At 37.1% G+C, this 72,089-nt stretch overlaps 1 protein-coding gene across 1 annotated transcript; it reads right to left on the reverse strand.

Moving 5' to 3' along the window:
• Nucleotides 1-1,183: 1,183 nt before the first annotated feature.
• Nucleotides 1,184-42,914, reverse strand: dusp22.S (dual specificity phosphatase 22 S homeolog; the record flags this gene model as incomplete). The annotated part of the gene is given in 7 exon segments (NM_001091967.1): nucleotides 1,184-2,787; nucleotides 4,907-5,078; nucleotides 6,856-6,930; nucleotides 9,155-9,204; nucleotides 24,779-24,861; nucleotides 28,907-28,940; nucleotides 42,801-42,914. Coding segments are annotated over 7 exon segments (630 nt in total). The 3' UTR covers nucleotides 1,184-2,592.
• Between the last annotated feature and the right edge of the window lie 29,175 nt (nucleotides 42,915-72,089).

The raw sequence follows: 72,089 nt of genomic DNA on the forward strand, positions 1-72,089 counted from the left end.
TCTAAACTGTTACAATTTTGCAACATTTAGTTGATACATTTCTCAGCAGCATCTCTGGAGTATTAGCAACTATTGTATCAATTCTAACAGCTGCCTGTAATGAAACCCAGAGATTCTGCTCAGCAGGGACAAAGATAAGAAATGTATCAACTAAATGTATCAATTTAGAACAGTTTACAAGGCCGGTGATCCTCCTCCCAGAGCTGCTTTAGAAGGTGAAAAAAAAAATCAGTTGTTTAAAGGTGAACCACCCCTTTAAAATTATTAGATGTTTGTATTTTATGGTATGTATTTTTTTGAGAGAAGTGAAGGGTTTTTTAGGAGTCTGTGTGCTGGCCCTGACACATATAACCCAGGAACAAGAACAGTTAATCATACCAACAGACAGGAATTGAACTTAAATTTTTCTCCCTCAAAGTGCAAGTCCCAGACCTTCCACTGGGGATCGGCTAGGCTACAGGAAGCTTCAAATTTCTTTCTCCAGCCTAGCCAATCCTCTTGAAGCTGTACTGGGACTTATATTTTGAAGGGGAAAAAACAGGAAATAAAGCTTTTTCTTAAATTTTTTCCCCTTCTCTTGATTCCTTATTATCAGTCTGGTTTTGGAAGGCATAGCCTTCCCTAGCCTAATATAAATCCACCCATGATTATTTGCCCTCATACACTACACATTTAAAATGGGGACCCATATTTTGTCCCCCCACCCAAAATCTACAATTCTGACTGTAGCCCTCTTTACATTCTAAGGGGAAGAATGACATTCAAATAAATGACATTTAGATGGACAGCCACGGCAGTTCAGTGGCTAGCACTGCTTTGGGGTCCCAAGATTGATTCCAGGAGGCTACCTGCATGGAGCTTGTATATTCTCCATGTATATATAAGTTTTCTGCAACACTCACAAAACCTACAGGCAGGTTAATTGGAAAGTCTAATTTCCAGGAATCAACCAAGTAGTGACCAGTGAAAATGTTGTGTAAATTGCTGCATGACATGTTGTGCTATTCAAATAAAGTAAAATAATATATGACTTCAAATGTATTGATTCACATTCACTCTTACACAGTTTGCTCCTGCTTTCTGCTCCTATACATCAAAACAGGATGAACTAATACATAGGCACTCAAGGCAATGTGCATGTATGGGAGTATGTAAATGTATTGTAGTTTATAAATATATTGTAAATAGTTTAATTTTTTAATACCAACTACAGCAAAATAAAGATGTAGTTAAATACATTATATTGAAGTTCTGGAGTCTAGGTCAGCACAGTGCATAACATAACAATATCAGTATTTTCACAATACATAAGTGATGCTCAAATAAATGTATAGACCTGGCAGGCTGTTATTTTCCATTCAGTTAGGAAAAATATATAATGTTTTGTATTCCCACAAAGACCTTAGCCACTGCATACAAAAGTACAGCAGACAAAGTTGTATAATACATAGAAATTCTCTAGTAGTAATGGTATAGGAATATTGGTAACTGTAACTGTCCAAAAGCATGAAATGCGGCAAAAATGTTAACACCACACACTGACAAAAAGCTGCATGTGTGCTGCTGGAGGAGGACACGATGAACCAGAACGAGGCAGGCGTCTAAAGGAATTTAGGGGCAGAAAATGCCAGGATGTCACTTCCACAGGCCTTGCAGATAACTACAAGGGACCCAAGTGTAACAGTTACTTTTCTGATCATGCGTATTGCTTAAAAAAAAAAAAAAGCTATCTGGTACTTTATAAATAAATATTCCATTACTCAAGCATGTTCTTTAACGTTACATTTATATAAATACTTGTTTAAATGGATTAAGAAAACAAAAGTATACAAATTGACAATAGCGAAACACAACTTTGCTCAGTCTTTACTAAATTTAAATATGGTCAAAAAGTGGCATTTCCCATAGTCTCTCTCTTTCTCGCTCTCTAACTTTACAATGAACACTAATTCAGTTATATAGTAATTAACAGCAACTTTAGATATAGCAAATGCTAAATACTCCACACAGCTTGCCAAGAAGCAATTTTAAACATTCTAATGCAATTTACCTGAGCGTCTTATGGCACTGTGGTAATTTGATGTTGGTCTCAGAGCTTACAGAAACACCTGATTTGATTATTTTCTATGTATATACACTACCTGAGGAAGTCCAACAATGCTGTGATCCCTCTTTGTCTTGTTTTAGGGGCACTAATAGTAGGAATTAACGGTCTGTAAATATACAAGCAATGGCATTTTGAGGTCAAAAAATTTAACTATGTGTTATAGATAGAAGCATAGCACATGATAAAAGAACAACATTGCTCATCTTTAAAATAGTTCCATTATTCTAATAAAGTGCCAAGGTGCCAAAATAAATATATAAAATCAGCTCAAATAAACCATTCCTTACCATAACATTTTTAAACCATCCTGCAAATCACTGCAAGACTCAGCAACAAAGAAAGAGAATACTGTAATCTTAAGAGCAGAATTTGGATCCTTCAAAGCAAATGTACACTCTTCATAACAACTAATGCCCACCACCAGCAAGGTCTCTGCTTATGTTCTAGGAGTAGTGACATATTTTGCAATGTTAAATACAGACTTATTATGTTTCTGTTGTGTAGTTGCTATAAGACCTAGATGAAAGAGAGGTAAGGTGGCTATTCCACTGCCTTCCAGAACTTGTGGCATTTTGAGATTCTGCCGCTTCCTGCTGTTTATGTTTGTCAAGTAGTTGCTTGGCTTCATCTTTATCATGAAAAGTACTCTCCCCATAAGTATCTTTCAGCCACGTCCTGAACTGGGGGGGAAAAAGAAAAATTAAAAAACAAATACTATATACACACATCCCAAGACAATTTCTGCAAAGAAAAACAATATTCTTAATAACTAGGGTAAAACATTTTTACAAATGTATGTGTCATTACATAAAAGGGATACATTTTTTAGTTAACTTTGTAATTGTATATGGTTCAGTGCAAGCTAAGCAATGGTACAGTGAACTTCCAGGCATTTGATGCTACCTAACCTGAGAAATTGTTAGAGTTGGGCAAACAGGTGTTGATTTGCCCTTGATCCCTTGTGTATTGGGATTTTCTAGCTTTTTGCAATCAATATCTGATCAAGCCCATATGAGACAGCAATTGGAGAGGCTGCTGTTTTGCCCCCCTACATGGGGCAATTGTTTGATGACTTAGTCAACAGAGCCAAATGAAATGTGGTGGCCAAATTGCTCTTCTCGATCTGCAACAGCTTTCCATTCACCTGGATAGAAAATGACAGGAGCTGGCAGGTAGATCTATTGAGGGAGCTATATGAAAATACCAACCACACTAAATAAAGGCTATATTCCAGGTCCCAAGAGCAGAGCCAGGCCAAGCCGGCCAGGCGCTTTAGGCAACCTGGCCCGTCATGGCGTTGGCTGGGCAAGCTTATGCTCACAAGCGCAAACAAACGCTCACGCGCATGCGCCGATCAACACGCATTTGGCAAAACAACGCAGAAGTGGGCCATCAGTCAAAGATGGGATCGGACTAGGGGTAGCAAGCAGAGGAAGTACTCTGCCTACCCCTAGTTCCGGCTCTGCCCAAGAGTCTCAGCATACTAATTGAATTTGCAACAAAAACATAAAATATGAATTTTATTTACAATCCACATAGGTTAAAATACACTATCCCATAAACACAAACAAACATGGCACACACTTGGAGGGCCCCCTCAGGTGAATAAATATATTATGCGAGTATACCTCTGTACTTCCCATTATCGATATATTTAAGACACTTAGAAATTTTGTGCCTTAAGTTACTAAAGTATGGATGCATTTTCAAGAGTGGGAGCAAGAAAAAACTGGTACAAAGTGATTCCTTCATACGTATCATTAAAAACATCTCATAAAAGATAAATGGAACATGGTTTGTTGCCAAATATTAAGCAGTCCAAATGGCCCAAGAATAGTCCTGTAAAAGCGTTATTCTTGCATTGATACAAAGAATACAAACACTAATCATTTACCTCTAGTACTGTTCAGAATTTGTATTTAATTGTTATATTTGATGTATACAACTTTTATTGTAAGATGTGGTGGAATATGTTGGTGCTTTATAAATATTTTAATAATAATTATGATACACATTAATGGCCAAAAAAATGTTCCCCCAAAAGTGCTCAAACAATGTTGCCAAATCAGCACATTCTGACAATGACAAGCATATGCAGCTTTCCTACACTGCTTAACTGCATATATTAAAACTTCCTGTTAAATACTGGAAGCAAAGAATGATTACTCTAAAATATTATTATTATCAAAGACAACATACTTAATTCATGATTTTGTTATATTTGATATATGGATATCTCTATAAATCATTATAATGAGTAATTTGGGCAATGAAACTTAAATTACATCCACAAGCTCTTCAGTCTTATATAGCAAAAAGTTCAGGATGGAAATTCTCTTTATTAATATAAAAACCAAATAAGAGCTTGTAACACTTTTAGACTGTATTATGACATATTTCTGAATTTGTGTGGCTTCTGCATTTGTATATGCAAAATAAAAATGAGGGCTATTGATTGGCTGATTGATGGTACGAGACCACTGAGCAAATGTTCTTTCTAGTGGCAAAGACAGGAAAGCAACATATTTTTTTTACTATTTCTGGCCTAAAGTAATTTTTCTGCACCAGTGAAAATGAGTCAGCATTCAAACATGAATTCCAAGCAGTGCAGCAATGCAAGCGGTAATAAAGACTGAAAATAACTGTTTCTGATGAAAAATACCAGCTGTTACATGCAAATTTGCTTATTTTCTAATAATATTAACAAGTATGAAACTTCAAGAAATCTATACTAACTATCCATGATTCTGCAATTCTAGAATTGATTAGATTCTGCTGTACTGTATAAGTATCACTTACATGGTGGACTTCACATTTTCCAAAGTCCTCAAGCTGCTTCTGGAAGCCCATATTTGGGTTGGCGCATGTCCTTGCTCCCCTGACGGCAGACAAGGAATCTTCCCATCCAAAATCTGTGACTGTCATAACATAGGCTACTACTAATGTTACACTTCTGGAGACTCCAGCCAAACTGATAAGTAAAATAGATAAAAACTGTACGTCAGAATCAAGCTTTGCATTCAAACAGGGATTCAAAGTTGGTCTCTTGGTTGGTTGCTAATGAGCAAACATGATACATGAGATATATGACCCAGAAGAATAGTTAACACCCCACAATGTTTTCTAAACTCTAATATGATCTCAAGGATAAAGGTCTTAAATGAAAACAAATCTGAGTGAGCATGGACATAATTTGCTCCTAACTTTCCTGCACAGGCTGTTTTCATAAATTACATACTGAACTTATAGGGAACATAGGAAGAAACTCCAGCCTGGAAATGGCCATAATTCCAGGGTTATGACCAATAAACAGCAGTAGTGTCAGAACCATAAAAAATTAAATGAAAAGCCTAATGCGTTTTGTGCCTAGCGGGAACACTTACTTATACAAATACTATGGAAAACGAGTCCAACACAACTTGTGAGTGATTTCTCAAATTAGGTGCTAATTAGTGTCCATATAGGAGCATCAAGCTAAAGTTGCAAAAGTGAGAATAGTGGGCACAATTATGCTGGGATTCTGGGGAAAATCTCTGCAACACTGAACTGTTCCTGCCTTATTAGGATTTATAATTATAGGATTTATAATTGGTTCCGGATGGTCTAGGGCAGGCCTGGGGGCGGGATGTGGTCCCATTATGGTCGCTGCCTATACTATAGTTCCACAGAATGACAGACTAGCTTATACACATGCAATATACTTGATACCTGGTCCACTACACTAACATTTTTCTATGGAACAGCTTTCCTCACTCAACCCCCCCCCCCCAATGTCTGCTAATTGATTTCAAAATTGTTTTTGTGATCACTTAAACTGTTGTAATTAATTCTTACATCTTAATTGAGTTTGTTATTTATAGCACAAAATTATTTGACAGGTTATTGGCACTATCACTCAAAGTGTCAATGTTGGGGATGGGCGAATTTGACCTGTTCCGCCAAAAATTTGCCGCCGGCAAAATGTCGCGATGCCCATTAAAGTATAACGCACGGTGAAATTTTTTGACGCGCGCCTTTTTTTGTCACACAATGCCATTCAAGTCTATGGGCGTCATTTCTGCGGCAAAACAAGTGGAAACAATTCGCCCATCCCTAAAGCTGGTGAAGCCAGCAGCCTATGCATTTGGTCCTGCACATCAAGAGTCCTGTACAGCTTGGCAGGTCTGGACTGAGAATTAAAATAGGCCCTGGCATTTCAGGTACACAGAGGCCCAATCAGCCCACATAGAGGCCCAAACAGCCCCCACCAGCCTACTAAATACTGACTTTATATGGGACCTTATAGCAGCCCCTCTGGCATTTGCCAGAACCCACAGATTGCCAGTCCGGGCCTGCAGCTTGGCATGATATAATGATTATGCCGTCACCCCCCAGCACATCAGTATTACAGACACATCTTCTAGTTCACAAATAAGCAATCTATTAGTATGATGTAGGAACCAAAAAACATGAGAAAATGGTCCACAAAAATGCTATGTGTTTTACTGGATAAACTATCTTTCTCAGAAAGGACAAAGACTGCTAAGCTGTGACATGTGGAAGGCATAATATCAAGCTTTGGAACACGTCTTATGATTTCCAGTTGTGACTGGACCTATGGATAGCAGCAGTGGCAGAGCTGTGAGCAAGAAGCATAGACAGTTAAGCACTTTGGGTATTTTTTTTTTTTATGGTATGAACTAAAATCATTTCAAACTATATTAAGCATTTTTTATTAGAAACCTATTAATGTGTGTAAAGGTACAAACCAGTGAACAAGGCAGCCTTCCCCCTTCAGTCGGCATTCATGTATAAATGCTATGCTGTCCTTAAAATGCTGTATCCTAGAAAGTAAGGCAAAAAATGTATTAAACTTAATGCGTACTGTAGTCTTTCAGGTTACAATTGGTTTAGAGTAGTTGTTTTGCAACTTTGAATCCATGATTTTAATATACAATATTGTACATATAAAAATGTGCATACTAATTAAGTATTTGCAAATGTGTGCATTTAGTCCACAGATAAAAATAAAAATGCACAAAGAAAGAAAGATCATTTTTAGATGAACAGTACACCTAAAAAGTATCAATATTATTTGTTTTTAGTTGCGTTCTTCTTCATGTGCACAGATTTTATAAATTAACAAAACTGCCTGATCCTACAGAAGTAGGAAAAATGAGTGTAACTATTGTTGAAGTGCAAGAAGTTATGCACTCTGACATCACACACCAATGCACATGGACTTAATATTTACAAACAAAAATACATATTTCCAGAATCAGGTTACTGGATGTGTCTGGATTTGCTGAGTAATGGTAACATTCCCTGCTTTCACTCCAAGAGGAGTAATGGATAAAGCTGATCTGAATCCTATAGTTTATGACATATTATTTGGACCTGGGGATCTGGAATACGGAACCCCATGCCTTAAGGATACAAAAAAAAAAAAAGACAATAGCATTAAAAACCATTAAAACCCCAAATGGGTTGTTGTGATATCAAAAGAAACCAAAAATTAACAAGTAAGCAGATGGATTTATATGCTACAGTAAGGCAATTAGCCAGCACTCACCAAGTTTTTCAATCTCTTGTGAATTAGTCAGGTGCACGTTAATCAGTGTCTACTCCAACCGACTTTAAATATCCAAGAAACGTAGCAGACAGCACCATCCAGGGATACAATGGGCCATTGTTTGGCTTGAAATGTTGTATCTGTCTAGATTGTGAAGCCAAAAAGTAACTAATAAAGGCTTTTTTAATTGTATCCCTGGATGGTGCTGTCTGCTACATTTCTTGTATGCTAGAGTCCCAGAATTTCAAATAATAAAACTGTCAGACTAAAGAAAGTTGTATATGTCTAAGCAAGACTTTTACAAGAACCACCCCAAAATTATGTACAGTGGGTGATTATTAATATTTAAAATGAAAAGCCTATACTTAATAGTTAATCTAAATCAGTGTAAAAAAGGATACAGCTTTGCTTTTATTGGGAATTCAAATTAAACTATTAAAATAGTTTAAAATAAATCTCTTAGATAATAATATATGTGCCCAAAGGTAAAATATATACCTTTTGGACACACAATCATTAGCTGGGCTTATTTAAAAAAGAGTCGTAAATAGTAATAAGACAATCTGATCTGTTTAGTTTCTCACTGAAAATTCAACAGACAAAAAAAATTTACCAAATGCAGTTTATGGACAATAGTTTTTTTGACGCGTAACAAATTTTTTCACCCATTGGAGTCTATAGGTTTATTTTTCACTGTGGAGCATGATAAAATTTCAGACGGCCTTCAAGTCCCAGAATGTCATGTTTAGACTCAACTGCCTCTTTTAGGTTTCATATGATGATCATCAAAGGTAGTAAACTTTTCTAGTTCTGAGCACATAAGGGGCACTATATCTGCCCTTCTGAAATTTGACTGAAGTACAATATTGGCAAGTAAGAAATGCAAGGATAATTTGTTAAATAAAAACAACATGAATGACACAAAAATAGGGATGATTCTTAATGCATCTGCCATTGAGGGTTGAATGCCTATTTTGGACAGCTAGAAGGAGAAAACAAATAGGTTTATGGAAGGGTTACATCCCATTTTAAGATAGTTGTAGCCACTATTGAAGCCTCTGAATCTTAAGAGCATTTTATTTTGGATTGCGTGTAAGAATGCATGTATACCTTATATAGTGCTGCTAGTGTATACATTGTGCCACAGACTTTTAAAAGGATGGAGTTGTCAATTGGAGACTAAAGACTATAATTTAAGGGGGTGCAGGGCCATTAATAAATGTTGAGCTAACTGAAGGCATGTTAAAAATTTATTTATGATTTATTGGTTATAGATGTAGATCAGCAGATGTAGATCAGCTTACAAAAACTAGAATACCTAAACACTTACATGAATTGGTTAATGAAAGTCGAGGCTTGAGACTTCACATTTGTCAAAGTAAACAATTCATGTTTTAAAAGTCAAATATTTTTATCTAATTAACTAATTACTAAAATAGTACAAAACCCATGCCTCAACTTAATATCATACATAGCAACTTATATAAATGACTTACAAGTTCTGACTTGGTGAATCTGAGGCTGGAATGCAGAGATATTTCATACCCTGTACAGGCAAGCCAAACATTTATATGAAAAAAAGTAATTAATGTAATAAATATAACAGTAATTCCAAAAATGTTCATGTTTCAATATTATAGCAGTTGCATGAATATGACAGGAAATCAATATTATAGTGACTGTACATAATATAGCTAGTTTTTCAGGTGAAGAGGATTTCACCAAGTATATTTTCACTTTTAAAATATTCACCGGTAAAATGGAATACAAGATATTTGCGGTCACATTTGTCTTTCTTTAATAGCATGTGCACATAAATTACAATGTGCTACTCTCTGACACTCTAGGCAAGTTAATTAAAAAAGCCTACTTCTCTTTGCACTTTTAAACCAAAAATGACTATGTATGCAAATAAATAGAAGCATTAGGGGAATCGCTATTCAAAAATCTTGACAAGGGGACTCCTCCATTGACCCTGCGCCTTTAGCCTTCCCGTTGAACTATGCATAATATTTTTGAGTGCTTTTATGAACCTCAGACCACAGCTTAATAAAGGTCCTACAGATATAACACTATATAACACCATGTTGCAAAAAAATAAACATAGGCTACATCTGATGCATCGTCTTAAATTTTAGTTAACCACAGTTGAGGCATCTATGTTCAAACTGAAGAGAACCAGTCTTCACTGTTAAATACTCTTTGTTCAGCTGTCATTTGGCATGTCAACCTCCACAAGTACACACTGCAGGCTAAACAAACATTTACACATGCCCTTAATCTCAGCCATTCTGTGCTCAGTATAAAAAAAATTCTAAATATTCAAAATAATTCTGTAAGTAAATGTATATGCTAGATACAAATGCTTTCTGTATATACCCTCTGTACCTCATAAGTGCATGTTTTCTACCTCTCTACCCTAGTGGACTTAGTTTAGCCCTCTGTCACACATTTTACACTAGCATAATTGTTCCTCTTTCCAAAAAGCAATTCAGCAATTAAAGGAAAACTATACCCCTAGAATGAATACTAAACCAACAGATAGAATGTATAATATTAAATGGCCTATTAAGGAATCATACCAAACTATAATATAGATATCTGTAAATATTGCCCTTTTACATCTTTTTCCTTTAGCCCCCATTTTATGATATTCTCTGTGCCATCTCAGAGATCACCTGACCAGAAATAATGCAGCTCTAACTGTAACAGGAATAAGCGTGAGAGTAAAAGACAGAACTTTGTCCATTAATTGGCTCATGTGACGTAACATGTATGGTTTGTTTGGTTTGTTTGTGTGCACTGTAAATCTTATGGTCCCAGGGGGGCGGCCCTTAGAATTTAAAATGGCAATTTTCTATGTAGGATTAACCAGTGGCACACGCTAATTAAAAAAGTATATTTTTAGGGAAATGGTTTAGATGAAACACAGTTTTACATATGAGCTATCTTATGCAATATATTTATATAGAGACCCACATTATTCAAAAGGATAGTTGTCCTTTAATAAATGAGGTTATGGTGGCCATAGACTGTTGACAATATACAAGCACACAAAGAAAATGGAGTGCCTACATTTAAAGAAATCAGTTCTAGGTTGCATTCAGTGTCCACACCAGGTAAAAGTATAACAACATCTCTATTGGTAAATAAGGTGGTCTCAAACTGTGTGGAACTCTGTTGAATAGTGTGATTTGTAGCACTGTAAGTGCAAAGAACTCTGACCCCTCCCCTGCAATTAATGATTTAGTTAGTACTTACATTATTGTTTCATTTAGTTCAAGAATCCATTATTTAGGAGGGTTTTTTTAATGTTGCTAAATGGGGTTCACATTAAAACAAGACTACTCTGTGATTTGGCAGGTATGTAGTACTGTAAGTGCAAAGAACTGTGACCCCTCCCCTGTAATTAATGATTTAGTTAGTACTTACATTATTGTTTCATTTAATTCAAGAATCCATTATTTAGGAGGTTTTTTTAATGTTGCTAAATGGGGTTCATGTTAAAACAAGACTACTCTAGGCCAAGGCATTTACGTTTATAAATAGCATATATCTTTAAAGCCCAGGCAGCTGTGTCATATGAAACTTGAAAAATAAATGCAGAGAGAAGAGAAAAAGTAGCATATGTGAAACATGCTGTGGCTATAACGGGAGCTTTTGTTTCACATGAAAACAGGTGTTGCTGGAAGAAGATCTGCTTAGCAGCTGTGAAGGCTGCTGTCATAGAAATCCTGGTTAGTGAGAGATTCAGAATGATACAAATGGCACACCAAAGGCTTCAAATACAGAGTTAATGGAACAGCAATCAATAAATTATTTCCTAATCTGGACATGTGAAACAAGCAAAACCGTTAAAAATGCAAAGGTGCAAAAAAAAAAACCCAAAAAAAAAAAACAATATTAAAAAATACAATCGTTTTTATGAGAACTATATAACTATGCCCACATATTTTGCATTTTCCAACATTAGATTTAGGTATAAATAATGCCACAAAAAAACCACAGCATTTACATCAATATTTACATCCAAGTCTGCACAAACCAAAAAAAAATATTAGAATAAATAGATTTAAAAAGCAGTGTTCCTCTTGATATTTCTTATGTATGATTGAAATTTTCTAGAACCAAGGTTTTATAAAACTATACAAAAGCAAAGCATATGGTTCATGGATTATATATTTTTATGTAACAGCACATGTGAAAACTGAGCCAAATCACCAACCAGGAAGCTTTTACTGGAAAATGTGTGGTGATTAGTTGCCATGGTCTGCTAAACTGGCAAATTTTTTGCTGCAAAACTCCTTTTAATGGGTTCCCCGTCCAAATGATTAATGTTATAAAAATTGATAAACAAAAGCAATATGTCCAGGTTATTTCACCTTTGATAGAATCATACAGTAAGGAGCATATTTGTTAACACTTGCTGCTGAAGTGGGAGGCCCTATGTATGTACTGATAGAAGTACATTGAAGGCAAACATTGCAGGTGATGTTGCTCATTGCAACCAATCAGATCTTGGATTTTGTTTTCTAACTTGTAGGTGACTGTTCAAATCAAATTGCTGGTTGCTATGGACAACATCATCAGTGATGTTTGTCTCCAATGTTAATAAATACGCCCCTAACAGTACATACACATAGGGCAGGAAAACTTCAGCAGCTAATGTTATTATCCTTGCTGATGCTTTGCCCCATTCTACTATATGGAGTGTTGCTGCAACTGGAGTGTTAAATAAGTATTTCATCTATGAATTCTGGTGCTATTGTTTCAATAACGATAACAGTATATAGGACATAAAGGAAACCTTCCCCCCGAACAACGCAGATCTCTATAAAAAAAAAAAGATACAGTATATTGTATAAAAAAAAACATATGTAAAACCCTGCTTGATGTAGTAGTATGTGCCATCGGGTAACCTTAATTGTTTTTAAGAAATATGGGCCACCTCCTGGGATCCTACGATTCACGGTGCACACAAACAAACCATATACTGTATCTTAGGTCATTTGATCCAATTAACGGACAAAGTTCTGTCTTTTTGCTTACATACGTCTTCCTTTTACAGTTAGCACTGCAGTATTAATTTCTGGTCAGATGATCTGAGGCAGCATACATACCATCAAGAAATGGGGGCGCTAGGTAAAATGATGTAAAAGTGCAATATTTACTTAAAAATATATATACCGGTTTGGTAAGATTCTTTAACATGCCACTTAATATGGTATAAACTACCTGCATCTAAGGCACCCATAAATTCTGTCATAGCTGGGATTATTTCTTGCTTTGTGGGTTTCCACCTGCTATTGCTTATCTTGTGAAATTTGCAACTAAATTGGGTGTATCTACTGTTTCTACAGTAGAAAGGTATGTTCTACTCTTTGAAAACCATAAAGATAGATTTAAGAACTGTGCTTATTTCAAACTGTGCTATAAATGGGAAGATACATTTTTTTACTGGAACTACATGGATCCTCACAATTAAATATCTAAATGCACACACACACACACATAGGGACAGATTTTTCAAAATGTGACATTAGAACTAACCACAGAAAAATTCACCCATGCTCTATTCATTCCTATTCGATTTTTAGAAAGGTATTTATCAATGGAGTTCATCATTTGATAACTATGCTTTAAAAACCCTATAGGAGTGAATAGAAAGTGAGTGAGTTTTATTGTGGGGACTTCTATATTCATACTTTGCCCCATAATGTTCACATTTGTCTTATAACACAGTTCCTATACTATAAACTATTTATTGTATTTGCACATGGCATGTATAGTTAAATAGAATGCTGAAAACAAGTGGTGAATGAGTGGATCTTTTACTGTAATGCTAGCTTTAATTAAGAAACAAGAGGGGTAATTTACAAGCGCAAGCCGATATACAACTGTTCTGCTGAGAAAAAAAAATGTTATCCAAATTCTTTATGTGCAAGTATGCTACATTTTTAGATGCAGGTCAATTGCATCAATTCATAACAGCATATATATATATAGATATATATATATATATATATATATATATACACACATATAATTTTGCTAACATTTCTAGGAATGGTAAACCTGACCTGACTGTAACTGTATACTTGACAGCAGCTCGTGCTAATTTTGAGGCCTGAACTTCTGCATGTTTCACAGACAGCTATTTCTTTTTCAGTAATTTTACTAAACTCTCGCTTGTTTCAGCTCTTGCCAATCGTGAAATCCTATATAACTTATTCTAGTTTTGTTAGCTCTCACTGTATCGGTTTAACTGATTTTAGTTTCAGGAGCGGCAACACAAAATCTAGTTTTGGTGGTTAACAATTAAATTAAAACAAATCTTATACTTTTTCAGGATTGTATATATCAGAGACAGTGATACATTACAATTTTTTATTTTTTTTAATTTGTAGACTTCATCAAAACATTAAAACTTATCATTGTACAAGCTCGGTTGTAGCAAGTAAGGCCTTCATGCTCTAAGCATTTATCAGGGCATGGCCATACTACAGCCCCTGCCACTAACTACAGAGTCAAATAGAATGTTTAATAAAAACAGAATGTTTGCTTATTTATGAAAAAACCCAAATGTAAAAAACTCAATTCAATCATAAAAAAACAAACATTTCCCCTACCCTTTACTCTTTCTGACCTCCTGAGTGTAGCAGTAATTTTAAGAATGTCACCTTCAGCTCTAACTTCCCAGTTCATTAAAGTAAATGTGCCGATCATAATGCACACAGAACACAGAGATGGTTGGTATTCTGATGTTGTTTTACATTTACTTCTCCTTTAAATCCCTTGTGAACCATGTGAAGATTTCTTGTAAAGAGTGTATACAATAACAATGTAGCAATTCTCATAATGATTACATTCTATTAAACAGAAATCTAAATATCCTTTAAATACAGCAGGGATGAAATGCATTAAACACCAAAAAATTTTCAGGAAATATATCTGGTCTAATTGCTTGTCCAAATGTTGTGCAGCAAACTTTAAACAAGCTTCAGTGTGCTTTTTCTTCATCAGTGAAGAGTACATTACATATTGTTTTTCTTTGAAACTAACTGTACTTGATAAGTCAAGGACTCGCTCTCCACTAGTGGCTCTTGGACAACTCTGATTATTCTTTTGACTCCTCTGTCAGAAATCTTGTGAGGAGCACCTGGTCATGGCTGGTTTAGGGTGAAATAATGTGCTTTCCACTTCCAGATTATTGCCCCAATGGTGCTCCCTGGAACATTCAGAAGCTTAGAAATAGGTCTGTAACCAATGCCATCAGTATTGAGAGAGTTCTTTGCTATTACCCATCATGAGATGCTTCTTGTGTGATACCTTGGTAATGAGAACCCTTTTTATAGGCCATCAATTAGGACTAAATCAGCTTATATTAATTTGCACTGATGGGGCAGGATTGCTTTCTAAATACCGACAGGTTTTTCATGGCTGTTCTTTGTAGGTGTGGATTGCTTGGTGGTGTCAAGTGAGAAAAACGTTGACGTGTTCAATACTTATTTTCCCTGCTGTATAGGATAATAAATTACACACTGTTTAAATTATATAATAAATGCATTTACAACATTGAGATATAAGACACGAAGCACTGTATTAATAAGCTACTACATAAAAAATTATGCAAAATCAATTTTGTAACTATTCCTATACAAGGCTGTGAAACCCCAGTAGTATTTATGGTAATGTCCCTATACTTACAATTACTCTATCAAGACCTATAACTATTTTTTTTAATCTCTTTTATGTTTCCAATAACATATGCGATAAATGATAAAGCATTCATTATTTCCAATATAGTCATTATTACGGGAGAGGGAATTTTAGTATAGGATATCAACGACATTGAATTGTTCTTTCCAGTACTAATCTATTTAATTTGGTACTATATTTCTTACTATTGTCGATTTCTCACGATTGCATAAACATGTTCCATGGAGCCCAGATTTGCATATGTTTCTCTACTATGTCTGCCAATAAAGCTGTTAAATACAACATATTCTGTGTCTGGTTAATTCTTTCTACTATACCTTGAGTATCTATAGTCTTTTGGAGCCAATGCTTTGTTAAATTGATTCCTGCTACCGCTAAAATTTGCCCCATTAAAGTGTTCTGAGTTTTTGTAAGTTCTTTGTTTGGCCGAGCTAGAAGCGCTAAAGTGGCTTCAGGAGTAATAGGTTTATTAAATACAGTTCCAATTGTTTGAAAGATTTCTTTCCAAAACATAACTGCTATGGGACATGTCCACCAAATGTGTTTATAATCTCCAATCTCAGTACATCCCCTGAAAACAGGAATTAGAAGTAGTAGGATCATATTTATGTTTTCTAGCTGGGGTAATATACCAGCGCATCATCAAAAATAAATGTATACAGATTTATCAAAATTTGAGATTAGAGCTCACCACAGAAAAACTCACCCACTTTCTATTCATTCCTATGGGATTTTTAGAAACTTAGTTATCAATGGAGTTCATTATTTAGGTGGGTTTTTCTGGTCTAATCTCACATTTTGATAAATCTGCCCCTAAAAGAAGCAAAAACAGCCAACAGGCATGTATATATACAGTATCAGATATATATATATATAAATATATATAAATATATATATATATATATATATATATATATATATATATATATATATATATATACAGAGATTTTTCGAACTGTGTATAAATATGATTTGGTGACACATTAAACTATGTATATATTTATGTATATATTTGTTTTTCACCAATTAAGTGTAAAGTTGTTTCACTTTAAATGTGTAGCATACAATTTATCTAGGAAAACCTTGCATTTTAATATATTTTTACTGTAAGGTTAACCTCAAAATTTAATCTGTTTTGACATATGCAAATAGTTATGCCTTTTACCAACACCTGGCTGGATTTTTCAGGTTTGTCAAGACTTATTTGACAACAGGAAGACTTAAATAGATTTTCTAAAAGAACATTTTATTTTAAAGTGCATGTGTGTTTGCAATGTCAAAACAGTTGTATAGAATGCCTAAAGACTGCCCTGAAAGAACTCCATGTGTAAATCAGGAAAAGTATTTTTATGCCATCCTGCAAAAAGACAAACAACTAAACAAAATCTCTGGGTGAACTCAAATAACTAACAGGGAGTGATTAAGTCACAGTCATTTCTGCCAAATTTAACAATTGACTTTTGGCAAGGGTTTTAAAACAAGATAACACAATATATAACAGTTTAAATTTAAAAACAGTTTAAAAAACATAAAACAGTGTTAAACTTGGTGTAAGCTAGATGAGATGCATGTTTCAATTTACTCTAACCTGCTCCCTAATTATACATACATGTAATGCAATATGCCAGTATATTTGAGACTAGTATGAAATCGCTGTCAGAATTATCTTTATGAATCTGCCTTACTAACTTCATGGCAAGCAGTTGGCAATCAGATCTCATATAACAGTCAATGGAATGTCTGGTCCAGTAAAGGGCTTCTGATTGTTAAAGCTCAGATAGCCCCTCTACATACTGAACTTCTGCTTTGCACTGGTAATCTAGCTATATAATGTACCTTAACTCTAAGTATGTAGAGGGACCCATTATGTAAGGTGAATTATTTGTGAACTGCCATTTCAATTATCTACCTTACAAGTAATGGTGTAGCTTCCATTCCCCCGTTTGCCCTGTTTGTAATTAAAACAACAGGCAAGAAGTATGTTTAGCTCAAACGTATACATTGAGTTCATGTTGATCAAGGGATTTTGCCGTTCTTTTAACCACATCTTTCCTCCCAATTTAAAGCAATTTCAAACCATTCTCTTTCTAACCATATTTATCTCAGCATTCCCCACCTCATCAAAATTAATCATTTGGGTTATATCAGGTTATAGGAGTTCCAAGGTCTTTCTGTACTTTCCCACTGCTCAGAATTTTTTTTTCCCGGAACAAGAAGCAAAAAAAAAAGCAAAATTCAGCAGCATTGTAAACTAATTATAACAAAAGTGTCTGTCAATTACTGTATATATACCTACAGACATTTATTGAGCTCGGCCAAGAAATGTCACCTTCACCAAAAAATGCACAATTCTGTATTTTTTTTTAAAGAAAGGAAAATAAAAGGGAAATTATACCTTTAAAATTAAAAGTTATATGTCTTTAAATTTTGCTGGTGTTTTAAATTCCAACATTTTAACCTACAATGTATTTAGAATCATCTGAACAATATGGTTACTGACTGATTTGTCTGTCCTTTATCCATTAGCAGCTGCTGACTGAGCTTAAAAAGAACAAGAAGTGAAGGAAGTGCAGATTAGAAGGAAATATGAAAGCTATATTTAAATCGCATCTGAAATGTCTGAGTAATGTCCCTCTGTAATTATAAAGTATCTATGTTACCTGCAAATATCTATGCCCTAATAATTCCAGACAAATTATTAATTTAATTAGATTATTTTTTTTTCTATCTAGGATTAGCCCTAGCAGTAGCTGTGGGGCTTGAGACAGAAATGGTTAATATAAAACACACAGTATCAGAACCACTTTCCCATTCTAACTTACTGATATCTGAAAAATGTGTAGCGATGCCCAGGGATAACAATAGCCAGGAATGTAATATAGTGGAGAATCATTGTAACTGCAGTTACAATTCTTTCACAATACACAGCCATAAATAATCTGTACACATATTCTTATAAACAGTTCTGAAAGAAATAATTTGTCACATAACTCACTTTAGACCTGTAGACTTTGCACCTCTTATTAAATAAGTCATAATTAATTTGGTCACGAGGAATAGAAGCAGAATTGAGGGCACTGGATTATATATAATTATAACAAGCACTTTTGTATAAACAAAACGATCTCTAGGTCTACACTATCACAAACTGGACAACATTTCTAAAAAGTATAATATTTATTTGAAGCTACTTTTCTTTAATTTTTAAACTGTCTTTTACTATATACAGATTTGTAGTCCGTGAAATAATGAATCATGATTATGTTTGTATCAGGGCCTTGCAGCTTAATAATTGGAGTTGGGACCAAGGAGGAAGCTGGTGTATAGGCATAACAAGAAAAAAATTGCAGTATCCAAGGGGTTTAAGGACCAGTAACATCAAAAAATAATTTACAAAAAATGTTAGTATACCATTTTTTCAATATATACCACGGGATTTTTTTAAAAAAAATGTTACTGGTCCTTTAAGCAACTTTGTGGTCGTATTCAGGCAAAAGATCAGGGCAGACTGTGGTCAATCCTAATCAGGAGTCTAAGCAGGAAGGAAGAGTCAAGAGCCAGAAAACCCAGACAGAAATTATATTTGAGCAATGAACCAAAGTCACTGGCGTCTCTTTATTTTCAAATATTCAAGCCAAATCGCAATGAGCTGATGTCACGCGCATTGCGATATCGTTTCAATAGGCACCACCATCTTGAATTCTTTGGCACTACAAGGAGTGCTCCTGACAGTTTGACTGCGTTTGACACTTTACTGTTAAGTCCTAAGAGTGGGTAGGTGGACAGCAACAAAGGCTATGATTTATTCAGTTAAGGTAAGGCAGTGGATTCTGGAAATTTCTTGTCATTTCAGGACACAATTAGGCATGTAAGAGAAAAGGCGGCTTTATAATATGTTTTTAAAAGAAAAAAGCATTCTTTATAATTTAAGTCATTCATGCTGACAATATAAATTAACACTGCATTAATGTCTCCTTTAAAAATGTAGTATACCCTTTTTCAACATTAGTTCAATGAATAGGTCCTGTGCTGAACATACTTTTTGTCTACTATTTTAATATTAATTATGAAATCTGAAAGTGAAAGTAAAGCCACGTTCTATTACCTGTTTGTAGAAGCATTGTCAAAACATAACAGAATTCCAGTGATATACCTCTGCTTTCATTTATTTTAAGTTGCTGCTGTTTCAATAACCCAAAACATACTGTACTATCAATCTCTTCCACCTACTCATGCTGCTTTCCTAGTCTGTTCAGGAAAGCCAATGACACTAAGCATGTTGCATTATATGATACCTGCCAATCCTACTTTGTGGTTGAGTAATCAGTGGCTCAGCTAGTCTGTAAGGGAGCTATGGAATAAACGTAATATAATATATTTAATATGTACTGTGTCTTGGCATGTATTGTGCTCGACTACCCACATTCTACTGTGCTTCTGGGAATGACAGTTAGGACATGTCGACCACTTAACAGACAGTGACCAGAGAGAGGATCTCCAATAAAAGCATTATAATTATTAAGCTTCCTACTGCTTCCACCATAGAATGTATGGCATAAAAGTACGTTATGCCGACATTGTAGATTCAGTACAGTATTAGTAGTAAAAAGTATTAGAGTTCTGGGTTTCACTTTATCCTATGCCATGCCACACGTTCACGGGCAACACATGACAAGATCAAGGCAAGAAGATAAGAATTACGAAAAGGGTGAAAGGTGTATACAGAATTTTGAAGCTCAAATTAAATCAGATGTAAGCTGCTTGATAAGGATGTTTAAAATCACCTAGGGTCCCCAATAATGGCTTGATTATATTCATAGTCCTTGTTTTTAAATACTTCGACTACATATATTACTAGTTAGTGTGGTATATGTTTCAGTTACCTTGAACACCTGGAGGAAGTGGTATTGAGTATGTGTACATTTCCTAAGCCTGCAAGCAGAGTTCTGGCTCTGCTCCTCTAACTTGCATCATCTCTGTGTTTTCACACTTTTTGTATCTAGGTACAATTTTGATAACAAAAAATAAATGATTTAGCATTATTTCTTGGTTTCTTGTTGTACAGTCTACTGTGATTTGCCAGTGCCTTATCACTTAAAGAAGAAACAAAACCTTAATAATAAAAAAAAACCCTACCCTACATAGACCCCCCTCCCTCCCCCCCCAGCTGCTACCCCGGGAAAAGCCCTTAACTCTTTACTTACCCCTTCATGCAGATTCTGTCGAGCAGAGTTCACGGGCAACATTTTACAGCCGCTTCGGTAATCTTCGGAATGATACTGGTGCCTCTGCAATTTTCGTGAGTTTTGTCGCATGCGCAGTTGTCGTAAGACAGAAAATTGCTCCAACTGCGCATGCACCGATAAGCTGGTCTCATTCCGAAGATTACTGAAGGGAAGAAGATGGCTGCCATGAATTCCGCTGGACACAATCTGCACGGAGGGGTAAGTAAAGAGTTAGGGGCATTTGCCTAGGTAGCAGCTAGGCTGGGGGATGAAGGAGGAGGGTCTATGTAGGGTAGGGGTTTTGTTTATTAAGGGTTTGTTTCTCCTTTAAGATACTTAGATTTTCTACAAGTATAAATTTTTAACTTCCCCTATATGTTATATGCGTATGCTATCTCATGCATTTAATAACTTTAATCCTCACTCCTTAAAACTAGAACAAAAATCTGTTAAGAACACTTCATACTTAAGACATCCCAATAACCCCACATACAATGTAGCGGTTTATCTCTGTAATGAAATGTACATTGTTCTGGAAGACAGCCAGTAAATGCATTATGCTATGAGATTAAGCAACTTCATTCAGAAATAGAATTGTAATCATATTAAAGGAATTGTTCAGTGTAAAAATAAAAACTGTGTAAATAGTTAGTTAGCAAAAAATGTAAGCTAAAAAGGCTGGGGTGACTGGATGCCTAACATTTATGACCCATATGCCAGAACACTACTTCCAGCTTTTCAGCTCTTTTTGTTTCCACTGATAGACATCCACAAACTCCAGCCTTTATACATTACATTTTTGGCTAACTAACTGCAGATTCTTCCAACGGAGTTACACACATCCATTTTCTGCATCCTCTGTAAGCTGACTTAGAGATCGGTATTTACACAGGAAATTGACAATCTCTCAGTCAGGAGGGTCTACAAGTTTTTTTTCAGAACAGGTTGAATTCTCCTTAAAGACTAAGGTGCTGACGTGTTACTGCTTTCATTCATGAAACAGTACTACTGATTTTTAAGCATTTTCTTTGGATTCGTTAGGTGTTAACAGTTTAGAACTTCTACACTCATAGAATATCATTGAAAAGTAGATAAATCAATGAAAACTTGCCACATTATGGGGTAAATATAATAAAAGAGCAAAACTTTGCGAATAAAAATTTGCCTGTCTCAATGTAATATTCTTTGCTAGGCTTTTATTGCCTTGTGAATCTTAATTGCGCATCGCACCTTTACACCTGCTCTGGAGTTTCATTAAATATTTTGTCGCAAAATTTTTTTTCAATTGTAAAATTTTATTACATACACTGCAAATGTTTGCAAAAGCAATTTGGTCAAAAACTTTGCAACGAAGTCGCTTAGGTCTTTAATCTTTAAAAAATGGTGCAAACATGGTCGCTAACATTTGCAAAGGTGTTTACAAACGTTTTTTGCATAACAAAACATATTACATGCCCCTGTAAGACTTTGATAAATTTTATTAAAAAAAAAAAAAAAACTTTACCTAAAAATTATCCAGACAGTCAGGAAAATGGAAGGAAGTAGACATGTTATCACAGAACTATCCATTGAACAATCACATTTACATTCATCTAACATGGTATTGCTTTGCTGTAATTTGCTTTCCAAATACATTTGTTCTCTAGAGTGGATAAAAAAAATCTATCTGGGTTTGGATTAAGAAGTGGTGATACACAAAATGGTTACTATGTTTCATGTCAAACTATGTATTTTATCATGTTCCTTGTGGATTTATGAGACACAAAAGATGGAAAAATTCAGTAATAGAATTTATACCATTAAAGGGGACCTGACACCCTAAGAAATAATCCCAATTTCTTTTCTATCGTGTTAGTTGAGCAAAAGAATCTTTACTTACACAATATTTTATATTTTTTGTTTCCTTCAATCTTGGAATTACACAATCACAGTAAGCAGACAGGAGCCATTTTGTTGACACTGATATTAAGACCAATTGTTTATCACCCAAAAATCTTACGTATCATCAGAATGGGGAACCTAATGCCCATGCACAGTTCCCTACATAATTATAGAGCCTTAGGAGGGAAAGGAAAATGGGAGGAGAGCAGTTACATGTAGGAAATTCTGAATGGAAAGTGAAAGTAATTGACTGCCTCACCTCTTGCCTCAGGCAAAATAATTTGTGTTTCACGTTTAATTTGCTAAGGACTTTCACTTTTTTTATGTGTAGGTGACAGGTCCACTTGAGAATTCAACCCGTAGTTTAAAAAAACCCTCCCCCACCCTGGGTAGACCCCCCAGCCTACCTGCCCCCCCCCCAGGCAAATGCCCCTAATTTTTTACTCACCCCTACGTGTAAATTCTGGCCTCCGAGTTCACGGCAGCCATCTTCTTCTTCTCTGGTAATCTTCGTGTATTGACGGCATTTTTGTTGCGTGCCCAGTTGGAGATAATTTCTGGTCCCGAACAACTACTTTGAAAATTTAGTGAATCTAGGCGCATGCGCAGTGGTTTGGGACCTGAAAGTTACTCCAACTGTGCATACGCCGAATATCCCGTCAATGTACAAAGATTACCAGAGAAAAAGAAGACGGCTGCCGTGAACTCTGAGGCCACAATCTGCGTGGAGGGGTGAGTAAAAAATTAAGGGCAATTGACCAGGGGGGGGGCAGGTAGGCTGGGGGGAGGACAGATTTTTTTAAACTACGGGTTGAATTCTCCTATAAGGCAGGAGTGCCCATGCTTTACTAATGAGGGGGTCTACTATTAGGGACAGATTTATTAAAGGTCGAAGTAAAAACTTCGAATTTTGAAGTAATTTTTGGGTAATTCGACTAGGGAATAGTCCAACTTCGATTCGAATTTGAAAAAAACTTCGAAATTCGAAGGTCGAATTTTTTTGAAGTACTGTCTCTTTAAAACTTCGACTTTGAACATTCGCCACTTAAAAGCTGCCGAAGTGCTGGTTTAGCGTATGGGGGACCTCCTAGAACCTGTATGGAGGCAATTGGAGGAGTTTGAGAGATCGAAGGTCGAAGTAAAAAAAAAAAAACTTAGAATCAAGTAGCGCTACTTCGACCCCAAAAAACTTCGACCACCATTCGGTTGGTCTTTTTGAATTCAAAGGTTTTTTTTTTTAACTTCGACCTTTGATAAATATGCCCCTAAGTGATGTTGTCCCGTTATGATCTACCTCCATAAAAACATTGTTAGCATTCTGTTTCAATGGAAGCATTATATATTGTATTGATTTATGAGCAAATGTATATTGCTAGGTTTAACTAACAACTGTTTATTATGTAACTTCATAAATATCATAATAAAAATAATTAAACAGGAGGGTAATTTTGTCAATGTTTATTGACAATGTCTTGAGACAATACAAAAAGAGGTATCCTGGAAGCTATTATACATAAAAGTCAAAAATGTATTAAATACACATAGTAAAAAAATGGTACATACTGACCCTCCATAAAATCCACTTTATGCATTTCATACCCGCCGGTACTTAGTCATAAGTGTCTAAGTGGATTTTTTGGAGGGTCAGTATGTACCATTCTTTTTCTATGTGTATTTAATAAATTTTTGACTTTTTATATATAATGGCTTCCAGGCTACCTTCTTTTGTATTATTCCATATAACCTTGGGAGCTGGGGCAAAATCCTGGAGCTATTGAGGCCCTGTATGGACTGGCAGATTGGACTCCAGATTTATTAATATTTTGTATTTTTTCCAAATGTCTTGAGACACTCATCACCAGCTAAAAGTCTACCAACAGTCGTTGTGTCTGATGGGAAATTTTGCATGTAGTTAATGCATCAGATTTTTGCATCAGTCCCATTATATTTTGACCCACGTGACATCACACTTGACGGATGTGTCCTGTCGTTCAGACACAATCCCACATAAGTGCTTTTGGCGTTTAACCCTTAATTGGATAGTGGGGTTATTATTTACCACCTTCATCTGCAGTTATGTCATTTGCACACCGAGGGGGATATTTATATAGGTGATAAAACACACTGAAAATAGTAAAATCACTACTTTTTGCAGTGCCGTTTGCCACTGAAAAACTGGAATACAAAATGCCTAATGAAATATTGGACTTCATATTCAGGGGCACTCTTTTTGTTTGCACACAAAGTTTATTTAGACAAGTAAAACGACTCCATTGGGAGTATTCCCACACTTACCTCCAGCATAGGCCTTGCACTATCATGGATTGAGAGTATATGAGTAATGTTATTTTTGTGCAGCTGTTCAACGTCTCGAGCATCTGCAGCCAAATAAAATAGCAAAATAGGATAAAATAGAAAAAGTGAGAAATGCATATGACAAATAAAAATATTTTTATCACAATTTGTATGGAATATTGTTATCATTGGTTGTGATGTGCAACAAATAGCATTTAAGCACACTTTTCAGGAGCCAGGTTGAATGTCTGAACTAATTGCTAACACGTGGAATTTCATATTAAAGGTCAACTAAAGCATGAAAAAAAGATTGTGTTAAAAGTTATTACACAAGGATGCTATATTATTCCTCCCCTGTAAAACTGCTGTGTTTGCTTCAGAAACACTACTATTGTTTATATAAATAAGCTGCTGTGTAGCAATGGGGGCAGCTATTCAAAGGAGAAAGGCTCAAGCTACACAGCAGATAAGCTCTGTAGAACATGTTATCTGTTATCCACCATTTAACCTGTGTCATATAGCCTTTTTTCAATTCCTGCCATTGCTACTCAGCAGATTGTTTATATGAACTATAGTACTGTTTCTGAAGCAAACATATCAGTTTTACCAGTGCGGGGCAACACTACATGATATTTTCATTACTTCAAAACACTTATTTTTTGGTGTTACTGTTCCTTTAACTTTTAAATGAACTTTAAGTATGATAAAAACATTTGATATTCGGAGTCAATTTGTAATTGGTCTTCATTTTCAATCTTTTGATTTTAGAATTTTTGGGACATGGGGTTTTCTGGGTAAGGTGTCTTTCGGTAATTTGGTCTCCATACCTTAAGTCTGCTAAAGAAAAAAACATTTAAAAACCCAGTTGTTTTGCCTCCTATAATGTTTACTTACATCTTAGTTGGGATCAAGTTTTTGTTATATGATTACAGAGAAAAAGGAAATCATTTTTAAAAATGTCTTTTATCTTATTAAAATGGGAGATGGCCTTCCTGTAATTCAGACATTTCTGAATAATGGGTTTTCTGGATAGCAGATCCCATATGTTATTTGCTCAGCAGCTCTTAAGTTTGGGATTTCAGAAGTTAACTGGTTGCTAGAGTTTGAACGAGAGGCTGTGAGTAGGAGTGGGGGTAAACTAGAAAGATAAGAAATAAAAAGGAACAATAACAATGAAATTGTAAAGTTACAAAGTTGTAGTTTATGTCTGCTGGGTCAATGAAGAAATAGAAGACAAAAGCAAATAATTAAAAAAAAAACTATACAAAATCATGAAGACCAATTGCCCACTTTCCATCAGCAAGCCACAGACAGACTGTGAAAAAAGGTTCCTGCTTTAGTGGCAGAAAAATCATTAAGAAAGAATCTCTCTCTCTCTCTCTCTCTGAATCTGGCACAGATACTGCAGTCCTACAAAGCCTGTTATCAGTTCACTATACCATACTGTATATTACAAATTGTGAGCACTGCTATAGTCATGTCTCTTGTAACAGGCAGTTGTTCATATCATATTTTCTCTAAAGAATAAAACATACATATTCAAGCATTTCTGCTAACCTGTTGTTGCCTCGTAATACTAACCAGTCAGGACTGAAAATCTACAAATCTGCTGCTTAGAACTGAAGTGGATCTGCTGCTGACTTGCACTTAGTTAGTTAACAGTTCCGTAATGCACTATAAGCTTTACATCACCTGATCCATTACATTGCAGCTGGGTTTCCAAACCATTGTTTGATAGTGACCAATGTTCCTTATAGACATTTTAACCATTGGGATTAACTTATAAAATAATGGCATAAAATGTGTTTAGTTCTAGCAAAGTACTGATACCAAGTTCATTCACTTATATAGTGTGCAAAAGTAATGCTTTTTGAGTATTTTGGCTAGAGTTTACGTTTAATTTAAAAAAAAAAAAAAAAATGCATCATCAGACCAACAACACACTATAAAAAGTACCAGAAAATGTTATGGTATTATAGACAGTTATTCAGTAAGATAAAGATGGAGATTAACCAGCAATCACTAGGTAATCTGAATAGACATTAAAAGACGAAACATGTTCCATTATATATATATTGGTTCTAATTAAACATTTAACATATTCATGGTATGGTTAACCAGTACCATGTACATTTTGCAAACATGCCGCAGTAATAATAGTAGTAAAAGTATAAATGCACTGATATTAATATGCAGATTTTAAAAAGTCTCAACAATTTGGATAACCAGTCTTTTGCTGTTTTCAGCTACATATTAAAATCTAAGTACGAGTATTGCACAATTAAAATAGAAGGAATGGGAACAGTGATACAACCAAAACACATTATGTATAACATTTAAGACAGGTAGAGTATAATGTAGGTGCAAGCATGTTTTTATATTATACTGTATCTATTTAATAACAAAATTCAAATGGAAAATAAATCTAAAAAAATGGGTGCACAGCTTCAAAAATATAAATATATATGCCAAATGAGTAGATTTCATTAACTGAAAACGCAAGGTCCGAGGAAATAGGATTTCATCTTGCATCTAGAAACTCTATGTGGTGGTATATGCTTATAACTACACCTTGGTTTTTGGAAGAATAATCTTAAACTAACAATATCTCAGCTATAAAACAACACATAAATGTCACATTTCAGGCAGCGCTGTATATTTTAGAATCTAATATATATTTAACAGAGCTGCACGACAGATGGACAAAATGTTATTTCAAGGGGCAGATTCAGAGAACTTTTGTCATTAACAATGATTTTGCACACAGACAGAGGAAATCTGTTAAAGTTCCATACTGGAAAATATTGACTGGGACCAGATTTGATAAGAGCAGTTCCTGGCTACAGAGTCAATTTTTAAAACCAGAAAGGAGTATGAGTCAAAGCCAGTCAACATCAACTGAACTTTCAACCCGTGGAATCAGTCATTTACCAGCAAAGTTAGTTGCCTAAAAGCAACACAGCTATTTTGGAAATTACATGCCAGGCCCTATTTTTAAGGGCTGAGATTTCAATACCAGAGTTTAATCAGTTGCTTCTCCAGATTTAGAAATATTGCAGTGTTTTGCCAGTGTTTTATTCATGACCCAACAACTAAAGGACAGTTTTGTCAAAACATTAAAGGAGAAGGAAACCATGTAGAAAAAAAACCCATACTCCCCACCCCATGTAGACCCCCTCCCTCCAGTCTTACTGCCCCCAGGGGAAATGCCCCATACTTTATACTTAGCCCTCCTCGCAGATTCTGGCAGTGGACCTCACAACATCCATCTTCTGGGTCCTCTGTAAACTGACTGTGAGATCAAAAATCTCCGTCAATTTCGGCACATGCGGAGTTGTCGAAAACCGGCAAATTGCTCCAACTGTGCATGCGCCAATATACCTCCCAGTCAGCTTACCGAGGAGAGGGGTCTACATGGGGTGGGGGGTACAGGTTTTTTTCTACAGGGTTTCCTTCTCCTTTAAGTGGATAAGGATAATAAAATACTGTATGTAAAATGTGTTACAGGTCCACAGCAACCAGTCATAATGTAGCATTTACTTGTCAGCTGATTGAAATTGTTGCATTAAAGAGCTAAATTCTCAACAGGAGCAAAGAAGTCAGTAAATATTAAAGAATATGAATTTATGCAATATGTGAGGCTTCAGAAAGCTTTGAATGACTTTCTACATCATACAAAGGTATACCCGAAAATACATGTTCATAACTTGACATGACATAACGTATTTGTAAGGCATGCGTTTGCAGCTGGACCTAGCCCTCCTTAAATTTATAATTAAATTAAGCCTTTTTGCCAGCCATCATAACTAAATGGTGTGCAAATCTTTCTAATCTATCATCATGCACATACAGCTGCAATATTAGCTACCTATAGTTATGATTCTGATGCAGGTCTATAGTTATGATTCTTTGCAGGTCTGTGAGGCCAAAGGTTCTGCAGTGTTTGGAATAGTTTGCTCTTGGGTAAAGGGGCATTATGTAGCGGTTTCAAACTTAAATGTTAAAGATTTTAATGTTTAAAGCTTAAAATGTTAAATGGTGTTAAAAACTTTATTTTTATGCAGCCTGAATTAGTTAAATACAGTATAATGCATTCTATCCAAAACCACAAAAATAACCTCAACATACCTTTAAAGTTCCCAAGAAACAAACCAGTGAGGATCTGTTGAAAACAAAGACAATACAGTTAATGTTTCCCACACTAAACTGTAAGTTACTAATGGTTAATCAACACTCTAGGAACAGCCAAGTAATGACAGGTAGATATGTATGTAAATACTGTATATTCAGAAGATGAAATGTATCAGTAATAGTAAGAACTTACATGTGGTGAAAAAATATATTATAAATTAGTGTTGCTTACAATGTACACGTATAGTGTTGCCTGCCATTGGTTTAATTTAAAGAAAAACAAAACTATTTCTTTATTCCATAAGACAGACTTCAACACTTGTCACATTTCCTCCTATTTGTTTTTCACAAGTCTAGGAGTCAGGTACTTTTACATACAGAAGCCAATTTGAGATTGCGTGTGCCTTTTAGCATGAGCGATCTTTAAGGAAACTGAGTTTTCTAATCATGCGGTGGTTCGTGCCAAAATAACCTTGGCAAACTTCTAAAAAAGCTTACAAATTTTTTCTTTGTTTCAAAATCCTGTTCTGGTAATACAGTGAAGACTGCCAATGGGTTTTTTTTCTGCACAAACCCCGCATGATTAGTAAACTCATGCAGGGATTCCATTTAGCACAAGAATTCTTACATTGGCCCCTATATGTCCAAAAGTATTTGAATACCTCTTTTAATTATTGGGATTGGCTATTTAACCAATATCCATAATTGCTGACACAGGTGCCACTATATTATACAATGCATTTTACTTTGTGATAAAATGTAGGTAATAACTATAACTATAACTATTTGTAGGTAATAACTATAACTATAACTATTTTCCTACTGTTTTGTTGCTCTTCTATGGAGTGGTAACTACCACAGTTTACAAATTCAGTGTTATTTAAAGGGGATCCATCATGATGATACATCGTTATGCATCAATGTTTATATATCTAAAGGAGAATATTTAAAAACCCTTTGGTATTATCTAGATTGTTGCCCTTAATTACTAAACTATGTGGTCTATTTTACAATTAAGTGACAACAGGCCAACACAATCTGCTTAAATACATAAACAACTGCACTTCTTTTTGTTAATACTGAACACATGGTTTAAGCATTCACACTCAATGGAAAGTATATGTATAAATTATTGTATTTAGCAATTAGTACAACCTCTTTTAGCATCATTAACTCCACTACACACTTCCTGTAACTGCTGATCAGAGCCTGGAGGAATTTCAGACCATTCCTCCTTATAGAACAGTTTATAAATTTTTTTGATATTTCTGGGAATCCTTTTATGAATAGCTCTCTTCAAGTCATGGCATGGCATCTAGACTTTTCAGTCATTCTAGAATTGTTTTACTACCATGTTTATTAAATTACGCAATTTCTATTAAGCTTTAAGTTATAGACCAGTACCATGACATTCTAATGTCCAATTTTGTGGTACAATTTTGAATTCTTTGTATCCCCAATGAGAGCAGCAATCCAGACCCTGAGGTAAGAATGCAGCCCAAACCACAATGCTCCTGAAGTTGTTTACAGTTTGGTGTTGGTGCAGTTCAAACCCCTTCCCCACCGTGTATACTTCTGTACATTTTTGCCAAAGAAGTGAAGTTTCTTTTCAAAAGAATAAGGAAGAAAATTCATACAAAATTGCACTGATAAAGACACCATACATAGAATGTGCATTTACATTTACAATATGCTGATTACATCTTGTACTTGTACCTTCACTAAAGGTTACAAAATGCGACACCTGCACCATCTGGCATAAAAGTTTGTGCCACAACTGTCATCCAAAACTGCATTGGAATTTTACTGGGAAATCTTCTTCATAAGTAGGAAAAAAGAGCTTCTGGTGTACTTTACTACATCAGTGCAATAAGCTTATAGACTAGCAGATAAGCACCTCTTATCAGGCCTAGTTACAGTTGTGCCACTATGGAGAAGAAGTTTTAAGGACATCAAGGAATAGCAGATAATGTTCTTGGCAAAGAGATACTGGCATTGCCAGACTTTCTTCTTGTTCTAGGTCAGGAGCACTTATGATGTGCACACAGTGCTGCTAACAAGCAACTCATCTAGCACATATACTTCTACTTATATGTTTTTAAAATAGTGTAAACGGGAACCCAAAAGGCACAGAGCGTGGTTAACAAAGAATTAAAAAAAAAAAACTTTGGGAGCTTGCCAGTTTTGTGCATTAAAGACAAATATTATACATGGAATAAAATAAAAAATAAGGAGAGACAGAAAACTTTCAAATTTTTCAGAATACCAAATTGAGTAAAGAGAATATAAATAAACTGTACTCATCAGTCTGTGTGACAAGGCTAGACAAACTTCCTCTAGCCATAGCAACATCTAAATATTCTTGTAACCAGATCAACAATCAGCCGGAGGAATGTTTTTAAATCAGTAACTGTATGTACATGATTAACTGCTGGGTGACACTGAGAATGCTATTCTGGGAACTTCATCAAGTAATGAACACACAGATGAGAGTTCTGAATGTAAAAACAAAGGGTACATAAACTAGAACAAACCTAAATCCTCTTAGTGCCTGGGGAATCAAGCATTCTTTTTAATAGGTCACAAAGATACAGTGGTGTGAAAAACTATTTGCCCCCTTCCTGATTTCTTATTCTTTTGCATGTTTGTCACACTTAAATGTTTCTGCTCATCAAAAACCGTTAACTATTAGTCAAAGATAATATAATTGAACACAAAATGCAGTTTTTAAATGAAGGTTTATGTTATTAAGGGAGAAAAAAACTCCAAATCTACATGGGCCTGTGTGAAAAAGTGCTTGCCCCCCTTGTTAAAAAATAACTTAACTGTGGTTTATCACACCTGAGTTCAATTTCAAAGGTTATAAAGCCATTTCTAAAGCTTTGGGACTCCAGCGAACCACAGTGAGAGCCATTATCCACAAATGGCAAAAACATGGAACAGTGGTGAACCTTCCCAGGAGTGGCCGGCCGACCAAAATTACCCCAAGAGCGCAGAGACAACTCATCCGAGAGGCCACAAAAGACCCCAGGACAACATCTAAAGAACTGCAGGCCTCACTTGCCTCAATTAAGGTCAGTGTTCACGACTCCACCATAAGAAAGATACTGGGCAAAAACGGCCTGCATGGCAGATTTCCAAGGCGCAAACCACTTTTAAGCAAAAAGAACATTAAGGCTCGACTCAATTTTGCTAAAAAACATCTCAATGATTGCCAAGACTTTTGGGAAAATACGTTGTGGACCGACGAGACAAAAGTTGAACTTTTTGGAAGGTGTGCGTCCCGTTACATCTGGCGTAAAAGTAACACAGCATTTCAGAAAAAGAACATCATACCAACAGTAAAATATGGTGGTGGTAGTGTGATGGTCTGGGGTTATTTTGCTGCTTCAGGACCTGGAAGACTTGCTGTGATAGATGGAACCATGAATTCTACTGTCTACCAAAAAATCCTGAAGGAGAATGTCCGGCCATCTGTTCGTCAACTCAAGCTGAAGCGATCTTGGGTGCTGCAGCAGGACAATGACCCAAAACACACCAGCAAATCCACCTCTGAATGGCTGAAGAAAAACAAAATGAAGACTTTGGAGTGGCCTAGTCAAAGTCCTGACCTGAATCCTATTGAGATGTTGTGGCATGACCTTAAAAAGGCAGTTCATGCTAGAAAACCCTCAAATAAAGCTGAATTACAACAATTCTGCAAAGATGAGTGGGCCAAAATTCCTCCAGAGTGCTGTAAAAGACTCGTTGCAAGTTATCGCAAACGCTTGATTGCAGTTATTGCTGCTAAGGGTGGCCCAACCAGTTATTAGGTTCAGGGGGCAATTACTTTTTCACACAGGTTTGGATTTCTTTTCTCCCTAAATAATAAAAACCCTCATTTAAAAACTGCATTTTGTGTTTACTTGTGTTATCTTTGACTAATAGTTAAATGTGTTTGATGATCAGAAACATTTTGTGTGACAAACATGCAAAAGAATAAGAAATCAGGAAGGGGGCAAATAGTTTTTCACACCACTGTATTTATCCTAGAAAGAATTATTTGAAGCAACTGTTTCACATATGGGTATGGGAAAATAATATTTTAGTAAACCGTTACCACACATAGCATGCATCATTATTAAATGGACATTACCCCCCCCCCCACAATCTAAATCCAAACATTCCTCCGTGTTTGCTGCTTAAGAGTTATAGCTTTCATATTTCAAGTTCTCCTATTTATAGATATTTTGTTTAAAACTGTAAACCAAGTTCCAATATTCATAACACACATTTTACTACTTTTCTTAATTTCCTCGGTTTTTGTATCCTTTATTCAGGAAACCCGTTATCCAGAAAGTGCTGAATTACAGAAAGGCCACCTCCCATCAACTCCATTTTATCCAAATAATCCAAATTTATAAAAATTATTTCCTTTTTCTATGTAATAATAAAACAGTAACTTGTACATTATCCAAACTAAGATCTAATCTTTACTGGAAGCAAGCCAGCCTATTGGGATTATTGTTTACATCATTTTCTAGTAGACTTAAGGTATGAAGATACAAATTACAGAAAGATCCATTATCCGGAAAACCCCAGGTCCTGAGCATTCTGAATAACAGGTTCAATTTAGATAGTGTTATGCTTGTTATAGTTATGTTATTATCTACCACCATCGTGAATAGCAGTTTGAGCTTGTGTGTGCCTTTCTGCAAAATGAAAAACCACTAACTCATTAAATTACAAATGTGCTGCCTTCCCTTAATAGGAGCAAAATGGAGTAATAACTACAGTTTGCCAAGTAAGGGGAGGCAGTGAATCTGTAAAGTTAAAAGAATTACTGGAGTTATATGGAAATGTGGTGGCAGGTGGGATCATGAAACCACAAAGGCTGGAGGAATAGCCAGGAAGAAGTGTCAGTTCAGAGTAAAGATAAAAACTGTGTAAACAGATAAGCTGTGCAAAATAAAAAATGTTTCCAATATAGTTAGTTAGTCAAAAATGTAATCTATAAAAGTTGGTAAATGGAGGTCTAACAGCTCTCAAACTCTTAGTTAGTCAGCAACTTGAAAGGGGCCACATTGGATATAACTGTTCAGTTAAGGAGGCCATACATGTAGAGATCCGCTCTTTTGGCGATTTCACCAAATGAATGGATCTCTCCCCAATATGCCCACATTGAGGTGGGGCCCAAGGGCACTATGATAGGATCATAATGCAGGCAATTCATATAACAATTTCATAATCGGCCACCTAACTTGCTGAGCTGCTGTTGGAAGGTAGACGGTATAAATGAACGTTTGAAGCACTTAAAATGTTATCAGAAAATATCAATGTAATTTATCCATAGTTTCTTCCAAGAATATCTATGACAGAATGTACTTTTACCTTACACCACACTGTGTGTCTAGGAGACATTAAAGCGGAGCCACTGATCCAAGTACCACAAGGGGCGCCAGGTCCAAATGTTGTACCACTGTTCTACATGATGAAGTACAAATATAAAGAGTACTCCATCCTATAATAAGGAGATCACATCACTCCAAGCCCAGCATGACCATGAGATCCAATGCTTAAAGGATAAGTAAAGAAAATAAGTTAAAACAAAATAAATAATGAATGTAAATTACAAAAGTTCTTAGAACAGCACTCTCATCAATTTTACATTTACTTATTTTAAAGTTTTACTTATCCTTTATGCAAAATGTGTGGGAGTGTCAGGAGATGCTTCTCTGGACTGTGGGGTGGTGATTGAGCCTATTTTTAAAAAATAAACACTGCAGTTGGCATTTATGAGTGTAACTGGTACAATTCATATAAGTTCTAGGAATATATCAGTATCACTAAAAATGCTTCATTTAAAATGAATCTGATGTCTAATACAATCATGTCAAATTTATCTCACCAACAGATCTATTTTAAGTAGGTGCTGGTTTCAGATTCAAAAAGGCAGCAGGCTCTATTCACAATGAAGACTCCAGAGGCTCTTCATAATCAATTTAATCAAACTGACTTTATCTCCAATTTTTAACGCAAGAAACTTAGGGCAATGGCTTTCTGTGTGAACAGCCACTTCCCATTTTACCTGAATGGGAAATGTGTGTCATTTGTACTGGTTTGGTGCTCCATGACATGAAAGAGATGGGTTTCTGTTTTCAAAAACCACCTGACTGGCAGGATTACTAGGAAGCCATTAGTTAAAGCCTTTGTGTTGTTTCCTTTTGTCATCCTCACCCCCTATTTTCACAAACCCACTAAAAACAATCCAGGGCAATGTCAGCTGAACATGGGTATGCATACAATCAGGCACAGCTTTCCCTTTTATATAGATTCAGTAGCCTTGGAATTTATGCCAAAATTGTATACTTCAAAAGATAGCATTTGAAAAAAACATCAGCACAGGTAGAAACAAGCATAGTCATTTAAACTTTTACACTAACTATGCAAGCTTCTATGCAGATTTGGATGACTTTTTAGTTAAAGGAGAAGGAAAGGGTTGACTTTAAACAAGTCAAGTAGACTAGGATAATATTGGATGACAAATTTTCTTTACTGCACCTGTACACCCACCGTGGGAAGTAAAAATTATGTATTGGTGCTTACTAACAAAATACTGCAGGCCAGTGCATTTGATGTTAGCACTTATAATAAGCGGGGGAGGGTGTGTAATGAATTGGCAGCTCCCAGTGATTAAAGAGGTGGTTCACCTTTAAGGTAACTTTTACTTATGGAATGGCCAATTCTAAGCAACATTTCAATTGGGTTTCATTATTTCTTTTTTATAGCTTTACAGTTATTTGCCTTTTTCTTCTGACTCTTTGCAGCTTTCAAATGGGCGTCACTGACCACTTCTAAAAGGCAAATGCTCTGTAAGTCTACAAATGTACTGTTATTGCTGATCCTTCTATTCAGGCGCTCTCCTATTCATATTCCAGTCTCAACTCAAATGTATGGTTGCTAGGGTAATTTGGACCCTAGTTACTAGATTGCTTAAGATGCAAATTGAAGAGTTGCTAAATATAAAGCTAAATAACTCAAAAAACCTTCAATAATAGAAAATTAAAACAAATTGCAAATTGTCTCGGAATACTCTCACTCTCTACATCATACTAAAAGTAAACCCCTTTAACACTTTCTTTGCCCTTTAAATGTATACATGGGGTTGTGCAGCTGCAATGAATATGCCACATTTTACAAATACTAATGTTTCAGTGCTGTTTATATCTCTATAATATGTTTCTAGGAGTAGGAGAACGAAAACCATAAATGGTATTCAAACTTATCTGCTGAAAGGCTAATGGACTAAATACTCCTTATGAAATATTTACCAATTTATCACAGCAGAAACAAAATATTTATATCAGCATCCTTGTTACATTTACATAGTTACATAGTTAAATTGGGTTGAAAAAAGACAAAGTCCATCAAGTTCAACCCCTCCAAATGAAAACCCAGCATCCATACACACACCCCTCCCTACTTTCACACAAATTCTATATACCCATACCTATATTAACTATAGAGTTTAGTATCACAACAGCCTTTGATATTATGTCTGTCCAAAAAATCATCCAAGCCATTCTTAAAGGCATTAACTGAATCAGCCATCACATCACCTGGCAGTGCATTCCACAACCTCACTGTCCTGACTGTGAAGAACCCCCTACATTGCTTCAAATGAAAGTTCTTTTCTTCTAGTCTGAAGGGGTGGCCTCTGGTACGGTGATCCACTTTATGGGTAAAAAGGTCCCCTGCTATTTGTCAGTTCAGTTGAAATATGTCTGTTTAATAAATTAGATTCTCAATGCATTCTGAACCCCAACAATGGTAATCTTGCTGCATGAAATCAAAAATCCGTATCAAAAATGCCAGCTGATCATTTAAAAAGAGACACTTTTAAAAAATTGTTCTTGCGACGAGACTCTCCAGTCTGGTTTTTATCCTTTAACCCTTGTTTGTTTAATTATTGTAAGGTTCCCGTTTGTAAGTAATCATTCTGAGGAACTTACTAGTGTTGTAGAAATAAATGATGATGAACTCCATAGTTGATACATTACTGGAACCTTTCTCAACCAAGAAGAAAGATGAAACAGACAAACTATAACGAAGTCCACAGTTCATTACAAACACACAACAGAACACGTGTTTTAAAGACGGCAACTGAATAATGAATGTACAATGCAAAAGTGCTTAGAATAGTACCCTCATCAATTTTACATTTATTTTTAAGGTTTACTTATCTTTGAAACACAAATCTACAGGATATTGTCCCAATGGACATTTCACAGTCAGAGAGCTGCCTGGGAAAAATTGCTGTTTGTAAGAGTAATAAGAAGTAACCATCAGTAAAGCTAGAACGGTCTACAGGCATGGGACCCAATATCCAGAATGCTGAGGACCTGGGGGGTTTCCGGATAAGGGATCTTTCCGTAATTTGGATTTACATACCTTATTTTATGAGAAAATCATGTAAACATTAAAAAAAATTAAAAGATACATGTCCCTAGTAACCAGTGGCAAGCATTGATGCTCGGGAACCGGGAAATCAACAGAAACGCTGGCTGAAGACGCAAGCGCCACACACTGAATACTTGTCAGAATTCAACCCAAGAATACTGCAATGAACCAGAATGCTGCAAAACCTTAGTACAGGTATGAGATCCATTATCCAGAAACCTGTTATCCAGAAAGATCTGAATTGCAGAAAGGCTATCTCCCATTGACTCCATTATAACCAAAAAATCTGAAAACCTCTAAATGTCTGAATTGATTAAAGATGGTCCAATAGGATCAACGCGGCACACTGACTTTTACAGGACATCAACAATCTAGTGAATTGCTGTATTAGAGTTTTTGTTGTTTTTACACTTAGTAAATCTCAAATTTGAGTTTTAAAGAAATATAGAAAAAAAAACAAATTTTTAGAGGTTTTTAAAGAAAAAAATAACTTTGAATGTTTGTAAATAGGCCCATAGATTAAAGGAATATTTTAAGATCAGAGCTAGTCAATTGAATTATTTGGAGTTAAACACAGTAATAAAATTATAAAAAGTACACTTCAGAGCTCTCTGGTACAAAAGGTCTGCAGATAGAGGGAGTGGCACACAGGCAATTTTGGAGACACTCTTTTCTAATTCAAGCCTTAACCACAGCTGGCAATGTCAGACAGAAAGGCAGTTATGTTTTTTGTCTCTTTATGTCTTTGGAGTTGGTATTTTCTTACAAAAACTTCTATACTTAAAGGGGACCTTTCATCCTAAGAAATAGTTCCAAATCCTTTTTATGATGTTGAGCAAAACAAATTTTTTTTTTTTTTTTTACACAATATAAATTATTTAAATCTTGTTTCCTTCAGACTTAGAAGTACACAGTCACAGCAAGAAGACAGGCGTCATTTTGTGGACACTTACTAAGTCAAGTTAAGTCATCCTAATACATACCTCCCCCGGATTTGTATGGATATGTCACCAGTTTCTCTTTCATCTCCTGCACTGAACAGCCAGAAAAAGATACAAAGTTTCTAACTTAGTAGGCTCTTGGCAGAGAGCCCAGATAAGATAAGAACCAAGACTCATAGCTTAAAAGGCATTTCACATTCAAACAGTAATAACACAGAAATGTGTTCAAACTTTCATCACTTGCCAAATGTTGTAAAATGGACATGGACATGTTACCATCCATTAAAAAAAATTAGTAGGTATGGGTATTGGCCCTATTATCTAGAATGCTTTTGGTGCAGATAAGGCATTGTTCCGTAATTTAGATTATCATACCTTTCTGCCAAAAAATCAATTAAACGTTGAAATAAACACAATAGGAATATTTTACCACAGAAATGGATGTATGCAGCTTAGTTACCATTAGGGTTGCCACCTTTTCAATTGTAGAAATACTGGCCAGTGGCACACATAAAGTACATATAAATATTTTATCATTACACGAAAAAGCAAATAAATTATAAATATTGGAATTATTTTATTAAAATTGACATTGGAGATGGCCTTCTCAAATCAATGCTTTCTGTATAAGGGATCTTATATGTGTAATTATTTATTAAGAATTTATAAACAGTTTATATGACATAATTAACTGTATTATTAAAATATATGCATTTGGCATAACCCAAGTGAAGTGAGGTTGCATTTTTCATGCAACCGTGCCTTTTTCTGTCCAAATTTTACATTGGCCTTTGTGTACACCTAAAATTAACACACACCTTTATAAGTGCTCGTTTTTACACAGTGATTAGATAAGATGGGTGGTATATTTTTAACAATTTTTATTTTTCACAGAACTTTATATGCCCTAAGTGTGCTCCTAAAAGCACCAGCATTCTTTTCATATTACATAACCAACTTCATTCATATTTACTGTCGAGACAATAGAGAAACATTTACTATATAAAGTAATTATATTTATTTGAAAATTACTTCAGAGAGATGCAGGAAACTTGTATATATTAGAAGTATTTAACCACAGACACTGTTACACTGCTATCTGCTGTGTAACCTGAATGGTTGCCCCCATTGCTGCACAGCAGCTTATTTATATCAACAGTAGTAGCGTTACTGAAGCAAATACAGCAGTTTTACTAGTGCAGGACAACACTGCACTATATTTTTTTTTACTTTAAAACAATTTCATTTTTTCATGTTACTGGTCCTTTAAACACAGAAAGCTTACAGAAATCCCAAATTTCCTTGCAAAAAAAAAAGAAAAAAAAAAAAAAAAAGAGAACTGCACCAATGGGCCTCATGCAACGTCCCAATAGTGGATCCATTCAGTTGATGCCCACTGACGTGGGAAGATTATGTCATCCCATGAGTAACAGGCAATGTGCCTACCTTCCATGTCTTCCACGCCTGAGTTCAGCCTTTCTGATACCTTTAGGATAATTCCAGACAAGGCCAGCTACCTAATACTTTGGATTTTCTTTTGAAAAGAAGAGACCATAGTAATAGAGAAGGGTTTGCATGATCAACAGTGAGAGAAGATGGTAAAGTTGCCATGGAGGTAAGAGTCATACATTCTAATCTGGTGCATGTGGATACTCATATGGCAATGATTGGTTCAAGCTATGTAACTCGTGACCAGTGGTGTAACTACAGAGGAAGCAGGCCCTGCAGGGGGAAAAGGAAAGTATAGGGGCCCCTTGATGCTCTAATTCATATACAATTTCAATAAATATTGGTAAAACAGGTCAATCTCTAGACATTTTGGGGGCCTGAAAAAAAATGTGCAGACAGTATGTCTCTGAACACCTCAGAATTCATTTGGCTGCTTCTGTCCTGTGTCACATCATCGATAAACTCTAATGCCACTGGCAATCATGCACGCCCAAGCCATCACACTGCCACCGCCATGTTTTATAGATGATGTGGTATGCTTTGGATCATGAGCTGTTCCATGCCTTCTCCATACTTTTTTCTTACCAATATTCTGGTAGAGGTTGATCCAGAACTGTGCTGGCTTTTTTAGATGTTTTTTTTTAGCAAAGTCCAATCTAGCCTTTCTATTCTTGATGCTTATGAGTGGCTTGCACCTTGCAGTGGACCCACTGTATTTACTTTCATGCAGTCTTGGTAGACTTGGATATTGATACGTCTACCCCCTGGATAGTGTTGTTCACTTGTCTGACTGTTGTGAAGGGGTTTCTCTTCAACATGGAAATGATTCTGTGATCATATACCACTGTTGTCTTCCGTGAATGTCCAGGTCTTTTTGTGTTGCTGAGTTCACCAGTGCTTTCTTTTTTTTATTTCTCAGGATATACCAAACTGTAGATTTTGCATATATTTTTTAGCAATTTCTCAGATGGGTTTTTTCTGTTTTTGTAGCTTGAGGATGGCTTGTTTCACCTGCATGGAGAGCTCCTTTGACCGCATGTTGTCTATTCACAGCAAAATCTTGCACATACAAGCACCCCCCTCAAATCAACTCCAGGGCTTTTTTTTTCGCTTAATTGATAATGACATAACGAAGGTATTGCCCACACCTGCCCATGAAATAGCCTTTGAGTCAATTTCTTTTGAGCCCCTGAAATGAAGTGATTACATAAAAATGTGAGAAACTAAAGCCTTTTTTAACACAATCGGTGGTCTGTTCAACCCACTGAATTAAAGCTGAAAGTCTGCAGTTCAACTGCATCGGAGTTGTTTCATTTAAAATTCATTGTGGTAATGTACAGAACCAAAATTAGAAAAAAAGTTGTCTCTGTCCAAATATTTATGGACCTGACTGTATTTGCTTTCATTAACCATACTGTGCTTGAGCAGTAAAATCTAACTGCTGATGTTCCACGGAATACATAGAAATCTTCCAGCAAAGTCCTTTGTTTTTGCTGGCACACATATATATTATTGGAGTGAATTATATGTGGCACTATAAATGTCTGCCCACTATATAATATAAATGAAAGAAAATTTTCCCATGTGAAAAATTGTAAACAAAACTTAATTTAAAAAAAAAATCTTGTTCATTGTGGGTTAAGGTTGGAAGTTAGTATCCCTGGTACTTCCTCTATCACACCCCTGCCATAGTGACTGTATAGAAACATGACCGGTTGTGTTAAATACGATGCTGCTATCTCATCTCTTCATAAGTACCAAAGCCAGGGTTGCCAGGTTGGCGGGTTTCCAGCCAAATTGGGCTACTAATTTGTTTGAAAGTACAAACTACTACATGGAATGTATTTGGGTTACTTTTTGGGCCTTTGGCTGATTTCTACTTTGGAAACCAGCCAAAGTTTTTTCTTGCCCTAATGTGCCAAGCCTGCATCTCCCAATGCATGTTGGGTAATGTAGTTTAACAATTTGCCAACTGCCAAGTTTAATGTAAGACTACAATACCCAGCATGCAATTGGACTGCCTTGTGTAGAAGACGGGAGTTACCAGATTTTGGGCTCCCTACCCCAGTCTCCCATCCCTCTGAGGCATTTTCACATTTTCCAGTGACTTTCCTCGATTTCTAACAATTTTGGGGCAACAAACTATAATTTGGAAGGCGCCCACCCAAAAGAATGAATGCTGAGGTGCCCATCCTATGGAGGTCGCCCAAATAGAGCCTCTTAAAAATTTAGTACAAAGAGAATAAAAGGATTGCACACCTAGTCTAGATAAAAAGCCAACATTTATTATATCAAACACTTACATATTGGCACATCGTCCAACGTCTTTTGACCACAATAGTGGTCTTCATCAGGGACCAAACACATAACAAGTACAAAAAATTGATAAAAAGGCAGAAAGATTGTTTACTTTGTGCAGGTTAAATAACTTCTGGCATAACAAATTATGGGCCTTATGAATTAGGGCCTTATGGGGCCCTATACCTCCTGGGCCCCCTCTGCAGTTAAGCCCCTGGTGACAGGTGGATCTGTCCCATTTTGCTTCATGTAAAAATTTGTGAAACTGAAAAATGTAAAAATATATATATATATATATATATATATATATATATATATATATATATATATATATATATATATATATATTCATTTATTTTTTAGACTTTTTTCTCTGCTCATATTGTGATTTTTTAGGCTACTTTTGAAGTGCCTCTGGGCTAGTTTTGGGCTGGTTTTGAAAATTAGAGCCGACAACCCTGACCAAAGCAAATTATGGCTGCTCTGGATCATTTCCTTTATTGGGCAACTCTGAGTGGCTACTGGGAGTTGCTGGTTACTTTGAAGAGTTGCTGCTTTGTCCAGACAAGGGTGTCACTCGCTGCATGAGAGAATATGCAAAGCAGGGGCAGCACGGAGTGGCAAAGATAAACCTCCACACAGACGCACTGGAATCTGCGAACCAGGCGGAAGCATCGTTTATGTAGGTGTAGTGCGGTTCAGTGTATGGATTTTAGTTCGAGCAATAGTAAAGTCAGAGAAGTCTATATAAGCACGCGGGTTACCTTGTTCATTCCATTGCCCATTGCTGCGTGCGGCTTGTTCGCTCTTCCAGGCACCACAGGAAGCAAAGCTGCTAATGACACTGCTTTAATGTCGCCTCAATGCACACAACACAGTTTATACGCTGAGTGCTTGCGCCTAGCTCCGGGGAACGCCAAATATATGTTTGTGCGTGTTCTTGGGATAAGATAGTGACGCTTCCTGGTACCAGTTAGGAACAGCTGGAGTCGCTTTTCTGTTTCTACAGGATCCGCCTTGCTCTACGACTGCAATCCCTCCCTCCTCCCCTAGCGACTTCTTTTTTACTGGCTCCAGCCCCAAGTCACGTTCAGACTCATTACTGGCACCTGCTGGGCGCTGTTTGCGCCACGCCTACGCAAGCTCATTCACTAAAGCTCCAGCCGTTTCGAAGTCCAGCGGCGGATTCACAAACAGATTTTAAAGAAAAAGTTGTCCTAAAAAAAGTCTTAATTATAGAAGTACATTTTTGTCAAAATACATTTTTGCGGTTTTTTTCAATATTATTAAAACCCTATAGGGTTGCCAGTGCCACCTTTTCTGGAAAGGAATACCGGCCTTCCTATATATTTATCTTTTATAACCTATTACTAACACTGGAATCAACCATCATTTTGGTAAAATACCAGCCGGGTGGCACCCCTACCCCCCTATAATTTTATACCTACTTTTATTGTTACTGCAAGGGCATGCGCTCAGTTTCCCATAATAAGATTTTATCCATACATAGGCATCAGAACTGAACTGAACCCCTCCTAAATTTTTACCCCAAAGCAAACTTTTATTTTTAAAAAGCTTTATTACATAAACAATGATGGCAGTGGTGCGTCTGGCATTTGCTAGAATCCACAGATTGCCGGTCTGGGCCTGACTGCACTGTTCCCCCTCTTGCTCAGGGTCGGACTGGGGGGCTTGGGGCCCACGGAGGCTACTGCCCCAGGGCCCTGCTCCGGCCCCCGCAGCCGCTCCGGCGTGCTTCATTGTGCTTCAGTGGGTGTCGTGTTTGTGCGCACGTGCGCAGCGCTACCTTTGTGCACATGCGCAGATCTTTTATTCTATCGCAACCCCCGACACAGTGGGGTCGCGCCGCCCAAGTAGTGGATCTGGGCTGGCGGGGCCCACCGGGTGTTTTCCCGGTGTTCCGCCTTCCCAGTCCGACACTGTTCTTGCTTTTAGCTTCTTCCTACTTTGTGGTCTTGTCAGTGAAAGAGACCAGCTGGAAAAATATAATGGAAGAGGAAATGAATGGAAGAGTAGATGGAAAAGCAGAAATAAAGGTTATTGGGGGATGATGGCAAGAAAGAAACAGAGCAGAGGTGTGTGAAAGAAGAGAGAAAGGAAGGAAGAAAAAAAAAGTCAAAGGGACAGTCCCTCTTTCGACAGCTCAACCCGAAGTCCCTTGTTTGTACTGGAATGTCCCGATTTTCTCTGCACGAACAGCCAGAAAAAGAAACAATGTTTCTAACTTAATAGGCTTTTGGCAGAGAGCTCAGAACAGCTGCAGATAAGATACTTTTGTAACAATTTTGAGATAAGCAAATATGTAACTTGAACAATATAAGATAACAGGTCTCTTGGGAAAAGTTAGACTCACAACTTAAAGGGCAATTCACCTTCATTAGCCTTGGTGGCCTCTCCACAAATCCAGCCCTGTATGGGGCATTAAAAGTGGGTGTGGCTTTTAATGGTAGGCATGGCTTCATTTTTCACCCTTTATTCCATAGTTCCCCAAACAAAAACATCTGCTGTTTATGATTTAAAGCAAACACAACAATTGGATCACACTGTTTTCCCCGTGACACAACTTGCCACCTCTTCTGTTTTGTTACGTTCTGTAAAATAGAGAGCTTATCTTCTGTTGCATCCTTTTTGTAAAAGTCACTTTGTAGTCACCGCACACTTCACACTTTAAATTGGTCACCCATTGTCCATACCCAAATATAAAAATATCGAATTTAAGTTCTTCCACTGTAAATATTCCTTCCCTCTGCAAAACACACCAAGAAGGGTGTACTTGCCCTAATATAAAATATATAGTGAATAAAGTACCCCCTCTTGTAAAATATAAGTTACCGAGGAGTTTCATGACCATATAAAAACACGAGGCTGAAGGCCGAATGTTTTTATACAGGTCATGGAACGCCGAGGTAACTTCTAATATCTTCATATTTTGCTACAGGGGGTACTTTATTTATTATAATACGCAAGTTTCTGAGTCATGTGACAGAAATGACATCAGAACTCACAGTTTAAAACTGATGACATCAGAACTCATCCTTTATAAGGATACAATTTACAGGATATTCATGGCTCTTGTGTATTATATAGTTTATAAATCCCACTGAGTTTAACCACCCATATATATCTTTGCCTGCATGCTGCATTATGAAAAGGTCCCTTCTCTCTACAGATTTTCTTACTCTGTGGTTAAATGACAAATCTTTTTTTCCACATGGGGTCTACTGCAGCTGCAGCCACTTCAGCTATATCCATAATTTCAGTCCAGTTATATAAAATACAGCATAAATTCTTTCACTGACTCACTACCCATGTTTGTAAAGAACAGTTTGAGTTTCTACTGATGGAGCATGTTGGGTCACCTTTGATGTATTACTAAAGCCCTGTGGGTATCTGTATTTGTACTTATTAGATAGCACTGGTATCTGCATTTGTACTGCTGGGAAAATGTAGTGTTTTGTATCTATATAGTTGAGACACCCTGGACTTTGTATTTTTACAGGGGTACAGTAGGCTCTGTTTATTACAGTGGAGAAGCTTGAACACTGTGTTAGTCCTTTTCAATACTGTGGGAATTTACATGTTTCTTCTTGTATGTAGCTGGGCACTTCAGATCCACAATCATAGTGAACAGTTTGGACTGCTGTAGGTGGCTCAGTGAATTTTAGGCAATGGGTCTATACGTCATTGCTTCTCTTCCTATGATTGCTTTAGCTATGGTTGTCACTTACATTTAAAGGAATTTAAGTTTAAAGTTTAATGTTCCTGTCTCTGGTGCTCAATACACCAGGAGCATTCTGAACTGTTACAATTTGCTACATTTAGTTGATACATTTCTCAACATTATCTGTTGACTATTAGCAACTATTGTATCCATTCTAACAGCAGCCTTTAATGAAACTCAGGGATTTTAAATAGTTCACCAAAAATAAAGACTTTTTTCCATTTACTTTCTATTTTCGATTTGTGGTTTTTCTAAACTGAAGTGTAACATTTAATTTTTCACCTTCTAAAGCAGCTCTGTAAGGGGGGTTGCCAACTCTTTAACTGTTTTAAATTGATTGATTTAGTTGATACGTTTGCTTTCTTTGTCCCTGCTGAACAGCTTTTAGAATTGATACAATAGTTGCTAATATTCCACAGATACTGCTGAGAAATGTATCAACTAATTGTATTGACTAAATGTAGCAAACTGCAACATTTCCGAATGCTCTTGGATCACTGAACTACCAGACTGAAACACTAGAGACACGAACATTAAACTTTAAACTTACATTTTGGGAGAACGGTAAAAAATAAAAGATGGAAAACAATTGAAAAAAGTCTTTGTTTATGGTGAACAATCCGAAAACAACTGAACTGAAAAAAAGTGTTTGGAAGGTGAACAACCCCTTTAAGAACCTATCCGTTATCTACTGTGTATTCTGTGCTTGAATGGCTGCCCCCATGGATACAAAGCAGCTTGTTAATATACATTATAATAGTGATTCTGAAGCAAACACGCCAGTTTTAATCCATATAGGCCACCACTTCATTATACTGTAATTCCTTTAAAACACTTTGGTGTTACTGTTTCTTTTATAGCACCCCTCTCATTTTCTCAAGTGTACTAATTAGTGAACTGTTACAATATCTCAATCCACCATTGGCAAGGTCTATATTATCAGCATTCTAAATATTATTCAGAGTTTTATTATTCAGAGTTACAGATGTCTTAAACATTTACTACAATATTTGGTCTGTTAGTGAACGGAAACCAATTTGCACGTTTTGTATTGTCACTTACCCACTGCTCATCACAAAAACACCTGGACTTCAGTTCAGTTCAAACATTCCTTTGGGACCATCAAACCAAAAACATGTCTGTGAAACATTTGAATGCATCTGCTGAAGGGGAGATCTGGGGAATTTCATTGAACAAACAGAAGGAACAATTTTTCCTAATTTGTAAATTGATATTCAAATTCAGGTTCTTATCCTTAAAGGAAGTTTTCAGTGTAAAAATAAAAACTGGGTAAATAGATAGGCTGTGCAAAATTAAAAATGTTTCTAATATGGTTAGTTAGCCAAAAATGTAATGTATAAAGGCTGGATTGACTGGACATGTAACATAATAGCCAGAACACTACTGAACAATACTGCTTGGTTTCCACTGATTGGTAACCAGGCAGTAACCAATAAGTGATTTGAGGGGGGGGGGCACATGAGTCATAACATGTTTGCTTTTGAATCTGAGCTGCATGCTGGGGATCAATTGCAAACTCACTGAACAGTTATGTCCCATGTGGCCCTCTTTCAAGTCACTAACATTACATTTCTGGCTAACTAACTATTTCAGAAACATTTTTATTTTGCACAGCCTATCTATTTACCCAGTTTTTATTTTCACACAGAACTGTTCCTTTAAAAGTAATAAAAAACTAAATTTATTGAAGGTCGGATTTTAGTGGTTTTAGAGGTTTTTGAAACCACGACTAAGCTCATAAACTCTAAAACCACGATTATCATTGAATTCATTAATAGATCCAAATATAAAGAGTACAAATGAAAAAAAAAGCACTGAACAATGCACACAAAATATAAATAACTCAAAAACCAAATGTGAGTCTTTCAGACAATTTCTAGCAGATAAAGTTCAGAAAAACTTCTAAAAGTCCAATAAGGTCAGTGCTGCGACTTTTATAGGACCTCGACATCTTTTACTTGGCAAAGTTTTGCCTTGGCGACGTTTTCATGGTTTTTACCTCACACATTTTTTGTGCTTTTTAGAAATATAGGACCTAGGGTCCAAATGGAACATTTTACTGCTCTTGGTTCATTTCTATAGGATTTTAAGATTTATCAAAGGTTTTAATTGAAAATTAAAATTTTCAAATTCGAATTCGAGTTGATTTTAGTGTAATTCGAGTAGGGAATAGTCCAAATTTGATTTGAGTTTAAAAAATTTATTATGTACTCTGCCTTTAAGAATTCAAATTCGACTATTCGCATCTAAAACCTGCCGAATTTGTGTTTTAGCCTATGGGGGACCTCATACAATCAATTTTAAGTTTGCAGGTCAATCCTATTCACCCGAATTTAAAAAATTAGAATTTTTGAATAAATTTTGATTGGGCATTTTTTTGGGGGGTTTCAAGTTTATGGGGGTTTATGGGAGTTTATAGGAGTTTAAGGGGCATGCTGAGCCTACAGATTTGCTGCCCTAGGCCCAGGCCTTTTTGGCCTCGCCACAAATCTGGGCCTAGTTCCAGATTATTCAGTAGTGCTAGTGACACTTTGCCCTGCAGGATACCAGTCAAATCTCATTTTGTGGGAACACAGCTCTACAGGTCTTAAAGGGACCTACAACATATTTTCCTTGCATGATAGAGCTGTGAAAAGATTATTAGGTCACTTCAACCTTCATTTTGAAACCCAGACCAGATAAGACCTTTGGGATGCTCTAATAAAAATGTAATTTTATAAAAGAATTAAACATTTCTGCCCAAATTTATATTAAATGGTATATATCATCATGTGTCACCCTCATGATAAGAGCAATTTTAAATTTCCCCTTGGTTTACCTTGGTTTTAATTTTTGTTCAGCAGTGTGGTTTAGAATGCCATGGCTGGCGTTGTTTCCTCTGGAAAAAAGACACTCGAGAGGTGACATGATTACTAGGGATGCACCGAATCCAGGATTCGGTTCGGAATTCGGCCGTTTCCAGCAGGATTCTGATTCGGCCGAATCCTTCTGCCCAGCCGAACCAAATCTGAATCCTAATTTGCATATGCAAATTAGGGGTGGGGAGGGAAATCACGTGACTTTTTGTGACACAACAAGGAAATAAAAAATGTTTTCCCTTCTCACTCCTAATTTGCATATGCAAATTAGGATTCGGTTCGGGGGTTCAGCCGATTACAAAATAGTGGATTCAGTGCATCCCTAATGATTACACTTTACAAGTACATTAGAGGACAATATAGACAAATAGCAGGGGACCTTTTACCCGAAAAGAGGATCACCGCATTTACCAGAGGCCACCCCTTCAGACTAGAAGAAAATGATTCTGTTAATGCTTTTAAAGAAGACGGAAAATTTTCGTGCACTTGGGGGTGCCAAATGTTAGGCACCCCCAAGTGATTGTACTGACTTATCTGGTGCTCCTATCGGCAGAAAACTGCACTAGCCTGGGGTTATACCAGTGAGAACCACGGAGCGATCTTCTTCCTCTGACTTCGCGCGGTTGCACATGCACAGTAGAACGAAAAGCCGAACTTTAACTAAGAAGACGGCTATTTCGTTCTACTGTGCATGCATTTGCCCAGGGAAATTTGAAGAAAGAAGAAGCTGGAAAAAGATCTCTCCAGGGTGCCCGCTAGAAAAACCCCGGGCCAGTGCAGTTTTCTGCCGATAGGAGCACCGCCCTGCGGTTTCAGGTAAGTCAATAAAATCACTTGGGGGTGCCTAACATTTGGCACACCCAAGTGCAAACAGACTTTCCTTCTCCTTTAAGATGGGCTTGGATGAGATCAACCCGATCTTATTATGTAACTATGTGTTTTTTTTTGCATTGACTGAGCTGCGTTTAAACCTAGATATCACCGGCACATAATGTGATACATTGTTTGTATAAGATATTGTATTTTTGTATACTGTTTTATTGTATTTTATATACTGTTCACTCTCTGTGCTTTGTAAATGATCATGTTTTCTCAATTAATTTTTTTCCGGGTCATAATGTTTCTAGCAAAATTATATTTCCATAAGCAGGACTCCTTATAAGTCTATGTTAATCAACTGCAGTCTTATTTGTCACATGAGCCAACGGTGGTTTTGCATGTGCAGTTTGAGGGGGCGCTTACAGGAATTGGGGAAAGCAATATAGCACAGAGAATATCAATATCAAAGTCGTGCCTGTTAACACCATAAACATTCATTCTGAGTATTTTAGAAATTTCCAAATGATGGTCCCCTTCAGAAATTGAAGTATGAGCTTAGGAAATATGTTCAAACCTACATTTATTATTATTATTATAAACCGCAACAGCAGGCAAGTTATCCAGTACTAATACAAAAAAGCATAACTCAATGAACGTAAACATGAAGAATGCACAGAATGATGAATAACATTTTATCTGTTCTGTGAATCAATAATTTATTTACACAGTGTCAGTGATAATGATTATATATGTGTATATAGGAGCAATTTAACACTAGTGCATATAACTCTGGCTAACAGTTATAGATAGTCAAGTGCCTTTGCCTTGCAGGAGTTCACGCTTAAAGAGATACTAAAACATTCATATTTTAAAAACAGATCCGGGCCAAGCCGTTCCTGCGCCGTCTGGGTGCACGCATGTGCACAAGCTAGGCGAAAAGACGCTCGTGCGTGTGCAAATAGATCAAGTTCCGCAAATAGAACAAGTGGGCAGTCGGCAGAGAAGGGACCTGACTAGGGGTAGGAGTAAGCGCCCTAGGCACGTGCCTACGCTGCCTACCCCTAGTTCCGGCCCTGTTTAAAAAGCAGTTTTTTAGTGTCAGTATCACTTTAATAGGTGACTAATACTGCCTATAAACAATGTCTAATTTCAATGCAGCATACGACTGGTGTGCCTCTTACACAGGGCCACAGTAAAGCCCCATTTGTCCCAACTGACCATTTTTAAGCTTCTGGTAAGTTTGAGCGGACTCTAACTAAAGTAAATCTTTTGGTCTGGGAATGGGAAACTACATTTTTTTTTTAAAACTATGTCTAAGTCCTCCATCCCTATAAAGTACAGAGTTAGGGAAAATGTTGTACTCATTTGTACTCATGAAACTGTAAAAGAAATATGCTTATTTAGATGGTTCAAGCGTAAAAATATATGTTGTCATTCTTATTTCTTTTGCCAGTGACAACTAATTTGCCTGTCAATGCTGAGACTCAGCTGGTGGTAGAGTTTTATAAAATTACTTTTATCTAGTACATTGATGTTTTGTGTAATTAAAGTAAATCCGTCAAGTTGCTTTATCTATCACTCTTGCACCCATGACTTCCAGTGACCTTTATGCATATTAAATAGTGATGAGTGAATTTTTTCACCAGCCATGGATTCACAGTAAAATTCTGCATTTCAACAACCGGTGAATTATTTTTCGAAACTGCTGCAAAAATTCTCTGTGGCAAAAACGTTGCAGTGACAAAAAAAGTCACCCCAAAAAACACCTGTTGACTTTAATGCATTTGGAGCAAAAAAATTCTCATGCGTCAAAAAAATTGCTGTGCTGGAAAAGTTTTTTGACGACAATTTACTTCAATGCATTTCACCAATGTTCGTCATTTCGCAAACTTTTTTAGCAGCTTCGCTAAATTTTTCAGTGAAACAGGACAAATTCATCACTAGTTATTTATATTGCCTGTCACTGTCTGTGTACCCCTTACTGTTCCCTGAACTGCTGGTTCTGACTCTGGAAACAATGCAGCTCTTAATATTTATTCATTTCTCATTCTCACTGGCTTTGTAGACATGTATAATTGTTATTGTGATTATCTGTCCCTTTTGTCTGTCCCTTTCTGTTCTCTGAACTGCTGGTTTTGACTCCTGAAATAATGTAATTCTAGGCAACTTCTCAATATCCATTAATTTCTCAATCGATTGATAAATATGTGTAACTGTCATTGTGATTGACTGTCACTGTCTGTGTGCCCCTTTCTGTTCTCTGAACTGCTGGTTTTGACTCCTGAAATAATGTAATTCTAAGCAACTTCTCAATATTCATTCATTCCTCAATCTCACTGGGTTTATAGACGTTTGTAACTGTGATTGTCCGTCACTGTTTGTATGTCTCTTTCTGTTCTCTGAACTGCTGGTTGTGACTTCTGAAATAATGTAGTTTTATGCAACTTCCCAATATCCATTCATTCCTCATTCTCACTAGGTTTATAGACATGTGTAACTTGCATTGCGATTGTCTGTCACTCTCTGTCCCTTTAATTCCAATGCATTCCCATAGAAGAACCCCCTCTAACAACCCCTGCAAAGATTTTAACCCTGTGTATTTCAGCCCTATGATGTACATATTAACAAATGAATTCCCAGAGCAGAACTCATTCTAACACGCCCCTGCATAGATTTAAAACCATACAGATCTTTAAAGGAAAACTATACCCCCAAAACGAACACTTAAGCAACAGATAGTTCATCATATTAAGTGGCATATTAAAGAATCTCACCAAACTGGAATATATATTTAAGTAAATATTGCCCTTTTACATCTCTTGCCTTGAGCCACCATTTAGTGATGGTCTGTGTGCTGCCTCAGAGATCACCTGACCAGAAATACTTCAACTCTAACTGTAACAGGAGGAAGTGTGAAAGCAAAAGACACAACTCTGTCTGTTAATTGGCTCATGGGACCTAACATGTATAGTTTGTTGGTATGTTTGTTAGTACAGTAAATCCTACGATCCCAGGGGGCGGCCCTTATTTTTTAAAATGGCAATTTTCTATTTATGATTACCCAATGGCACATACTACTAGAAAAGTATATTATTATGAAAATGGTTTATTTACATGAAGCAGGATTTTACATATGAGCTGTTTTATGCAATATCTTTTTATAGAGACCTACATTGTTTGGGGGGTATAGTTTTCCTTTAACTGAACCTCTTTATCAGCACCTCCACCCAGTTGTATCCCACCCTGCCCTGCACCTCCCCATTTGAGCAGCTCCTTCCTCATTATTAAAATAACACAATTGATCAGCCACTTTAGCAGAATGAGGCACTGGATAAACTCTACTCACCATAGAGATTCAAGAGACATTTCTATGGAGAAACCAGTTGGTAGGCACAGGAATTATTCAAATTCAAAGCCAATTGGGGTTGGGCATCCCTAACAGTCAACGATCCAGAGGAAGGCAAATACCTAGAGTGCTTTAGCCAATCTGCACTGAAGGGAAAAAAATCCTTCCTGACTCCAAATGGCTATTGGTATTACTCCCTGGATCATGGCTTTATATGTATGTGTGGGAGGGTGCATGTGTGAGTGCTTGTGTAGGTGCTAGTGTGCGTGCATGTGTTAAGGGGGCATAATGAGGTGGGTAGAAGGGTGTGTTCAAGGGTTGGAGTTGAGTAGAGGGGTGGGAGGATGGGTAGGTGCAAGGTTGGGTAGGTGCAAGGGTAGGAGGGTGGGGGAGATTGTGCAAGAGAAGGGGTGTAACTAAAAGGGAAGCAGGGGTGGGTGCAAGGGTAGGGGTGGGAGAATGTGTGCAATAAAAATGTTATAAGCTTTCGACGAAAAAATGTTTTTAAAAATGAAAAAGAAAAGAAGTAAATAACTTTCTAAAGGCTCGTGGCTAATGAAGGCTAATAAAGTGTCAAGTGGCCCCCTATTGCCCAATGGGCTCTGTTGCAGCATGTTTAATTAAGCTTAGAGCCAAGAAAAAAGTGAAGCAAAAAATATATTGCACAACTTTTTCAGAGCATTTTAGGGGTTTCCCAGTTCAAATTTACTGTTTTTTAACACACTAAAAATGTAATAGACTGTCCTACATAATGGTCTAAACACCCTTGCCATTTTCTCATTACTGAAAGAAAATGTTTTTAGAGCACCATTTTGCTGTAATGCTAATGTTTCAGAATGAAACAAATGGTAAATATTTAGTCTGTAAATTCTATGTAATTTCATTTTGGGTTAGATTAAGAAGTACTTTTGGCAACTTTATACCCTCTGGCTTAATGTATAACTACTTTACTATATTTTTTGCAGATTTATTGTCTTAACAGTAGTACAGACCTTTATCTATTTACTGAAATAATTGACTATATATAAATGAAGTATGGCATGTTGATTCAGATCTGCTACATATAATTTTTCTTTTTTGCAGTGGTTGCATGTATTTGGCATTGCAATAAAATCAGATCTATTACATACATATGCAGTGTGTGTGCTGAATATGGACAAACAAAGCAGATAAACTGGTCAGGCTAAAGACTGGCTAAAGACTGGCATTTTAACCTAAGGGGCAGATAAACATTTTAATACAGCAGGTGCAACCTGATTCTCTTGTCAAGGATTGGGTATGGGGTGCTGTGGAGGCAGAGGATGTAGGCTAAGAGTCCTTAAGGCAGGGGCTGTTGTAAGACTGGACACGGAGAGGAGGGACAGGATCAGGATGAAGAAGGTGATGAGTAAGAACAGAACAGGACTGGACAGGATGGAGCGGGCGTAGGACTGGAGCAGGAACAGTACTGGAGCAGGACTGGAGGGCAAGACAGAGCAAGATACAGACTAGACAAGAAAAGCAAGAAATAACAAGGATCAAGGGAAAAAGCTAGAGTAGGAACCCAGCTAGGGGCAATGCTTCAGTGCTTAGGAAGAGCCAGCAGAGGAATAATTGTGAACTTGCAGGCCGCTCTCCTGTAACCAGAAGGTATCAGGATGAAACCCCAGCAGAGCCTGACATTATCCCCATCCTCACAAGGCGACTTCCAGACACCCAAGAACGACAAATTTTAATTGTCTGGGGTTCTGGAATTGGTGGGGGCAGTGGGTGCTGCTGGCGATAGCTGGCCCTGGGACTGAAGGCAATGGTTGCAAGGCATCCAGACATGTCTGGTCTAGCTTTGTCTCTTGTTTACCAAGGAGGAGACTTGCGAAGATTGTATCTATGGGAGAGGAACTATTGAAGTACCTCCACAAGGCCGAAGAAAACTTTGTTTTCTTCGGGGCAGAGCTGGAGGGTACAATAACAGCCCTAGCAGACTCTTAGTATTGCCAGAACATTATGTCAAGAACAGGAGCAGACTGAACTGGACAAGACGGAGCAGGAGTAGAGCAGGAACAGGACTGGAGGGCAAGACAGAGCAAGATACAGACTAGGCAGGGAAGGTAAGGAAGAATAAAACAAGGGAAAAGCATAGAGCAGGAACCCCGCTAGGGGCAATGCCACAGTGCTTAGGAAGACCAATGCTCCAGCCTTCGTTGTGAAGAGGGCTGGCTTTATATAGCATAAAATAACTCCAGCACACGTAGCATGCTCAAGGGATTGCTCCCGTGTTTAATGTCAATCCAACAATACTAAGTAATACTAAATAAGTATTGTTGGATTGACATTAAACACGGGAGCAATCCCTTGAGCATGCTACGTGTGCTGGAGTTATTTTATGTTCATTAATGTTGGAGGGGCCGTCCTCCTATACCCCAGGCACCGTACGTAATTATTGGGAGAGGCCAGGTGTGCGTGTGCGACTCCTTTGCCTAATCGTGACTGGCTTTATATAGGGCAGGGTCAGCCCTGACTCCGACCCACCAATTAGGATGCTGGGGCGAGATTACTAATCCTGAGACCCAACAGATGAATAAATCTACAATTGCTCGTTGCTCTCCAGGCCTGGTGTTTAGGGCGAACAGCCAGTAACTAGGAGGTCCCATGAACAAACCCCAGCAGAACCTAACAAACATGTTATGACTATAATAAAATAAAAGACCCTAGTTACAATCTGTTACTAAATATAGTAAATTGTTGCATATAATAATAGTATATGCATTTTAACTCGTCATTAACTCGCCATGGCCTACACTATGTTTTGGGCGCCTCCTGGTGTAAATTAGCATTAACTGCAAGGTTATGGATAGAAATCAAATCATACAAATACAAGCATGAGGGGATAATGATCAATATTCATATTGATGGATTAATATGTTTCTAAAAATGTCAGGTCAACATTGTGATAGTGATGCTATTGTTTTTTTGTTAAAGTGGGCTAGTAACTTAAAAGACCATAATCATAATGAAATTAGATATTGCTGGGATTTATAAATAATGAATGGGTTGATGAGGCCACTGTAACTGACAGATAATAAGAACCAGGAAGGTTAAGGTGTCTAAACATAGTCTAAAATAGACTAAGGGGAAGTGTACTTGGAGTCAGTATCAGGAGAGGAATTAGGTAGAGAAGAATGTGGAACTTCTAGGTAAATTTATGAAAGATAAGGAGAAGCGGAGAATTGGTAGAAGTTAAAGTGATCTGTGCTCATATTAGCCAAATGTTGAGAGTGAATTAGACAAACATAGTGTGCTTGGTGATATGAAAGCTTAAAAGGGCTTCATATACTTTATAATATAAAACAATATAATGGACAGGGCAGTGATGCAGATAAAATTCTCTAACACTGTATTTCAGAAACTGTTTAGCTAATATACCCAGAATGTATTGTGTAGCTTGTAACGAATATTCCCTCACTTTGCAGAGAAATTTCAGTTACTTCAGAAATTGTGTTATTGTTACAAACTCACATGTAGGTGTGCAAACTAAGCATAAGTGGTAACAAACTGGGGTCAGAAGTCATTCATATCATTCAAAGCTCCCTGCACACTTTTGAGAAAACACTGGTTCAGGAAGCGAAATGAACAGGCTCATTCTTTCTTTGGAGTTGTTAAAAAAACATTATCTCAGCCTGGTACCATTACTTTCATGTTTAAAGGGATACTGTCATGGGAAAAACATGTTTTTTTACAACTCATCAGTTAATAGTGCTGCTCCAGCAGAATTCTGCACTGAAATCCATTTTTCAAAAGAGCAAACAGATTTTTTTATATTCAATTTTGAAATCTGACATAGGGCTAGACATATTGTCAATTTCCCAGCTGCCTCCAGTCATTTGACTTGTGCTCTGATACACTTCAATCACTCTTTACTGCTGTACTGCAAGTTGGAGTGATATCACCCCTTGCCCCAGCAGCCTAATAACAGAACAATGGGAAGGTAACCAGATAGCAGCTCCCTAACACAAGATAACAGCTCCCTGGTAGATCTAAGAACAGCACTCAATAGTAAAATCCAGGTTCCACTGAGGCTAATTCAGTTACATAAAGTACGAGAAATAACAGCCTGATTTGTATTTTGCCTGACGCAGAGGCCTGTGTGCTCCGAAAGCTTGCAATTGTTACTTATTCAGTTAGCCAATAAAAGGTATCACCAAACTTTACATTTTCTGCATACTATCAATACAGAGTGAGTGAAGTTTAAATTTGAATTTTGCTGATCATGAAGCTAAAGCAGGAAGGCAATGATGTGAAGATCTTGGAGATCTTTTAGGGTGTGCTCAAATCTGTGATTATGGACAGGAAGAGCTAGTAGAGATAGAAGCAGTGAAGGGGAAAGAACTTGAATAATGTAAGAGGGGAAGTAACATTGGGCAGGTGCTGTTCTATGTGGTGGTGGATTTGCAAGGATGGTTTGGGGAAATTCATCTCCTGTAGCTGCAGGGGCGTTTAAATTTAAGGGGGCACCCCAGGTGTGCAATTTCGTAATACTGATTGGGGAAACAGAAACCAAGAGGTCAACATTTAATCACTGAAATACTAGTGTTTACATTAAGCAATTCTGAATTTTAACCTCAGAAATATTTATCTATCTGAATTTTAGTTCCTAACTGCACCAAATCTTGTGGTGTCACCTTCTACCCTGCAAAAATGGTTAATTCTTTTTTCTTATAATTAAAATTTTTATTGATTTTCTTCAATACAGTATAGAGTTCAAAGAATGGTTCATCAAGTAGATATCAGCAGATGTAACAACATGGAACGTATTTATCCAGTATAACGCAAAATTTAGTCTCCATGAACAGGTTGTTTACATAAAAATCCTAAAGCTACTGTATCATTAATTAACAAGGGGAAGGGGTAGGAAGAGAAAAGAAAAGAATAGAATAAAAGTATAGGAAAGTGGAAAGTGAGGGAAAAAGGTGTCAAAAGTAGTAACAGTGTATTCAGCTGTTTCCGTATACCAACTGTGAGGTATCTGTTCCTGCACAATCTATGTGCAGTGCTTTATGTTGCCGTATTCATCCCCATATTAAGCCTTTCCAAGTGGTGGGCCCAGGGATGCCACTCCAACTCCTCCTCAGAGCTCCTGTCCAAAATTCTCAAAAATTTCAAAACGCTCTCTCACTTTAGGGGCATTTTCTGAGGGGAAACCTATAGTTTACCTAGGAAAACTATACATTTTTTTTATTCGGGGAGAAACTGAGCTTTCTAAATCTGCCTGAGTTTTCATGTATTTCCACCTGTACAAAAAAATTTATAGTGCTAAATACCAAAAAAAAAAGAAAAATTACCATTTTTCATAGTATATCAATTTATACCAGAAAAATATTTAATTTTACGGATGAAAATCCAACTGATTTGGAAAGCCTTCTGTCTCTCAAACGTGCCAATACCAGATATGTATAGTTTTAGGGAGATTTAGGACTTCTGTACAGCAAAAACTCCCTGCAGTATATTACCGAATTTTGAAAGCACTAAGGCAGAAAACGGCATGCTTTAGATTCCAAGGCAAAAAATCCTGAAACCGTAGGTTTACCCCAGAAAACCATACATTTTTGAAAAGTACACTTTCTGCTGATTCCAAAATGGGTAACTATGTCTCTCTACTCCCAAACATAAAAGCTTTTTTATAAAAAAAAAAATTCAAAATTCTGAAAAATCACTTCAAAGGTTTTATTTTGCTGCTCCGCATATCCCAAACTATATTAGGTACCAAGAAAAAGCACCTGAAATATGATTGCCAGGGGTCCACTGAACAGTTTAATGCCCATTATTCATAGGTTTACCAAAGTATCTGACATTTAGAGACACCAATATGAAGTTAGCAGATCCAAATTGTTTAGGACTTTACTTCAGCTACTGAAAAATCAACACATTGACTGCATTTTTTGTGGGGTAAAAACACAGAAAAATATTTTTACCCCCCAAAACCATATATTTCTGGAAAGAACACATTCTACTGAATCTAAAATGGGTACCCATGCCTTTCTGCTCCAAACTACTGAGTCGCAAGGCTTTCTCAAAATTGATGGTTTTCGTGAAATATCTGAAAATTGCCTCAATGCTTCAACTTTCCAGCATCATATCACCCATGTATCATTACGTATCACAAAAAAGCACCCAAATTATGATTGCCAGGGGCTCTCCAAACTGTTTGGTGCCTATTGTTCATAGGTTTATCAAAGTATCTGGCATTTAGAGCCCCCAAAATTAAGTTAGTGCATACAAATAGTCCTGTGGGTAACTTCAGCTAATAAAAAATCAACACATTGACTGCATTTTTGTGGGGTAAAAACACAGAAATATAGGTTTACCCCCCAAACCCATATATTTTTGGTAAGTACACATTCTACCGAATCTAAAATGGGTACCCATGCCTTTCTGTTCCAAACTACTAAGTCGTAAGGCTTTCCCAAATTTGTCGGTTTTCGTGAAATATCTAAAAAATTGCCTCAATGCTTCAACTTCCCAGCACCATATCACCCATGTATCATTATGTATCACAAAAAAGCACCTAAATTATTATTGCCAAGGGTCCTCCAAACAGTTTGGTGCCCACTGTGCATATGTTTACCAAAGTATCTGGCATTTAGAGGCCCCAAAATGAAGTTAGCACATACAAATAGTCCTGTGGGTAACTTCAGCTAATAAAAAATCAACACATTGATTGCATTTTTGTGGGGCAAAAACACAGAAATATATGTTTACCCCCCAAAACCATATATTTTTGGAAAGTACACAATCTACTGAATCTAAAATGGGTACCCATGCCTTTCTGCTCCAAATTACTGAGTCGCAAGGCTTTGCCAAATTTGGCGGTGTTGGTGAAATACCTGAAAATTGCTTCAAAGCTTCAACTTTCCAGCATCGTATTGTCCATGTATCATTACCAGCATAAAGCATCCTAAATATAAATACAGTGGTCTACTAAACAGTTTGATGCCCAATATGCATAGATATACCAAACTATGTGGCACATAGATACCCGCAAATGACAATAGTGTATATAAATTTTCACTGCTGACACGCTGGCTGCTGCAATATAAGCACCCGTTTAGTGTATTATGTGACATAAGACCCTCCTAACAGTACAGAGACCCCAGAAAACCATATATTTTCAGAAAGTACACATTCGGACGAATCCAATATTGGTAAATATGTGTTTCTACTGCAAACTGCCAAACTGCAAAGCAATGCTGAATGTAACGGTTTTTATCAAATTTCTGAAAATCGTCACAAAGCTTGACTTTTACCCCATTATATGCCCCACATTTAGTAACATATCAGCATAAAACATCCTAAATATGAACGCCAGGGGTCTACTGAACACTTTGATGCCCAATATGCATAGATATACCAAACTATGTGGCGCACAGAGACCCCCAAATGGATATATAGTAGATAAAATTTACAAGGCAAAACAAAATAAGGCAGTAAAAAAAATCCAATAAAAAATCTGTGTATTTTTCCAGACTAGTGTAATCGGGCATCAGAATTACAGTTTGAATATTTTAGCTGGGCCAAATAGGTTATACGGTTAGAAACAAGTGAACACAACATATGCAGAGCTGAAAATGCAATAAAATGGCTAAAATTCAATAAAATGGCTAAAAATGCACCAAAATGCCCGAAATTGCAATATGATCACCGAAATAACATACAAAAGGTATTGCACAGTACGGTTAGCGAATACACTATTCGCAATGGAATTGAAAAAAAAATTCAGCCAAAAAAGAGACGATGCGAAAAAAAGCCACAATGCCATGTATGTGCGTGTGTACAATTGGTAAATTACATGTTATGTGCGCGAGTATGCGTGTGTATGTGTGTGTGAGTGCAGTGAGTGTGAGTGACCCTCCCAATCCCCAAAAATGTATGTGTAAGTGTGTGTAAGTGTGAATCTAAGCGTGTATTACTGTAATAAGTGTGTGTTGGTGTGTTTGTGTAATTATTGCACTAACCTGAAAAAGTCACTGGAGATTGTTGCAGACGATCTGGAGGAGTCCCAGGAAGAGATCTGCGATGTTATCCGTGTCCCTGTGCTGTGGGGGCGGAGCTGGGCGGCGCAGCGGCTGCAGCAGCAGGACACGTAAGTAACTAGTGCCTGCTACTGCTTTGGGGCCCCTGGGCGATCGCGCACCAGCGGCCACTCGATCCCCTGCTCTGCTTGTTGCCTAGGGGCAGGGGTTAGAAGAGGAACGGAGCGAGTGGCTCTAACAGCCGCTCCTCCGCTCCAGAACCCGGAAGTGCTGCAGAACATAGAAATTCTGTGGCATTTCAAGTTACTTTTCCACAGAAAGTAGATTCTACGTTCTGTGGCACTTAAAGGGTTAATACTGAACTCTGTATAAACAATAACCTCCCTAAACCCTTTGGTGTGACTAATGCACTCCCAACCCCTCACTACCCCAGCTAAGCCACTGGATCTGTCCGCTAGTCTCCGATGGGGCTGGGGAGATTTTTTATTGTTATAAATTTGTTATATAGGCATCCAAGGGCCACCCCATGTAAAGCTGCCACCTTGGCACAGCAAAGTCCACTAAAATCCGACCTTTAATAAATAAGCCTCTATTTGTTATCGTAAGTGCATGTAAGAGACAAGAGGAATCTTTCCCCTGTCGTTCTGCCTGTGACATCATCCAGCCCAGTTACAGGCTGGGCACCCCAGTGCATTCTGGGGAGGGAGGGTGTGCCTGACTTTGGAGCCAAATGCAAGGGGTCTCCCAGAGAGCTGAACAGAGCCAGCACCAGTAGCTGTAAGGCTGTCAAGTACAAAGAAGCTGTTAAATCTGTGAGATCTGTGGAGGTACAGATTGAGCCCAGCCTGTTTCCTGCCAAGCTGCTAGAGACTCAGAAGGAGAAAGGTGCTAATGGTGAGATTGATCCCGCTGCAGAGCTGCCTATAATCTCCAGTGTGATTACCTCTGAGAGCACCCCGGTGAGTGAGCCACCTAAGGGAGGATACTGGCACTGATACAAGCTTGGGGCCCCAAAGTGAAGACAAGTCTGGTGTATTTACCTGCTAAATGGGAGCTGCTTCTAACTTCCAAAGGTACTTTTGGGAAATGGTAGCGCGACCTGGGGAATAAGAGCTCTGGGGAAGGGACATTTCATTTGAACTGTGTGGTCATTAACCCCTTCCGGAGGATTGGGACTTTGATTTTTAACAAGGACTGTTTTGAAGCAACATAGTGATTTAGGTAGTGTCCCACGTGTCCCCAGTGCAGGAGTGCATAGTGTATTAGTAGCCCAAGTGTTTACTACAGTTTATATAAAGTTTATATTTGTTCATTTGCAGACTACAGTATGTGTTTTATTATTCCTAGTGGAAGCCCCCTGAGGTGTGTTCCCTAGGTGGAGGCACTGCGCTCTAATTCCCAGCTCCTGGTACTTTTCATACGCAAAAGGGACTCAGGGCCCCATGATTGCCAAGGGTAAGTTGCTATTTAAGAGACAGTAACCAAATTAGGGTTGAATGCAATATAAACTTTCTTAAATAAAATTTTAAAGTGTGCATTGATGAGACCAGGAATATATAACATTGACAGGTTGGACATGTTGGAAATTTGCATTCTTTTTCTAATTAAAGTACTGTTTCCTAGGATAAAAATGTCACCCTTTATATTTCACTCAGTTTGCTAATATATAAATACAGAGCTGAGATGACAAACGTATGCTGTGACTAATGTGACTGATTGCTATAACTAATGGGATTATTTATTAAAGTCCAATTTTTCATGGTTGGAGTTTTAAAGGGGAAAACACAATTTTTCAGAGGAAAAAACCTCAAATTGTGACTTATTAAATACCGATGCTGCTAAAAGTCTGAATCAAAAAGCACTCCATCTGAAACCTGCCACGGTCATGTATAAATCAATGGCAGATGTCCCATTTACAAATGGTAGATATCATGATCTGCACTGGTTTCGTACAATAATCTATTTCATTTGTGGTTTTCGGCCTTAAAATCCCCAAAAAATTGTACAATTCAAAGTCTTTTCCCGCCCCAGGTTTTTTTGAGTTTGTTTATAAATACGGTAAAAATGTGGATGACAGTTTGGTCAAAGTGGTTTTAAGAAATTATTGAGAGAATTTCAGATTCTGGTAAATATCCCCCCTAATGTGTATAATAATGGTCGTATTTATCAAAAATCACATTTGTGAGATTTTAGAGTTTTTTCTTATACTTTGAATAAACTCACAATCTACTAACTTCTAATTAGGTTATCAGGGATATTCAGAGTCTGTCATCACGGTCCCAATATATTTTTGAGAAGTCCATAACTGAACATTATAATGGTGACACCCATGATTATTTTTGTACCAATTTAGGCTATGGACACACAGGCTGTTGGCTCTGGCTGTTGTCAGCCCATTTATTTGTGCAGGCTGAGAGATGCAGATCAGCTCCGTGCCCCTGCTCCATTGATTTGTATCTGATCAGCCTGTGTGTGGTCACACATTAGAGCTGAAGCTAACGTCAGTATTTGGGCTGACCTCATCCTGTGTGTGACTGCACACAGGCTGATCGGATTCAAATCAATGGAGCAGGGGCACCCAGCAGATCTGCTTCTCTCAGACTGCAAAAATATGCAGGCTGACAATAGCATATTATTTGTGAGGATTTAGCACAATATTATTGCCCAATGACAATTTCTAAAAGAGGTCACTAATCGGCTCTGTGAGCTAAACACCCATACAAATGGGGCTACCCATTCTCTCTAATTGATTGCCGCAATAATAAAAGTCACATTTCTTTGCAACATTGGCGTGCTGATGGGCCCATTACACCTATGAGTCTTCAAACGGGATCCACTAGACCGGTAAGCGGTTTCTCTACCACGCACACTCCTACCACTCATAGACATTCTATTAAACTGGATTACACTGCTACCTCATAGCAACTCCTGCCACATTGCCATAAACAATCTCCCGAGCCCCATGGGACCCATTCTAACACTTTACTATCTGGCTGGACTTTGGCTCGGGAACCGCCACCCCAACTTGGCCCACAGGATCCATTAATTAATACACAAAGCTGCCCAATTATACTTGCTGACAAACCTACGAACATTTGTTTACACATCCTCTTGCCTTATAGCATACAACGCTACAGGAAGACATAATCCAGATGTCATAAGGGGCCATACAGTGGTGGTGCTACCTCTATGACCCTTCCAACTTCACACCTCCCCCCTATGTAATTTTTTTCCTACCCAGTGACCTGCAAGATTCAATTGACAGCTATCACTAATCTCAAGCCCCACCTAATCCCATAAGAACTACTCTGACTGCCATGTTTGCAAGTCAAAATATCTAAGCTTCATCTGCAGTAACCCTGCAGACACAAACTGTCTTTCTGGAGGGGCTCACTGGCCAAGTCACTATAATAGACCTATATTATAGACTATAATACACCTGCAAGATTCTCTAATGGCACGAACCCGGAACTTACCATATATACAGCCTAGCTAGCTGGCAAGGGGTCCATATTACATCACAGGATATACCACATCTACAGACCCGTTTGTACTGGCTCTCATCCTTACAGCACATTAATCACCACCATAAAGCCCACTGGCACTAAACAATGCTCTTGCTTCCAACCAGCTAAATTTACCAACTTGATTGACTACCGACACATAGCGAAAGTAAGATTCGCTGAAGACTAACGTCTCTAACTCTAAAAGAGATGATTCACATATTTTCTGAATGAAAGATCATATGCCTCTGCAAATGCAGGATACCCAGTCCAAGCAAGGTACTCCACATTTACTTGGAATACTGAGAAGAACCCTAACTTCACACTACAGCTTGCACTCTTCCTCTAACCCCCTCTTTTTTTCTCTTTCTCCTACATTGGCCCAGTTGCAGGATCCTCACTTAAGAGACCTACCCCCATCTAATAGAACTTGACAGGTGCTCATACCCTGCACTGTTTCATCATACACCCTAGTCATACAAGCACTCTATACAAGCAACATCAGTTCCTTGTTGTTTCAAACTCCGTTCACATACAATGCAGTTGTCTGGATGCATGTGATATTGATATAGAAATGTTTATTGTTTCTATGTTGATTATGTACTGTTCTATTATATGTTATAACTTGTTGATTATACTGACTGAGCAACTTCCATGTATAAGTAGAAAGATGGCACGGAGGGTAGCAAGCAACTGGTTAAGCAAGTTTTGAGCATCTATTACTAGGTTCATTTGGGCAATACTCAATAGAATGCTTATTGGTGGCACCACTTAGATAATAAACTATGGGTTGATATAGAGCAACTTGCCATCTCTTGCACCTCCCCTGACCATAGGCTCCTTACCAAACACTATCGTCTTTAAATAAACACACTGGAGATATGTGACAACCTGAGACACACCACCACAACAACAACTTCTCCGTCACCACTGATGCAAATAACAAACAATACAGCTTTCCCCCCAGCCCTGGCATTGGCTCATCGATGACCAACTACAAATACTGCTGCAAGATAGAGGAACCATAATATCCAAAGAAAACTCGAACAATAGCGCATTTACTCCCCTTTACACCTTCAATATGCTCAACTCAACCACCTCTACAACAACATGGAGTGAAACCCCTCATTCTGATAAACTCACAGACTTGAAAAACTATGCTCCAGTAAGAATCCACCAAAACATACTTTTTCATCAATCTGTCAGTCTCTCTTAGGTTTCCATGATACCTTGGAGCTTCCTTACATCAAATCCTGGACTAGAGACTTACATCTATGCCTCTCAGAAGAAGAAGCTACTGATATAATCTGGACCCTGATGAAAAGCTCCAGATGAAGCAGAATTCAGGAACTAAACTATAACATTTTGGCAAAATGGTATTACACACCGTCTGGATTACATAGAATGTCCCTAATTCCTCCCACCTATGATGGAGATGTAAAAGTGACATAGGCACTTTAATACATTTTTTTGTAACTGCCCCCTCATCACACAATACTGGGAGTCAGTTCTTCAAATATGTACACATATATGCCAGAGGGAGACAACACTATGGCCCCTCTTTAGCGCTATGCAGAAAAACTGTTAATACGCAAATATTGTAAATCTCCGCAAATGCCCAGACAATTGAATTTGAAGTTAATGAAATACAATGGTTTCAAGTATGCCCTGTCCACACTAATAAACAGATTAGGAACTACTCTGCCCAGTGGCTAACTTGGGTACTGTTTAAAGACAACCAAGAATACAAATGGCTCCTTCTTTAAAGCAACCTAGGAGTGAGCAGTTGCCCCTTCCCCATCCCTCCTCCACACCCTGGTCTTTCCCATCCCCCAGGTTTTACTACAATATATGGTTTGAATATTTCAACTAGGTTTCCTTCCCCTTTATGCTTACCTGTCTTATTGTTCCTTTGTAAGTTTCTAATTTAAAGCAATAAACAGATAATTTAAAAAAAAGAGAGAGAATCAGCAGAGCAAATTTACTTACCTTCGAAGTTGCGCCAGCGTTGGCTTTGCCGCACTTCGCCAGGCAAAGTTTCCCCAGGGTGCCGCTAATTCACTAAAATCCGAAGTTGCGATCAGGGAGGCGAAAGGTAGCGAAGTTGCACTAGCGTTAATTCATCAAGCAAAGTGAAGTTACGCTAGTGATGCCTAATTTGCATACGGCATACAGTTAAAGTACAATGGACGTATATGTAGCAGCAAATACATTACACTACACAAGCCTGCGAAAGCTTCATAAAATAAAATAGAGTTGTTATTTTGCCCTATACATGTGCCCACTGTATAGTTTAGGTGCCATATGTTAGGAAATGTAGGGGGGAAGGAGGGTACCCCAAAAAAAATGTACAATCTTTTTCAGTCTATCACCCTTAAAAAAGTAAAAGACACCAGAGTTTTTCAACTTTTTTGAAGCAAGTCCTATCTACTCTATTGCACTTCGCCTGGTCTGAGGTGGCCAAGGCAAGTCTGGCACAAGAGGTAACATTCAGTAAAATGCACAAGTTAGTGAATTAGCGTAGTTACGTACCTTCGCCATAGCGCAACTTCGCTTGGCGTAAGGGTGCGAAGTAGCGCTACAGTAGGTCCACTTCACTTGAGAATTTACACCAGTGCCCGTTAGTAAATCGGCGAAGTAACGAAATGACGGCACGCTGGCGAATTTGCGCTAGTGTTAGCCACTTCGCCCTTTAGTAAATTTGCCCCATAGTCTTTGGCTATAACATTTTATTGCCATGGGTAATATATAATTTACAGTATGTCAAATAAATAATTTGTCAACTTTGTACCTCTACTCTGAGAAGTAGTAAAGCAGTCCTTGGCCATTATACATATAATCTGGGTAACAATAGATAATAACCTGCATCAAATTGTTAAAAAGGCTTAAATAGTATTGCACAAAATGAAGTTTATTGTTAACTGTTCCATAGATTAGTGGCATGTGTAGGCGTGGGTTGCACCATGGGGATGCCCTACTGCAGCACCTAGCTGTAAAAAGAATGTGAAATTAGGAAGTAGATACATTGTGGGAAACACAAATCTTACAATTTTTACCTAAATGCATTATTGAAAAGAAAAAAGAGCACTGATTTTAGTATTTTACATACACAGGAGGAAGTAGAGAAGATGCTGTTTCAAAAGGTATTTTCTCTGCTAGGAGGTTTTCTTCAACAGTCCCACCCATCACTAGATATTTGCTGGTGTTTAATGCAGTAGGATGAAGCAGAAGAACATCCTGGTTTGCTGCATCTGGGTTTCTTGACTTCCTTTGCATCTATAAATACATATATCAAGTAAATATATGTTATGAAACATACTAGGGCTTGTTTGTGAACATACAATAAATGCACCTCAGTTAAAATGGACACAAGTTGTGCAAACTGACACATTCATTAAAGCTACTTGCACCCAAAGAATCACACGCTAACATAATTTAAACAGCAAGCATCAGAAGTGATGATAGACCCACTACAAACATCTAATCTGTAAAAAATACAACCACAACTTTACTCATTTTGACACATTGAAAATTATAGCATTGGCTGCAACTCTAAACGCTGCCACAATGACCTGAAATTATGGGGGGAAACACTGCATGGTGGGTAAATAAGAACTTGCAATTTAAAAAGCTACATTTGCTGTGTAAATGAACCCAATGAAGTTAGTAACACTGTGTCATTACTGGAAAATTCATTAAGAATTTGGGGCCTATAACAATTCACCATCAGATTTTTTGCCTAAATAATGTGGTGTTGATTCACCCACCTTTTAATCACACACTTTTCTATTAAACGTATGAAAACTGATCCAGCCCTGGATTTTTGAAAATTTACTTCTTCTTCAGTCTCTATTATAACATGAAATACGGTCTCAAAAATGATTGGAGTAGATCCATATACTCTAATGAAATAAGATTAATTAAAGGGGTGGTTCACCTTTAAGGTAACTTTTATTATGTTATAGAACGGCCAATTCTAAGCAACTTTTCAGTTGGTTTTCATTATTTATTTTTTATAGTTGTATAGTTATTTGGCTTTTTCTTCTGATTCTTTGCAGCTTTTAAATGGGCATAGCCGACTCCCTACTTAACAATAAATGCTCTGTAAAGCTACAAATGTATTGTTATTGTTTCTTTTTATTACTGATGCTTCTATTCAGGCCCTCTCCTATTTATACTCCAGTCTCTTATTCATATGAATGCATGGTTGCTAGGGTAATTTGGACCCTAGTTACCAGATGGTTAAGATGCAAATTGAAGAGCTGCTGAATAAAAAGCTAAATAACTCAAAAACCTTCAATAATAAAAGATGAAAACAAATTGGAAATTGTCTCAGAATATTACGCTCTACATCATATTAAAAGTTATCGCAAAGATGAACAACCCCTTTAACATCTGTTATGTTATACAATTAACACAAAGAACTCCTCCCCTGCTAATGCGTGTTTAGAGAAAAAAGTAGTGGCAATAAAATCCAAACATAGGCAGCACAAGCTCACTGTAACACAGACAGGACAACCGTCTGTAATAATGGGGCCCCATACTACTAAGTTAGTGGGGATCTTCCCCCCCCCAGGGGAACCCAATTATCAGCTCCCTGGGTGGTGGGCTCTGCCAACAAATAAATATGAAACCCAATGAAAAAAAGCCCCTCCCATTCATCAGCGCATTTCAGATTTACAACAGAATAAAGTGGAAATTATATTTTACTTATGCCAACTAAAATCTGTCAAGATGCTATGGAAGTCAATGAGAAGCAGCATTGGATTGGAGGCCCAGAAGTTCAACGGGCTTTCACCACAGGACCCCCCCGGAGCCCCCTAACTGTCACCGCCCCCTAGAGGCGCCCAACCCCAGCCACGACCCCCCCCCCTCTGGCTCCCGCTTGTACCTGTGCAGCAGTTGTGGCCGCAATAAGGGATAGGGAGCGCAATCAGGGGCAACGCTGGCCATAGCAGAGTGCAGCTCTGGGTCGGCGGGGCCCACAAAGCACTGGAGCCCATTGGGTTTTTACCCAGTACCTGGACAGTCTGACCCTGATGAGAAGCGTATCTTCAACATTCAAGCAAGCTAAAAAAAAATTCCTGTAATTTTTTACAGCTTGCATAAATTGCATGAAAGTGTGATTCATTACTTTTTCTGTGTTTTTGTTATTTTGCACAATGTTTTAAGAAATGCGCTTCTAAGAGTTTTGTCAAACTACAGCTGTTCCTTTGCTAGCCTCCCATGTTCACACTTCATAACAATTCTACTTTAATTGCTTACACTGAAATATTTTAAGGCTCTTAAGGCAGGGGAACTCAACCAGCCAAACACCAGAATGAGGTCTTTCTTTGTGACTTTATCCTTCACAATCAATATGAGAAGCCTATACTTATTCTGAAAAGTGTGTATGGTTTAAATACTGGTGCACAAAGAAACTGAATGGTGACAAGAGAGTAGTAGACTTATTAGTGTACATTCTGAAATCGAACTACAGGTATGGAACCTATTATCCAGAATGCTCACGAACTGGGTCTTTCCGTAATTTGGATCTTCACACCTTAAGACTACTAGAAAATCATGTAAATTAGATAAACCCAATTGACTCATTCTACTTCCAATAAGAATTAAATATATCTTAGTTTGGATCAAGTACAAGCTACTGGTTTATTATTATAAATAAAAAGAAAATCATTTAAAAAATTTGGATATTTTTATTATAATGGAGTCTATGGGAGACGGCCTTTCCATAATTCGGAACTTTCTGGATAACAGGTTACCGGATAATGAATCCCATACCTGTACTATGTTTCCCACTGATTCCATCTGACACAAACACTCATGATTCCATTAAAGTGTGACTGTGTGGACTAATAGCATAAATGTAAAAACTGAAGAAAGGCAGTATTTTAATTGCAATATTTTATTGGAAAAAACATAACGTTTTGGGACCAATACACTTTAGATATTGTGCATATCATAATTAAGTCCATGACGAAATAGAGACAACCCGTTAACTTTTTCACTTAAAATAAGTGGTGATTATAATTATAATTCTAGAAGCTTTTCACAGGCACAAATGACAAAACTCATAGACAAATTTATCAAGAATCGAATCTGTGAGTTGTGTGAGAGTTTTTATACCTTGGATAAACTCGAATTTCGAATGTTTGGGTATTTATGAAACAATTCAAATGTCAAAAACTCTAATGAAAACCGATAAGGAGAAAAACTCTAATGATTGAGTTCATGTCCTGAAAAACCTCACATAAATCGCATTTATTTCCCGAAAACTTGAATTGATCAAGTTTTCAGATAAAAACCCTTAAATCAACCTTTGCCTAGAACAACTCCCACTGACTTCTACATAACCTTGCCAGCATTTAGATGGCAAATTTCTACATTTGAATTTCACATTTTTTTTGCTTAATAAATAACAGACATTTGAGTTTTCTAAAATATGTCGAATGTGTGAGTTTGGGTGCAAAAAAAAATTTGAATTGTGCAAAAAATCAAATACAATTTTTGATAAATCTGCCCCATAACGTTTTTTACTTACTCTTCCTCTGTAACATTACATAGAAACACCCATAAATACTGGTGCATAGAAAGGCAGGAGATCTTTATAGAGATATCTCTGTAAAAATTAGAGAAAGCAATGAAAATTCACATATTAAGTTATACTTTTTGGTTGATTGAACAGCCTAATCAATTTTGTTTCGCTCTGCACAGGAAGTTTCTCACTGTCTCTTAACATTTTTTGGCCACTACTAATATAACCCTTTCAACAGTATCATTGTTTCCAGACAATGCAAAATGATTTGCTACTGAGGAATCTGTGGGTGGTACTTTAGGATCATATAAAGACTTATTTTCTGTAATCCTTGGCTTTATCATACTCCATACAGATACCAGATTAAAAGAAATATTACTGGAACTGCCTATTTTGTTTTATAGACAACCACCTAATCTGAGGAAAATGATTGTCAGAAGTGCTTTTCTGAAAACAACTATAGCAGGTATATTTCCCTTCAACAGCAACAGATGCGAAACCTGCAAATACATCCTGTGCAAAGATCAAGTTGCTATATAGAATACACAAAAAGTCTACACCATTCTGGACTACTATTCGTGTGCTTCATCCAATGTGGTATACATGATTACATGTACTAGGTGCTCTACAGGAGGCATATATATTGGTGAAACAGGACAAAAATTGTGCACAAGGCTGAACCATCACAGTCATAAAATCAACACCAAATCATGTGATACACCAGTGGGGCAACATTTCTGCAATCAAAATTACAGTGTTCAAGACATGAAGGTCTTAATTCTAAAAGGGAACTTTAAAACTGAATGGGAAAGGAATATCTATGAATTCAAATGTATGGAGTTATTTAGATAGGACCTTAATTTAGGGCCAGGTTGTATGTTACAATATGTGACCTGACTGAATCCAGACACCTGGACTATTTACAGCCCACCCTAATTCATTTTATTATCTGTAACTTCCTAATGTATTGCATATGAATACCTTTCACTGATTTAACAGTATATATGCTGTGCCTTTCCAGCTTTCATTTGTATTTTGCCTGACGAAGGGGCCTTGGTGCTCCGAAAGCTTGCAATAAATTTTAATGTTAAACAATATAAGTATCAATATACAATATTTGTATTTGTTTTTTTTTTTATTTGTCATTTTTGCTACTGGCTAAAATGGTACCATAGTTTTTGCCGTGCAGTATAGGGAGAGAGTATTCTTACAAACCCAGTTTG

Source organism: Xenopus laevis, chromosome 6S (genome assembly GCF_017654675.1).
Source record: "Xenopus laevis strain J_2021 chromosome 6S, Xenopus_laevis_v10.1, whole genome shotgun sequence".
NCBI classification, from domain to species: Eukaryota; Metazoa; Chordata; class Amphibia; order Anura; family Pipidae; genus Xenopus; species Xenopus laevis.